Raw genomic sequence first — 71895 nt, 5'->3', positions numbered from 1 at the left:
ATACCATAAAATGTTACTTTATACTTAGTGGAAGTATAACATTAACTCTTAAGTGTTTATTTAATCTACCATTTTGATGTGATACACATTGTACGAAACTTTTTTCAATGATCTAACCGTCAAACTTATTTGTACACACTCCGAGATTACATACGTAAAAAATCAAAAAAAAAAAACGTTCAGAGATTAGGTAATGGAACAAAAAAATTTTACGGTTATAAATGAAAAATCACAATTTAACGGTTATTTTAGCTCCGATTTTGATGATTTTTTTACAGTTACACTCCTCGACCCTATAAGAATGTATTGAACAAATTTGATCTTCAATTTAAAATATTTACACTAGTGGATAATTTTTTATACTTAATGGAAGTATAACATTAACTCTAAGTGTTTGTTAAATCTATTAATTTGATAGGATATGCATTCTACGAAACTAGTTTCAACGATCCAACCGTCAAATATGTTTGTATATACTCCGATATCGCATACCTAAAAAATCCCAAAAAACAAACATTCAGATATTAGGTAACAGAACAAAAGTTTTCGACGGTTATAAACGAAAAATCATAATTTAACGATTATTTTTGCTCCAATTTTGATGATTTTTTACAGCTACACTCCTCGACCCTATAAGAATGCATTGAACAAATTCGATCTTCAATTTAAAATATTGACACTAGTACTTAATGGAAGTATACCATTAACTCTTAAGTGTTTGTTAAATCTATCAATTTGATAGGATATGCATTCTACGAAACTAGTTTCAACGATCCAACCGTCAAATATGTTTGTATATACTCCGAGATCGCATACCTAAAAATCACAAAAAAACAAACATTCAGCGATTAGGTAACAGAACAAAAGTTTTCGACAATTTTAAACAAAAAGTCATAATTTAACGGTTATTTTAGCTCCGATTTTGATTATTTTTTACAGCTACACTCCTCGACCCTATAAGAATGCATTGAAAAAATTCGATCTTCAATTTAAATAATTTACAGTATAACATTAACTCTTAGTGTTTGCTAAATCTATCAATTTGATAGGATATGCATTCTACGAAACTAGTTTCAACGATCCAACCGTCAAATATGTTTGTATATACTCCAAGATCACATACCTAAAAAATCACAAAAAACAAACATTCAGAGATTAGGTAACAGAACAAAAGTTTTCGACGATTATAAACGAAAAGTCATAATTTAACGGTTATTTTAGTTCCGATTTTGATTATTTTTTACAGCTACACTTCTTGACCGTATAAGAATGCATTGAAAAAATTCGATCTTCAATTTAAAATATTTACAGTATAACATTAACTCTTAGTGTTTGTTAAATCTATCAATTTGATATGCATTCTACGAAACTAGTTTCAACGATCCAACCGTCAAATATGTTTGTATATACTCCGAGATCTCATACCTAAAAAATCACAAAAAACAAACATTTAGTGATTAGGTAACAGAACAAAAGTTTTCGACGATTATAAACGAAAAATCATAATTTAACGGTTATTTTTGCTCCAATTTTGATGATTTTTTACAGCTACACTCCTCGACCCTATAAGAATGCATTGAACAAATTCGATCTTCAATTTAAAATATTTACACTATTTATACTTAATGGAAGTATAACATTAACTCTTAAGTGTTTGTTAAATCTATCAATTTGATAGGATATACATTCTACGAAACTAGTTTCAACGATCCAACCGTCAAATATGTTTGTATATACTCCAAGATCGTATACCTAAAAAATCACAAAAAATAAACATTCAGAGATTAGGTAACAAAACAAAAGTTTTCAACGGTTATAAACGAAAAATCACAATTTAATGATTATTTTAGCTCCGATTTTGATAATTTTTTATAGGTACACTCCTCGACCCTATAAGAATGCATTGAACAAATTCGATCTTCAATTTAAAATATTTACACTATTTATACTTAATGGAAGTATAACATTAACTCTTAAGTGTTTGTTAAATCTATCAATTTGATAGGATATGCATTCTACGAAACTAGTTTCAACTATCCAACCGTCAAATATGTTTGTATATACTCCAAGATCGCATACCTAAAAAATCACAAAAAACAAACCTTCAGAGATTAGGTAACAAAACAAAAGTTTTCAACGGTTATAACGAAAAATCACAATTTAATGATTATTTTAGCTTCGATTTTGATGATTTTTTATAGGTACACTCCTCGACCCTATAAGAATGCATTGAACAAATTCGATCTTCAATTTAAAATATTTACACTAATGGATAATTTTTTATACATAATGGAAGTATAACATTAACTCTTAAGTGTTTGTTAAATCTATCAATTTGATAGGATATGCATTTTACGAAACTAGTTTCAACGATCCAACCGTCCAATATGTTTGTATATACTCCAAGATAGCATGTGTAAAAAGTCGTAAAAAGTCACAAATTCTATCGGTTATAACCGCCACCATTAACTTAAAAACCGCCAGAATATGTTAAAAATATTAAAAAAGAAAAGAATTCAAAAATATTGAGGGTTATAATAATTTTATGGTGGTTAAATCCGCCAGGAAAAATCCGCCAGGAATTTATGTCAGATATATCCGACAGAAAGTAACTTTAATTCGACAGTAAATAAATTATGTGTCGGATATCTTTTATCTGTCTGAATGGCTTATTAACCACCAGGATCGTCTGACACCTAAAGCTAATATTGTAGTAGTGGAAAAGGCCTTGTTGTTGTTTTATCTATAAGTTAGAAAAGGATGCCTAGTGCCCATTGACTAAATTTTAGAGACAATGTTTGAGAAATGTAACACCTAGATCAGTAAAGAAAATATTTTTAGAGTTCAAAAATGTCACATGCAGACCCAATCATATCTCGAGGTCCAATTATCATAAAAGTTCCCAGCCAAACTTAAACACGTGCAAATGTGCAAGATCGAGAAAGGAAAATATACACAATCATACCATGCTATTAAAGTAATGATAATTCATGGATCGGATGTTAGTATAAATCATGCCATACCCATGCAAATCCATGCATATTCACTACGCCAAGCTTTATAATGCTGACTACTATTCGCGCTAAAATGAGAACAAGCCACGTGTCAGGGCTTGCCAAGTCAACCATGGTGTGGATGGTTACAGAAGTTTATCAAGCCTACATGGAGTCAAGATTATGAAGGACTTTGGGCTACTTGGGATCCCAAAGATACAAGCTCACAATCTTTGAATTTTGCATAGGTAAGGCTGATAGCAGCATATTTATGCGACTTAATTGGCTTGTTCTCGTGCATTTACGTTGTGTTTCTTTAGTTATTTTAGTGTTTAAAGTCACTTTTGTGTGTTTTCAGATTCTAAGGGCAAAGGATGCAATTTGGTGCCTTTTGGAGAAAATTGGGCTTGGAATGATTATTACAAGCTTGGAGCAAAAGGAATGGACGTAATTGAAGATTTGAAGAAGTTTGGATTCCTAATCAATGAAGGATTCCTAATTGAAGATGGATTCCTACTCACATGAGGATTCCTAGAAGAACAAGGATTCCTACTCCAACAAGGATTCCTACTTGAAGTAGGAAAGTTAAGCCAAGGTTTCCTATTTTGGTTTGACCTTTCCTAATTCTAAAAGTCCTTATGTTCCAGCCACTTTGAAGACTTCATATGCATTCTAGGACACAAAACAAAGGCCCTAGAATCCTTATGGACCTTTGCCGCACCTCCCTTGACCTTTCCTCTTCCTTGCCGTGCAAGGGAGAGGGTTATTTCCTATTTCCTTGCATTAAAACACATTCCTTTTGTGTTTTATGCCCTTGCCACACCTTTTAGTCAATCTCCTTTAAGTTTCTGATTTGATTTCCTATTTCTAGAAGCTTATAACTTAAATTCTGTTTACCTAAATAACCTAGGGTTTTAATTCCTGAAATCCTTTAAATAAACCTCCTTTTTGCAGCCACAAAGAATCCATTCACTCCCATTCACGCCAGAAACCATTCAACCTTCCTTGCCGTGCCCATCCTTCACCAATCTCCATAGTTTCTGACCTAAAACACTTCTTGCCACACCATACATCCATCCTAAACACAATTCTATACTTCTACACCATCCATAACTCCCAAAACTCACCACCAACCCTTGTGCCGCAGCAAAGAGGAAGGAGGAGAGCCCTTGGACGTGCTTGCCATTCGATTTAGGATTGCTGGAACGTTTTAGGTGTAATCTTTCCTTTGCTTTCAATGTTTCAATTCACTAATCTTTGTTTTGTGAGTATGAGGAACTAAACCCCTCTTAGTTAGGGGGGGATTCAAAACCATGTACATACTTGCAATATGAATTGATTACCTTCAGTTGTGATTTCATAAGTTGTGGATTCAATTTGTTTAACTGCTCGATTGATAACTTATTTGTGTATGTTTATTAAGAGTGCACGCTTAGTTTTCATGCATGAATATGATGCTAGAGTATAAGGGAGTTTCACCTAATAGTTACAAACTTATATTCACAAGTAGTGGAGGTCGCTTATAAACGATCGCGTTAAATGAATTCTTGGCACTAGTTTCATGCTCATCATAGTAATGAATGCCTCGTCAATACTTATAGTTTTCATGATGCTTAATGATCTTTGATTGTATCTTTATTGTGCTTTTCACATAGAGAACTTTTGAAGAATGCTTTGAATTGTTGTATGCGTTTTCCCATCCAATTCAATAACTTAAGGAGAACTTGAAGGTTAATTTAAGCTGACCTAATTAACCTGGGGTGTTGAGTTTCATGATTTATCGAAAGAACAACTGAAAATTGGTTTATGTGCAAGTGTGTCGTGTGTGGAGAAGAACCCTCTAGCTAGCCTTCCATCCATAGTTTCATCCAAATTCGTTTTAAAAATCTGTTTTAGTTACAATCTGTTTTCCTTGTTTTCAAATTCGTCAAAACCAAATCCCCCATTATTTTAAAGTGTTAGATTAGTTAGAAATCAATTTAGTTTGTCTTTTTAAGTGTTTTGATTCAAGTTATAACCCAAATTCGTCCAAGTTTGTGTTAGAGTTCAAAACTGCCCAGAAAGTGTTTTTAAGGCAGTTTTGAGTGTTTTTGTGCTGTTTTGAGTCTTTTGGTTTGTTTTAGTGTTTTAGAGTTTAGTTTTGCATTCTTTGAGTCTAGTTTAGTGTTTTAAACTTTGTTTTACGTATTTGAGTCAGTTTAGAGTGTTTAGCAATCCCTCCTAATCCCCGGTTTAAGAACGATCCCTACTTATCCATACTACAATTGTCAACAAGAGGGTTTAATTTGTGTGTTTAGTTATTTTACGCATCAAAGGCTGAGAGAGAACAAACTCAAACCTTTTTTTCCTTTTTCCCTAGCAAGCCAACCAATCCAGTTAAAACTAGACTTAAAAGCCTTAAGTTCACGCGAAGGCCAACGTAGAGCCCACATTTAATGAGGAGAAAGGTGGACTTTCTCTTCCTAGCTCACGTAGGAGAATGATGGACGAAAGCAAGGAAACACATTACCAGAATTAACACGTATGGAAGTTGACTTAGGGAAGCAACGCTTTGGAAACAACGCATGCCATTGTCTTCACGGGAGTAGCGATGCTCATCTTTTTACACCAAAAAGGAAGGTCGCAGTTGCGCTAGGAAAAAGAGGAATGAAGACTTACCTATAATGGGAGAAGACAGAGAAGCCTATAAATTCTCTAAGGAAGCATGTAAAGATGACTATGGACCTACAAAAGGGGATGTTCAACTCAATGCAGGGGGGACAGAATGTTAGAGAGAGGGAGAGAAGGGAATTCAAGGTTGTATTGCACCAAGCAAGGGAAATCACTCTCTAAGTGCAAGCAGACTTGAATCCTAGAGATAGCCATTTTCTTACAATCTTAAGGTTCCTCCTAGCTTCCTTTGATCTTCCTCAGTCAATAGAAGTTCCCTTAGAACCTTAGGAAGTCCAGATTACCTATCCCTGAACATCACATAACCATGCAAAGTTCTCTCTTACACTAAACTGTTAAACTTCTAGTTTCCACACCACGTCTCACTTAAGCAAGCCATTATTTGCTTAATCATGTTGTCTTTGAGCCATTAATTCAACCGAAATACTTCCTAAGACACACTAATTATTTCAAGATATCTCAAGACTTGGTATTCAAACAAACCAAGAGAACGAAGGATACCGGTCAAAGCCCAAATCCAGCTCAGCCTAAAAATTCCCCAACAAATATATATATATATATATATATTATCTGATTAGGAGGCATTCATCCCCAACAAATATATATATATATATTGAGTTACATATAAAAAAATTGTACGTACGTCTTGACATAGATATATATATATATATATATATATATTATGCTCCTTATGTAATATTTTTCAATCCAATTACCATAATAGGCGGTATTGGAGGAAACCCTAAGAACTATAATAAGGATGTCCCTGCTCTCCCTAGACCATGTTCCATTACCCGAGCAATCCCTATTACTTGCTGGAACTCTTCTGCTTGAAGAGAGGAGAAGACACCTTGCAATTCACTGAATTAAATGGCTCCCATCAGTGCAGGTTTGTTCACTTTCATTCTCCATGCATTACTGCGTGTGCATGTATATTTACGTGTTCTTCTTGTGATGCTAGTAACATGTTGCAACTGATACATCTTACAACCCCAACGTTTTTCATATATATGGGTCAGGATTGGGTGACACCTATTTTGGCTCATATTATAGAACATTTTCTAGTGTGGTTCTCATTTCGTAACTATTTTCAAGAATCCAAACTATCTATACTTAAGTTCATCAATCATAGACCATCTTTGGAAAAAAATAGATAATTTCAAAACCATTAAAACATTGATTAGTTGTGAAGAAAATGGACGATACAGTTACAAAGAAACACTTAAAATGACTAGCATTGAACCTAATGGTCATACAATTTAGAATTTTGGAATTTTTGGTAGAGATGATCATTGAGGGAATACCTAAAACATAGACAATTGGATTGTTGAAATACATTATGGAGTTGGCTCAACAAAAATATACCAAAATATGTGTCAAAAAAGTGTATGTCCTCCGATCCTAAAAACCCGTTATTCAAGAACGTATGAAGGCTTTCAAAAGTCTAGATAGAACACATTAATTTAAAAAAAAATAAAAAAATAAAAAATAAAAAAACCACAATAGTACATAAATTAAACTTGGATGCCTTGCTCCGCATCAGAATTCTCATGCATGCATGCTCAATTATCAGATCGTCTCATCCTTGATTCCATATATAATGACGTATAATGGGCTGCTGAGTATGGATTGTTGACAGTGCTGATAGTGAAAGTGAACTTAAAAGGAATAATATATATTGTAGGAAGAAGACCATCGCCCGCCCATTAATATGCATGATGGATTAGCTAGGGTCGTAGCTTTCCTCAAGAGATGAGTAATATATACTATGATCCTGAGTAGGGTGTAGTACTCTATAATTTTCCATCGCTTTCGCATTCTTTTAAGTTTTTCCTTCATGGATTAGACTGCTAATTAGTAATTAATTAACCAAAGAGATGATAACATGTCTAGTCGAGCTCTCTGGTAAAGGACATCATGTTTCAACATATTAATTTGAGGCAAAAGTAAAATTTCATGTTAGTATATACTAGATAGTGCATTGCAGTCACCAAGCATTATATAACTTATTGCTATTTCGGAAGAAAAACGATAAACATTAACTTTTTTTTTTTTGCAGGCAGGTGTGTGTGTGTGTGTATGTATGTATGTATGTATGTATGTATGTATGTATGTATGTATGTATGTATGTATGTATGTATACCTTTGAGATACTTGTCATTTGGCACCCTTAAAGGACATCATGTTTCAACATATTAATTTGCGGCAAAAGTAACATTTCATGTCACAAAATGTCAGTTAGTATATACTAGATAGTGCATTGCAGTCACCAAGCATTATATAACTTATTGCTATATTTTGGAAGAAAAACGATAAACATTAACTTTTTTTTTTTTTTTTGCAGGCAGGTGTGTGTGTGTGTGTGTGTGTGTATGTATGTGTGTGTGTATATATATATATATGTATGTGTGTGTATATATATATATGCATGTATATATATATATGTATGTATGATATATATGTATATATGTATATATATATATATATGTATGTATATATATATGTATGTATATATATGTATGTATGTATGTATGTATATGTATGTATGTATGTATGTATATGTATGTATGTATGTATGTATATGTATGTATGTATGTATGTATGTATGTATACCTTTGAGATACTTGTCATTTGGCACCCTTAAGGACTTGAAGGTCCAAATTTCTCTATGAAACGTAAGTAAGGAACCAGGAATTTTTCGACCGTACGTGGACTACCATTTTTATTCATACAAAGATTTAAATGAAAATTCATTGGACTACCATTTTTATTCATGCAAAGATTTAAATGAAAATTCATTCATTCTTTTATTCAGAAAAACAAAAAAAAAAACAAAAAACAAAACAAAACAAAGTTTGAAGTATTCATTCTCAAAAGCTTCGATCCTTGAAAAAACGTTGGAGTTCAAATTTAATCCGCTAGCATAGTCATCCAACAAACATTAGCAACTATCCCAAAAGCACAAACATGAACCTCAAGTTTGAGTTTTAACAATTTATTGGGTGCATGCATTGGGGATAGTTGAAATAAAAAACGCAAATGTTATTTTGTGGGGGTTTCTCTTTTGGACTCGTACATTATGAGTTTTAACTTTTGGGTGCATTAGAAAAAATAAAAAATAAATATCGAGGGTGATCTATTAGTAAAAGGCTACCTATGGAGTGAGATGTAAAGGGATTTTAACCAACGTTGTTAATAGTGTTCATTGTTGTACTAATTAATGTTTCAAGTCGATTCATTTCTCCTCCAATATCGTTTATTTAAAAAAATAAAAAATAAAAAAACAAGGAGCGATGATAACTTTCTTAAGTTCAATTAGTTTATGGTAGAGTAATGTGAGCAACTAAATAATTCGAGCTGGTTAGTTACTTCATTATCAAGTCAAATGATGAAAGCCATTAATTCAAGCAGCTGGTTACGCATGCCTAATTTAAATAATTTGTTGTATTTGTGTGGATAAACTTGTGGCCCAAATTAAACAAGTTGAAGAACTTTTTGAATTTGTCTTAAGAAAAATGTTAAGGAGATTCTCTGAAAAGTAGAATATTCATAGACTATTTACCACTTTATATTTTTAGCACAATTTCTATGTTAATACTATAAAATATTGTGTCAAAATCTTGAAGTGACGAAGAATGTTTGGAGAGTCTCACTTTGAGAGTCTCTCGACATTTCTCTTTGTCCAATGTGTCCATGCATATGTACAGCGCAATAATCGAGTTCATAAAATCCCAGCAGAAGAAGCAAAAAATTTAAGTGTATGTCCAATTTGTGTTTGATAAAAGGCTAAAATTTCTGGCAAAGCTACACCAGGAGAAGAAGAGGGCAATGCAAGTGCAAGAGAAATAAATATTAAACTGATAATTAATTGGGGGAGGCAGATTGTCTGCCCTCCTGTTTGGATGCCCTTCTTATCCCTTCCTATTTTATGCGATCACGGTTAAATCACGTCAACATTTTATATTAATTTTTTATAGAAATAATAAGACAAAAAGCAATAAGAATATGTTGACGTGACTTAACTGTAACCGCACAAATAAAAGGGATAAGAATAACACCTAAACAGGAGTGCAGACAATCTGCCTCCTTAATTGGGTGGATAAATTGATAATCATAATATATTTGCGGGGGCAAAGGGGACAAAGCGTGGGGTTGACTTGTCATATCACCTCAAATTATTATTACTGGGCTGCCCCTTCTTCCTCTCTCGATGCATCTAAGAAGAATAAATGGGTTAGCCTTGCAATAACAAAAATGCTATTCTTACTATTTATAAAGAGCTACATACGTTGATAGGTCATATTTTCATTAGAAATATGATACAAGTGATGATATAATTAGATAATAAATGTAGCATTACTCTTACAATAATTAAGGAAAGTTGAGAGTTTTAAACTCGAAACGCAACGTATAGTTACAAGAAACTCAGCCCCCATTCACCCGGATATGGTACCATATGCAAATGACCTCTTTTTGAAATTACTAGCAAATTGGGATGTAACTACATTGACGGAGCGAATGTGCTTTCTTTAGGCTCTGAATTTATATCTCTTGTTTCCTAATTTAGGTTAGGGTGAACTAAAACTTCGTAATGAAAAAAAACAAATACAAGATAGAAGCATAAATTACAAAAACTAAGAACTAGATAGTTTTCTTTCTTAATTTTAAGAAAGGGAAGGCAAAAGCTAAAATACTGCATGTTGTAGGTGTGATTTGTTTTGGGGGTAATAGAACGGGAGTACTAAACAGCCCCACTGAAAAGACTAGATACAATCTAATTTGGGAGAGATTCTTGGGTAGGGGAATCGAAGTGGGGTGAGTGAGAAAGATAGTGAGACCAGAGTAGGGTATGTGTGGGCCTCAAAATCAAGAGAAGTGCGGTTTGTGGTGTTTAATGTGTCTTGGGCCAGAGGAATTACATGGTCCGGGTTTTGGACCATAGAATTTCTCCTAATTTAGAGAGGCTCTATATTGTTTTGCATAAGTGTCTTATGACCACTGTTAAGTAACTTTTTTTAGTACAAACGATATTCTATGTGAATACAATAATTTGAACCGGAGAGTTGTGGTTATCTTCAGTACTTGACTAGTTGATTTAGTCACAATCCAGTCCAGCCCACCCTCAATCCAGTCCACACAAAGCACACTTAAAACTTTATTTTTTGAGTATCAACACCACGTTCTAACTTCCAACCACAAGTACTGTCTCAACTCTCTAAATTCCGCCCACCAAGCAACCCGAAAACGAAATCAAACTCGAAAAAAAGTGTAATTTGTGGTGTAATGGAGCCCTAAGTCCAAGTTAAGTAAGAACCGCAACCAATTACCAGGAAAATGACAACTACAACCAAAACCACACTGCCAAAGGAACATGAATCATCCAACCCACTTAACCACAAAGAAGCAGTTGTGCATCACATAAGTTGATTTTCAATGCTACACTGAGACACAGTTAACAGTAGACTGAAACTTTTGCCGACTGATAGGATAGTCTACACTAGATTCATTTAAGCTACAAAGAGGAGGGAGAGTTTGAACCCAGGATGCATCAGGTTGAAGAGGAAGACCCAATCCACCAAGAGGATCCACCAGTTGCAACAGTAAACTAAAACTTAATTGAGCAGAAAAATTACAGATCAAATTAAGATATATGAAAATCTAATCATATTTCATCGGGATATTAGTTACCTGTAATCAGAGTTTATGCAACACATGCATCTCACATTTTAGCATCTGAGCTGATTAACTCCTCAACAGCTACAAACAAGGCTATGGTTGATAATTAATCAGTCTCGGAACTTTACAAAAACGGAATATGTAGTTGCACTTGTCTCTAGCAACCGCATTCAATTTCATTTCCATCAACAACATGGCTGTTCTTACTACTGCTCCCTGCACTCCCATCCGCAGCTCTTTTAACCATAACAATAGCCAAGTGCAGCCGAGGGAGGGTTCCTGAATAACCCACACTAAGTGTCAATAAGTATCGTGGTATCATGGTACAGGCAATCTACATGGTCAGAATAAAACTTGTATTGGCAAAGTTCTGTTGGTGCGTTTCAGACGATTGCCCAAAACTTCTTCCTACAAATTAACACAGTTTCAGGTTTCTTCTCTATGTTTTCCAGCGTATGCGATTCAACCTCCCATAGAAATTTTGGAGCAAGATCCTGGATCCTTGCTGTAATGGTTTCCGCATCCCTAATTATAATGAATCCCTGCACAATAACTCAGTATAAGTCTGAATCATAAGAAACTTCGAACATAAAGGAGTGGCAAGAAATCTCTTCGTGGCTTGATAGAGAAAAGGAGTTCTACTTAACAACATGAAAATGATCTAAAATGTTGTATACCATGACAAAAGCTAAAGTAAATATTTCATGTATAGAAATAATGAACTCCCGATATAGGTAGGATAATGGCACTAGGCCCTTATCTATTTAAAGTGGTGCAGGAAGAAATAACTAAAGATATATAAGCGGACATCACATGAAGTTTGTTGTTTGCTGATGACAAAGTTTATTGGACACATCTGATAAAGCACTTGTCACAAAACGGAAAACATGAAGTAATGCATTAGGATGAAGGGGCATAAGTTTTAGGAGAACAAATAATATGGGGAGTGCAAATTTAACAATGATACCAAACATGATAAACAAGGGCAGGTGAGAATTTTTGTCCGACTCCATATGCATGTAACAAGGGAAGGAAGAAGATGACAATGATGATGACAAAAGTTGGAATTGAAACCTAGTATGTGAAAGCCATGACTATAGAAAATTTTGTTTTCCTTTCTTCTTCTCTTTCTTGATATTCTTTAACTTTATGTTTCTTAAACTCCACACAAAGAAAAATAAGAGATAACATTAAATCGGAATTATTACCTGAGGTCTTATCATCCTGTCCATCTCTAGAAGGATATCCGCCATTACGCAACCTTGTCGTCCCCGGTTCTTATAATGAGAGAAGAGGTGGTTGGCATGTAACAGATCATAGGTACGTGGATAAGTGGAAAATGGTTCGCACCTACATTAACATGGATTAGATGGCCAATACTAATTCTTGTTTTGCGCCCGCGGGGGGGGGGGGGGGGGGGGGGATTCTTTTAGTAGGACAAAATTTGAGCAGAATATTCCGCATTTAGCTACACTTTGTGCACAACATTTGGAATCTAGCTGCAAAAGGTAATAGAAAAAGAACTTACCAATCATGGAAAGCACCAATCAGACCACGATTGTAAATGGCAGACAACGTATTGCTCATGCTTGCAGGAACTATATTCATCACCCATGTAGGCGAATCATTTAAAGCCACAGCAAATCCACCACAAAATCGTATTTCTGTCTTATTGACATTCAGCAACCTCCAGTAATGCTGAACTTGATCTTGCCAAAAGGCAGTGTCTAAAGAAAATACCTCTTGAGTAACACCTGTTATAAACATATGACATATTGATGGAATCAGACTGGATAACTTTGTTTTCTAAACATTAAAAAAAAAAATAATAATAATAATAAACCAAAAGTGGTACGCTAGCAATCCCTCTCATGTAACTAACTAAATAGATAAAGGTCATTGAAGTAGTTTAATGTTAATAGGCATCAAATTCAGCCTCACATATAACTAGAATGGTACCAAAAAACACCTTTACAACAACAAGGGTTTAGGGAAAAAAAAATGAAAGAGAAACACAGAGGCTTGTCAAATAAATAAAGAAAAGGGACAAACCTTTTCCGCTAAGACTCTCTGAGTATACTGAAAGGCGCTCAGGTCTAGAAGGAAGTTTTGGAGAATCTGATTGTGCACCCCTGACTTGTATACAATTCCTCAGCTGTGTATTCCATGATGACTTGGAATCATCCCCAGCATCACATAAATCTACAAGCTTCTGTTCAGAATTGTGCTGGAGGCATGACAGATCATCTTGTTTAATCCAGATCGCAGTCTGAACTTTTCGAGCAATGAGTTTCCAGCACATTGCTGAAGTCAGATTCATTAACTTCTCCCAAATTATAGGATAATCTTTATCCTTCCTATAAGCAGGTGGAGCTGAATAGACAAAGTACCCATTAGAGCGCAAAAGGCGATTCACTTCTTTTAGCAAAATGCCATCTGCACAAAACAAATTACAACAAACACACACAATAAGAAAACTCCATGAAGATACAAAATAAAAATAAAAATATACTAATAGGATTAACATTGTAAGCTTATAAACCCATTAATGGTCAAATTGGCCTCACCAAATCTAGCATATTGCTTCGTTATACCTTTCATCCCATCTAAAAAAACATTATCTAGTTCAGCGTTTAAACCAATGAATATCCATTTACTGAAGCCACCTCATATTGATAAGGAGTGGAGACTGAGATGTCAATGGTTTTTGGTGTCCGTGTGAACTCTTGCAAATTTTTTTTATCAGTTTTTGGGTGGTTATAGTTCCTTGTTAATTCAAGATTTTTTTATAAGACCTCGATGATTCGAGATCAAATCAGCAGGCTCCAAAACTCAAAAGAACAGATTCTGTAGAAGAGATCTAGCAATATAACCTATGGACAACAACTAAAACACCAATATAAACAAAGTTTAGGATAGAAAAATACCATTTTCATGCCAATCAACTCGACACCTAGAACAATGAACCATCTCAAAAGAGCTAGAGGGATATGGCATTTGTTTTGTTGCTATAGCAGAAATCATTGCACCAATGCCTCTCTCTAAAGCAAATTGAATTTGATTCTCATGACCATCCTTTGGAGCAAAGGACATTGTTTGTATATCCAAGGCAAGAAGAAAAGCAGAAAAGCTGGCAACCCCACAACCGACATCCAAGACTTGACTAACTCCTGCAGAACGTAGATCACCGGTTCCATTTGTTATCATATCTCCCAATCTGCACAATCCGGTAAAGTTAATTAAGAGATAATCATATGCCTGATTGTCATAAATACTAATTCTAGTGTCCAGGAAATGAAAGACATCAAAAGCAAAAGAAGGTAAATATAATGATTACAGATACCTTTGAATGTACTCGGGTGCACCATGCTTAAAATGAGTACCACCACCAGGGAACCACCAGAATTGATCCTTTGGATGCACCCAATTTTGTCCTCCTTTGACTTCAGCAAGATGTGTATGATTCACATTGCTTCGCCACACATAATCCCTGCTGGTTGGCCATCTTATTGGTTTCTTATAATCTTTTGGTGGTGGAACCAAGCAAAACAAGCGCTTTTCAATGGGAGGGCAGTGCCTCTCTAGTTCTTCTCTTCTATTGGTGTCCAAGCTTGGAAGCAAAGTCTTTACATAAGCAACATCATGGCAGGGAATGTACTCATTTAAATTCAATGGGCATACATTGATACCCGTCTCTGGGATCAACGGTGGTGTTTTTCTGTAAGTCAGAGCAATTTTATTTGTAAATGTTGAAGTACCTGCAACACCATTTATCACAAGTAGATTAAATTCGAAAAACCAATAGCATACAGAGACAAATATTTTTAGTTTACAACTAGAAGCTATCTTTGAAATTACATTGCAAACAATATTTGAGCTTTCTAGAAATTAAAAGCGATGCCTAGATTCCCTTTCTCTGTTTCTCAGGTATTCCCGATCTACTTTTAAAGATTAAAAAAAATGGCAGTACCACTGAGCGTCCCAATCAAATATTTTCACAATAAATTTGGGAAATTGGCTATAAAATGATCCGAAACCAAACCCCAATTGTTGAACTGAACAAATTTAAACATCGACGACACAGCAAAACTTGACATGCTGTAACGTTTTGTTCACTTCCCATCTAGATCATTAACTTTGAAATCCAAATTAAACATGCTGTAACATTGTGTACATCAATTTGCAGAAAACATAAATAGAAAACAAAAAATGAACAGTCTATAAATAGATGGTTAAAAAAAATGACACATTTACTAAGAATCGCCACAAGTATTTGATTCAAGCTAACCTTTTTATCCCCCAAACAAAAATTTCAAATACAATGCATTCTTAAATCTGACTTGGTCTGCAAAACAAGCTCATATGTGTGTGTGTGTACAGAGAGAGAGAGAGAGAGAGAGAGAGAGAGAACAAACCAGGGGATGGAGGAGAACTGGAGGAGCTTAGCTGAGATGCATAAATGGTAGCATTGTTGGCATAGAGAGTTCCAGCATAGAAGCAACCAACCATCAGCAGCATACCCACCATTATCATCTGCCCCAATTTCCATTCAAACTCCTGCCCACCTCCCATTTCCTCAATTCCCCAACTGGGTCACTCCCAATTTCCCACCAACCAAACAGATCCACTGAGAATTTCAGGATGTGAAAGAAAGAGGAGAGAGAAAGAGAGGATGAAGGTGGAGAGATTTGCTTCTTGTATATTGTAGAAGTCCAAACAGATAAGACCCAGAAAAAAAACAAATGTCCAAACGGATTGACCTCACGTGGTAAGTCTTCACGACGCACGTGACCGTGGTTAAGAATTAAATGGAGAAATTCCTAAATTGATTTGATTTTTGTATTTTTAACGATGAATTAGGGATACTTTTATACTTTTACAAATCCAGATGGTTGAGAGTTATAACTAATAACTCTCACTTAACCAATTGGCAACAAGATTAAATTTTTTTTTCTTAATTAATCTACAACTGAAAATCTCTTAACAAATATTTGAACTTGGTAACTACCTTCATTATAATTAGTAACTTTTTACTTAAACACATTAACAAATCTTTCAACTATCAAACTAGTATAGTTACCCTACCGAAAAATCGCACTTTGCTAACTTTTTTGTCTCACTTTCATGCATAAATTTTGATTTTTATGTCACTTTCATACATTCATTAGCACGTCTGTTAAGTCGTACGTTAATTGATAACGTGGCATATCTTTGAACCATCAAACTTGCATGTGAAGTAAAATTGTAAACACGAAATTTTCCTGAAACGAAAGAGACAAGAACAACGTGCACAAAATAATGTTTGTATTTGATGATTTTGGGTTACAATCTCTCTCTATTTTGATCCTCTGATTCGATCTCCGTAAGGTGTTGATTTATGGATGTTTCGTTGATCCAAGGGCCGTCGAGGCTTGATCTTGGATGAATAGTTGGAAGTTTCTTCAAGGGTCGTGGGCTTGATCTTTGAAGGTGGATTTGAGCGAATCTTCAAGGAGCCGTTGAGGCTTGATCTTGAATAACGGTGATGAGCTAATCTTCAAGGGCTTTTGGGCTTGATCTTGAAGAACAGTGATGAACGGATCTTCAAGAGCTTTTGGGCTTGATCTTGAAGAACGGTGGCTTGTTGATCCAAGGGCCGTCGAGGCTTGATCTTGAATTGGTGGATGATTGTTGGTGTAAAGGGCCGTTGGGGTTTGATCTTGGAAGAACGATGAACAAAGAACGAAGAACACTTTCTTCGAGGACCGTCGGGGCTTGATCTTGAATTGGTGGATGATTGTTGGTGTAAAGGGCCGTTGGGGCTTGATCTTGGAAGAACGATGAACGAAGAACGAAGAACACTTTCTTCGAGGGCCGTCGGGGCTTGATCTTGAATTGGTGGATGATTGTTGATCTAAAGGGCCATTGGGGCTTGATCTTGGAAGAACGATGAACGAAGAACGAAGAACGAAGAGAGCTTTCTTGATTCTTCGGGAACCTGGATGCTTGAGAGCTTCGGAGTTTCAGAGCTTCAGAACTTCAAGAATTTTGCCTAATGATTTTGGTTCCTTTAAATGAATGAATTAGCCTTCTATTTATAGAAATTTTCAAGGCCTAATTTTGAATATAATATTCCAGATGAAATAAGTCGTTTCTGCCAGGTGTTGATGCATGTCCTGTTTGATGACTTTTCCAACTTATTTTGATTTTTTGTGTAGACACACGCTACGTGTAAAATTTATGTAATACATGAGCGTTGAAACTTTGATTTATCGGTCAACATTTATTTACCGAAATTTCGATGTCTACAAATGCCCCCACTTCAAGACGCATTGTATACATGTGCTTGTCGCGTGTAGGAGATGCGTTTTAAAGTCCCTTAATGTAGATGTCGATCCAAGGGCCATCGAGGCTTGATCTTGAATTAGGCTGGAGATTTCTTCAAGGGCCGTCAAGGCTTGATCTTGAATTTGTTTAGAATTTCTTCAAGGGTCGTCAAGGCTTGATCTTGAAGGTCGTCAAGGCTTGATCTTGAAGGTTGAAATTGGACCACAAGGAGCTTCATGTGGTAGATGATCTTTGGCTTGGGTAGTGAATGAATCGGCACGTATTTGTTTTTTTTGTGCTTTGTTGACTTTCCACAGCTTTGATCTTGAACTGGGTTGGAGGATTTTCTGGATTCCTCAAATTGTTGATTTTCCACAGCTTATTCTTGAACTAGGTTTTGATTCAAGAGTGGTAGACACTTGATCTTGAATCGGACTTGTGATTTCTTCAAGGGCCGTCCAGGCTTGATCTTGAATTTGGCCGGAAACTTCTTCAATGGCCGTTGAGGCTTGATTCTTGAAGGTTGACTTGAACACATGGCAAGCAGGCACGAGGTGAAGGTGACGACTTGTTGCTTTGTTCAATCTTTCTAATTCACACCTGAGCAGTTTGGTCAACGGTATGATCTTCAAGATTGATGGGCTCTTCTTCCAGTTGGTGACTTGATCTTTAAGGTTTTGATTCAAGGGTGGTGAAACGGCACATGCAGCCTACAACGCCTAGCAAGTCGACCCAAGAATTTGAGGGTCAAAACGAGTCTTCCACCCAGAGTGATTGCAAACCTGATGATATGAGATACTTTTGATTTTGAAGAAGTAGCGGATGAATCGGCACGTGCTTTGTTGTGCTTGTTTCCACATGCTTCAATGTATCATTTTCCCTTGTCTTATCTATTCTTCTGGCAGAATGTAGCATCTTCTCGAGTTCTTCAGCTCAGACTCCTTCTGCTGAGCTGACTGTGCAGGCTACATTATTCTCTGCTTGTTTCTTTGGGCAGATGTGGCAGCTTCTTGAGTTCCTCAACTCGGACTCCTTCTGCTGAGCTGACTGTGAAGACTGCATTCTTCTCTGCTTGTTTCTTCTGCACGTTGTCTCCACATGCTGCAAGGTATCATTTTCACTTGCCTTATCTGTTCTCCAGGCAAATGTGGCATCCGAGTTTGAGTGGAGGTTCCGGCATATTGTTTTCTTTATCCTTGTCTTTGTAGGTAAGAACAAGAACAAAGGAAAGGACAGGGAGAACGCATGATATGAGATACTCTTGCTTTCTACCCTGGTGATATGAGATACTTTTGCTTTGGTGTCATTTGTTTGCAGAGGTACCCCAAGGAATAAGAAACACTGAGTGACTCGAGAGGCTTCGTTGGGAAGGCATTCTCGGAGATGAAGAAAGGTTCTCAGAGATGAAGAAAGGTTATGTATGTCTGCCTTGCTATGGAGGGTGAAGGTGGACAGTTATAGGAAATTCTTTAGTACCTGTAGAGGTACTATTCTTTTACTCGTGTCGGCAACCAATGCGTGATTGATCAGTATGGCTTCACGTGCTTTCTTCTTTATCAGAAATCTTCAACAAATTGTCCGTAATTTTCGTCAAGCTGAGTGTGCATGTGACAGGTGTTGACGAGGCTGAAAAAGACTGGCGCCTCTTCGATATCTGGGATCGGCGCTTCGACAAATTGCCCGTGATTTCCGCAAAGCTGAGTTTACGCGTGCCGGGTGCTGACGAGGCTGAAAAAGACTGGCGCCTCTTCGATATCTGGGATTGGCGCTTTAACAAATTGCCCGTGATTTCCGCAAAGCTGAGTTTGCGCGTGACAGGTGCTAACGCGTCTGGAAAAGCAAGATGCTTCTCCGATTTCTGAGCTTGCTTCCTCGATTTTTTGAATTGGCCTTTTCGAATTCTGAGCTCGCTTCTTCAATCTCTGAAATCCCGTCGAGTGTTGATTTTTATATAGGCACGCAGTTCGTTTCAAAGCACACTTGAATTTTTTTTTTTTGCTTATAGAAAACTCCCTTCGTGCACTTCTAAGATCTTGATTTTGTCCGACTTCTTATTTCTTCAACACCTTTGAAAATGTCTGGACCCTCCGACCGTCGTTTTGATTTGAACATTGGTAAAGAGGCAGCCCCGTCTTCTCCAGATAACATATGGCGCCCATCCTTCATATCCCCTATTGGTCCTCTTACCGTTGGGGATTCAATGATAAAGAATGATATGACCGCTGCGGTGGTGGCTCGGAACCTTGTCACTCCCAAAGATAACAGACTACTTTCCAAGCGGTTTGATGAGTTGGCTGTTAAGGATTCTCTGGCTCTCAGTGTGCAGTGTGCAGGTTTTGTGTCTAATATGGCCCAACGCCTATTTGCTCGAACCCGTCAAGTTGAATCATTGGCGGCTGAGGTGATGAGTCTCAAACAGGAGATTAGAGGGCTTAAGCATGAGAATAAACAGTTGCACAAGCTCGCACATAACTATGCTACAACCATGAAGAGGAAGATTAGCCAGATGCAGGAATCTGACAGTCAGATTTTACTTGATCATCAGAGGTTTGTGGGTTTGTTCCAACAGCATTTGCCTTCGTCTTCTGGGGCTGTACCGCGTAATAAAGCTCCAAATGATCAACCTTCGGTGCCTTCTCCTTCTGGGGTTCCGCCAAGTGATGATGCTCTGAATAATCACCCTCTGGTGCCTCTCCGATCTGGGGCTCCGCCGAGTACTGAGGCACCACCTGATCAATGAAGGCTTTTGTTTGTTTGCACTTTTTTTTTTGGTATGTAAATGTTCCGTCTGTAATTTTTCCAGAGAAATCAATGAAATGGACTTTATTTCTCTCAATGCATTTGTTTTTTTTTTCTTCATGTGGTGCAATCCGCAACATCTTTTTTTTTTTTTTTAAATTTATTTATATATTTATTTTTATTTTTATTTATTATTTTTATTTTTATTTTTTCTTTTCAGATGGTGCAATCTGCACCATCCCCCCCTTTTTTTTATATTATTATTTTTTTTTCTTTTCAGATGGTGCAATCCGCACCATCCCCCCCTTTTTTTTATATTATTTTTTTATTATTATTTTTTTCTTTTCAATGGTGCAATCCGCACCATCCCCTTTTTATTTATTTATTATTTTTATTATTTTATTTTATTTTATATATATAAATTTTATATTATTTTATTATATTTTTTTTTTCTTTTCAAATGGTGCAATTCGCAGCATCCCCCTTTTTTTTTAAAATATTTTTTTCTTTTGAGATGGTGCAATCCGCACCATCCCCCCTTTTTTTTAATTTATTTATTTTTTATTTTTTATTTTTTTAATTTATTTATATTATTTTTTATATTTTTATATTTTTTCCTTTTTAGATGGTGCAATCCGCACCATCTTCTTTTTTTTTTTTTTTTTTTTTTTTTTTTTAAATCATCACCCTCTCTTCTTTTTTTCCTATAAATACCCCCATAGGTTGCTTGGCAATGGGCAGAAGATTGAGCAGAGGGAGGATGCAAACGACTGATATCGTGGTGCAGTAACAGCAAGCTTTTAGGTATGTTTTAGGCTTTTTTTTTTTTTTTTTTTTTTTTTGGACCTCATATATATATAATCTGTTTATGATGCTAGAATATATATATATATATATATTCCTTCAATCGTCCCATCACCATCATTGTGTACACATTATATATATTTGTATATGGAACTTGGTTGCCGTGTCTTATATATATATATATATATATATATGTGTGTGCACACACACCCATATACGCACACACATATAATATCATATAATGTGTCTATTTTTATACACAGTGTGTTTGTGCCCTCACTGATGGATTTCTTTGCTACTGTAACATGTTTTGAAGGACCATCTTGTAGCTGCCCACTTTTGTCGTGCCTATTCAAGCTTTGTGGCTGACTTTTCCGTTGCAGTCATGGTGTTTCTTAAGTGCTTTAAAAACAACACCATCACCATTCTTGCGAAGGAAGGCGATCCACAAGATAGTGGAACGACATTGAAGCTTTATGTGCCACTGACTGGCCCTAAGGCACTTGTTCTTCCCATAAAAGACAACTCCATGCATATTAAGTCGTGGTCTTCTGAGGTATCTTGGGAGCTGGTAGACTCCGTTCGACCAACTACAAAGAGGAAGGTGTGCATATCGAGGATTCTTATCTTGAACTCTTCGCACCATGATCGTGCCAACCCTTTGGTTAAGTCTAAGCTTCTTGGTGATCGTATCTGTAGCGGAGCTATAGCTTGGAATAGCACCCTGTCGACTACTGGAGGAGCCGCCTTCGTTGAGTTTTATTGGGAATGGCTTGAAGATGTCTTGAGCCGCTCCAAAGATGTACTTACCAACACAGGCCTTTATCATGCTGTATACGCATCTTTGTTTAGTTATGATCGTCATCCTTCCGTCATTCGTGCATTCTTTGAGCATTGGTGTTCAGCGACCAACACGCTTCACACGGCTCGAGGGGAGATGTCGATTTCACTTAGGGATCTCCACAAGCTAGGGGGTCTGCCCATCCAAGGAAAATTTTATGACGAGGTTGTTCCTAGTGTGGAGGAGTTTTCTTGTCGCAACAGTCGAGGATTGCCTGCGAGCTGCCGCTATTTGTTCTGGGCGTACCATAAGCTTTTCCAAGAGGCCCCCGATAAGTCAGGCATGAAGATTTCTTCGTGGATCCGGTTTTGGTATTGGGATGCCGTGAAGTACAAGAGGCCTTCGAAAAAAAATGGTCGTAACAAAACAACCAGGCCTAAGAGAGATTCTGATCCGTCAGGCGTCATTGGTCTAGCTGGGCGCCGTACCCCTGACGAGTTAAGGACATTTGAGGATCTCGGCGTGGCGTTAGAGCACTTGGAAGAATCTTACTTAACTGCATTCTTAGCTTGTTGGCTTTGTAAGTTTGTCTTCCCTAAAGACGATGTCAACTTGATTCATCCTGAAGTCTTCAAAGTTGCTAGCAAGATGGCTGCATGCGAATCTTTTAGCCTTGCTATACCGATCTTAGCCAATATTTACGACGGCTTAAGAGTTGTTTCGGACTTGGCAAGCACTGAAGATCGTGATGCGGTACTTCCTTACCATTATGTGTACGGTTGGTTGGGTGAGTACTTTGGTACTCATTTTTCTTCGTCAACTTTAGACAAGTCTGGGCCTTCCGTAGTCAAGCTAGGACCTTTGATGACGAAGTATTCTGGCGTGTTTTCTGCGAAGAGTCTCGACGATCAGCAGGCGCAAGCATTATTTAGAAGTTGTGAAGGATTGAAGATGGATCGTCTGGCGAGGTTTGGCACGGTGCGGCGAGACATCATAGATGATTCATATATCCACTTTTCAGACTTGTCTTACCTTATAAGTCTCCGCTCAGGGTATGTTTCTTTGTGGCAAGAAGACCGATGTATTATTCAGCCGTACAGTCCAGATCGCTTTAGTAGGCAATTTGGTTTTGTCCAAAATGTGCCAGGCACGTTGAGGGAGAAAGCTCGATCAGAATCCTTGCAAGCCGTGTATATGCATTGGGAGTCGTGTACCCGTGCATGTACAAATGCTTCTATCACCCTGCCGACCAAGGACGAGTTCAAGAGTAATTCAGTAACCCGTGTTTACGTACGTTGGTGGTCAAAGGTATATTATGAGAATTTAGGGACGGCAAGTGGTACCAATTCTTCCCATTCACATCATGATGCGTTAAAAGAGGGTTGTTCTGTGGTTCCTACACAGTTGGTACCTTTTGATTGTGCGAGTGTCACTCCTTTGCGAGATAGACCTGTAGCTTTAGCTCCTCAACGCCCATGCTTGTCTCCTCGACATTCGGATGCTTCTGAAGAGGCAGGAGATGAAGGTGACTCGCACGAAGATGGATTTATTTTGCAGCAGCGTTAACAAGTTTCAAACAAGCGACCACTTGAGGATGCTCAGGCTGACAGTGATGTCAATTTTCGTCATAAGAAGAAAGAAGTGTTTAGACCTCCTCAATTCGATGACCATGCGCAATTTGAGAGAGATGTATGTACTTTATTTTCTCTCATGATTTCTTCTGCTTTTATGATTTTGGCTTTTGTTTCTAACATCTTTCTTTGTTGTCTTTAGGTTGGGCCTTCCCGTCATTTTGAATTGGCAACTGCAAATGTTTATTCCTATACGGAGATGCTATTTATAGACGGCCTACCTACAGACAAAGAGATCGGGGATCCGCCTGGTGTAGAGCTTGTTCCAAATCCGCCGAACTTCCCGAGTTTGCCATGTGTAGGTGGAGATATGCAAGAACCTGTCATGCGTCCAACACTTTTGCCAGCTAGCTCTGAGATCTCTTTGAGAGGGCCGAACCTTAGCGGTACTGAGCGACTCATCCATCGCATCAGTCTTGGTGTGGCAATGGAGATCAAGGGCCATATTGAAGTGAGGATTTATAAGTGTCCACTGGAAGACCTTACGTTGCTCAATGAGGACTTGTTGAAGTTTGTTTCTGTGATTGACAACCTTAACGTTGATTCCTCATCCTTGAAGATCAAGATTGCCGAACTTATGGCTGCCTCGACTGAGTATTCTTCCTTGCGTGCTATTTCTTTGGAGAAGTTGAGTCCAGATGTTAGAGCTCATCAGCTAGCAACGATAAACTCGTCATTGGCTCAAGTCCGGTCTTTTCAGCAAGCTATTTCAGGAAATTATCAAGTCACGGAGACTTCTTTAACTTCTGTCCAGGGGCGTCTAGATGCATTGGTGCGAGAGCGGGAGCAGTTGGTAATCGAAGCATCGCAACTTGAAAGTGTTCTTGCGGAGCAGGGAACTGCACTTTCTCAATACCAAGAGGAGATTTCGCGCCTAGAACGAGAGAAAGGCATGGCTATGGAGTTGCCCATCTTGTCTCCCATCGAGGTAGAGACTTTGAAGACTTTGGAAGGCTCGCTTGAAGAGCGCCTTCGTAGTTTTAAGGACATAGTTTTCAAGTAGTACCTTATGTTTTGTTTTTTTTTAATAATAAGGCTTTGGAGCCGACTCCTTCTTCTAGAGAAATAAAGCACTTATGTTCTTGAATTTGCTCTTCAATCTTCAAAGTGTTATATATATATATATATATATTTATTTTTTTTAGATGGTGTGACTGTACTTGAAGTTTTGATGCTTCAAGTTGCCTACATACCCTTTGTTGAGGAGGGATCAAGTCATAACGTAGTTCAAATGAGTGATGAATTTAACAGTGATTTTGATGATGATTTTACCGTACACAGTTTATGCTCTTGCGGGCCAGGAGCTTTGGTTCATGCAGTTTAGGCTTGTGCGAAGAAAGAGCATAAGTTTTCGCCTTTCAGGGGTAGTAGCGCTTCAAGAATCTGCCATTGATAGGGCCGATCTTCAAGCCGTCTTCCGCCATGATTAAGTAGGCGCCATTAGTGTAGACTTCTTGTATTACGTATGGTCCATCCCATTTTGACGTGAACTTGCTCTTTGTCTTGTGAGTTGTGATGATAGGCCTACGCAATGAAAGGACGAGATCTCCCATTTGAAAAGAACGAGGGAAAACTTTCTTGTTGAATGCCTTGGAGAGTCGTGCTTGATAACACTCCAAATGTTGCTGGGCTTCGAGTCTTTTCTCATCCAGGGCTTCCAGCTCTTGAAGGCGTAACTTTGCATTCTCTTCGTCAGTCAAGCCTTCTTGTAGAGCCATCCTTAGCGAGAGGATTTGACTTTCGAGCGGTAGAACAGCTTCCACGCCATATACGAGAGAATAAGGTGTAGCTTGGGTAGGCGTTCTATATGTCGTCCTGTATGCCCAAAGTGTTTCGCCTATTCTTTCATGCCAGTCTTTCTTTGTTCTGCCGATTACCTTCTTCAGGAAGTTGCACAATGTCTTGTTAAATGTTTCTGCAAGACCGTTGGCCGGAGCATGATACATGGAGGATTTGTGCTGCTTGAACTTGTATTTCTCCCAGAGCTCGTCCACGAGTCGGTTGGAGAACTGTTTTCCGTTATCAGTGACAATGTAGCGAGGCACGCCATATCGGTGGATGATATGTTCCTTGATGAAACGGACGACAGTTTCCTTCTTGACTTCCTTCAGGGGTATGGCTTCAGTCCACTTGGAGAAGTAATCTGTTGCAGCCAGAATGTAAGCTTCTCCTGCAGATGACTTTGGCGCAATTGGTCCTACTACATCTAATCCCCATGCATCGAATGGCCATGAAGTAGCTGTAGGGTGTAATGGTTCAGGCGGTTGATGTATGAAGTTGGCGTGAAATTGGCAGGCTTGGCACTTTTTGGCGTGTTCTAGGCAGTCCTTTACCATGCTTGGCCAGTAGTAACCCATTCTTTTGAGCTGGAAATGAAGCTTCGGTCCGGACTGATGCGCTCCACATATTTTTTAGTGTGCTTCTTCCATGGCTTGATTGGCTTCTTCCTCGCCTAAGCATCTCAGAAGTACTCCTTCAAAAGATCGCCGGTAGAGTGTCCCTTTGTAATAGAGGAAGCGATGCGCTCGTCAACGTCCTTCAGAACGGTGTTTTGGATCATCTGGGAGTATTCCATGCTCCAAGTAGTTGATCAGCGGCTGTCTCCATTCTTCAACGCTGACCGGAAGTATGGAAATAACATTTGTATCACTTAGTACCATTTCAGTGACAGGCGGGATTACCCATCTTTGGCAGACTGGCACGTTTGTGGCTTCGTCTTCTCCTAACGTTATGCTCGAGGCTAGGTTGGCGAGAGCGTCTGCCATTTGATTCTCTTTTCTTGGCACGTGTTCTAGTGTTACGACCTCAAATCTTTATAGCAATTGCGTTGCCAGCCGGAAGTATGGGACGAGATCATCTTTCCTAACCTCATATTCAGTCAAGAGTTGATTGATTATGAGCTTGGAGTCGCCATATATCTCAAGGGCTATGATTTCCATGTTGATTGCCATTTGGAGCCCGATGATCAGTGATTGGTACTCAGCGACGTTGTTGAAGCATAATTCGCTTAGTTGGAATGAATAAGGTAGTATTTGCCTTTATGGCGACATGAATACTACTCATGCCCCCGCTTCGTCTGCTCGTGCAGATTCATCGAAGAACATCGTCCATGTCGGAAATATGTCGATGTAGAACACCTCTTCATCAGGCAAGTCGTCTGAGATTTTCCAATCGGCTGGGATTTGATGGTCGGCAAGGAAGTCTGCTAGCGCTTGTCCCTTGATGGCTTTAGCTGGGACGTAGATGATCTCGTATTGATTGAGAAGCAATGCCCATTTAGCTAGTCGTCCTGTCAAAACTGGCTTGGACATGACATATTTGACTGGGTCAGCTTTAGCAACCAAGTGGATGGTGTAAGCATGCATGTAATGTCTGAGCTTTTGGATGGCAAACATCAAGGTAAGGCACATTTTTTCTTTTGGGGAGTAGTTCAACTCAGCGTCGGTGAGCGTTCGACTGAGGTAGTAGAGCGCTTATTCTTTCTGGGATTCGTTTTCCTATGCCAAGAGTGCTCAAACTGAACTTTCCTGAGCAGCAATGTACAATATGAGCGGTTTCCCTGGTACAGGTGCCCCCAGGACAGGTGGACTTGATAAATACTTCTTTATGCTTTCAAAAGCATTGTTGCATGCTTTGTCCCATACGAATGGAACATCTTTCTTCATGAGTCGACTGAACGGTTGACAACGCCCTGCAAGGTTGGAGATGAAGCGTCTGATGAAGGCTAGCCGTCCTTGTAGACTTTTCAACTCGTGCAGGTTTCTTGGCTCGGGCTTGCTTTGAATGGCCTTGATCTTTGATTGGTCCACTTCAATGCCACGATGCTTGACAATGAAGCCGAGGAACTTTCCAGATGTGACACCAAATGCACATTTTAACGGGTTCATCTTGAGGTTGTATTTTCGCAACCTTTCGAACACTACTCGCAAATCCTTCAAGTGATTTGGTCTTTTCTTTGTCTTGACCACCACATCGTCTACATAGCATTCTACATTCTTGTGTAGCATGTCATTGAAGATCTTCTGCATTGCGCGTTGATATGTAGCTCCAGCATTCTTCAGGCCAAAGGGCATCACCTTGTAGCAGTAGATACCTTTTGGAGTGCGGAAGGCTGTTAGTTCCTCATCTTCAAGAGCCATACGAATTTGATTGTATCCAGAAGAGTCGTCCATGAATGATAGTGCCTCATGGCCAGTGGTCGCGTCCACCATGATTTCAATGATTGGCAATAGAAAGTCATCCTTTGGGCAAGCATCATTGAGGTCTCGGAAGTCTACGCAAACACGTATTTGTCCAGATTTCTTAAGAACTATGACGATGTTAGAGATCCACTTAGGGTATTGCACCTCTCGAATGAAGCCTGCTTCGATCAACTTGTTAATCTCAGCCTCGATTTGTGGGATGAGCTCGGATCGATAGCGTCTTTGAGTTTGCTTTATTGGTCGCGTTCCAGGCTTGACTGCAAGATGATGCACAGCAATGATAGGGTCGAGGCCGGGCATTTCCTTGTAGGTCCAAGCAAAGACGTCCTTGTACTCTAATAGCAGCTGGTAATACTTCTCTATCTCGTCTGCACTTAGTAATGCACTTACGAAGATAGGCTTTGGTTCCTCACTTGTGCCTAAGTTGAGTTCTTTGAGATCGTCAACTGTGGCTTGCCCTCCATCTTCGAGTTGTGACGGTGCTGCAATGACATCTTCCTCGAGGATTTCATCTTCTTCACCTTCTTGGATTGTGATGTGGAAGACGTCTTGGGCCTCTTCTTCGGTGTTGACCTCTCGAGCTTGTTGGCATGAAGATTGTCCAGTGTGGATGATGGTGCGCCTTTTCACTTTCAGTGATCCAACTGTGTTAACCTCTAAAATTGCTTGGCGCTTCATTCTTGAAGGAATGGAACTTCGAACGTCATCCTTTTCTGCCAGACGATCGATCTTTTCTACTTCTGGTGTTGTCTTTCTCCTTTTGGAATGCTCTTTAGCTTCTCCAAGTCTTTCCATAACTAACTGTCGTGGAGGAAAGCTAGTCGTATCGCTTTGCTTCTTAGGTTTCGATAACCTTTTGAAAACAGAGCTTCGAGATACTGACGTGTTAAGCCTTTTGAAGACGAAAGTTCTGTTTTGACCGCCAATGAGTTTAGGTGCCGAAACTCTGGTCCTTGAACGATTCATTCTATTGAATACTGACGTCTGATGGGCAGTTCGAGGCTCCTCTTTATCTTGTATAATGCTCACGTTGATGTGTTGAGCGCTAGCATTTTTTGCCTTGCTGGAGATCTTCACCGGTGCATTTGGTGTGAAGCCAAGTCCAGCTTTGTTGTTGTTGACCCCGTAACCATGCTCCTCCAACTTCTTCTGAGTTTTAGTAAGATCACGTTCCTTGTCTTTGATGGTGTTCAAATCCTTCTTTCCCAAATTTGCAGAGGAGGTGAAGTTGTACCCAGCTTTCAACATGAGTTTGTAGGCGTTTGGATCAAAACCTTCTTCGGTCCTCTTGGTTGGGAGAAAGCTTGGTTCTACCCCCTTTGGCAGGCCTTTTATGAAGCCTTGTGATGGCCTTGCAACCTTAATGTCGCTTAGCTGTGTCAGAGGCAAAACTGCATTTGTTTTGAGCAACTTTACATTATCCATGTGCCGCTGTGTATCGGCTCTGCTTGCTGCAGTTTCAAACGGGAATTGACCATTCTTTCTTCTCGACGTTGGGATGTATCGGAAAACGGGTATGTTTGGTCCATTTGAAGGCGTCCTATTCCCTCTGGTTGTTGCAGGTTTAGCAAGCTCATCGTCGTTTTTGCTTGAAGATGGCATAGCTTCTTCTTCTTGCTTCTTGGGCACGGCTTGCCACTCCTGTTTTTTAGGTGTTGCTTTGCCCATGGATTTAATCTCTTTTGGAAGAGTTTCGGGCACCATGTCTTCATCCATGTAGAACTTGGCGTCTGCGAAATGTGATTCGGCTTCGGTGAATGGCTTGGTGTCGCCATAGATCACCTTTACTCATTCTCGGTAAAATTTTAAGCATTGGTGAAGGGTGGACGGTACTACTCCATTCGCATGGATCTAAGGCCTTCCTAAGAGCAAACTGTAGGAAGTTCTTGCATCAATCACGTGGAATATTGTGCTTGACTTGAGTTCACCAATGGTCATCTCTACTCGGATCATGCCCATCGCTCTTTGTCCTCCTTGGTTAAAACCTTGGATTAGTAGACGGTTTAGGGATAGTTCATCCACCTTGATGCCAATTGTGGTCATTGTTGACTTTGGCATGATATTTATGGCTGATCCGCCATCCACAAGCATGCGACTGACTTTGTGCTCCCTTACGTAACCAGAGATGAAGAGAGGTCGGTTGTGAGGCTTGGATCCTAGCAGCAAGTCTTCGTCGGTGAAGTGGATTGCGTCCTCGGTGGCACAGCATGTGGCACATTCATGTGGTTGAAGCTTCAAGTTTTCGTTCTTGCTTTCTTGCACTTCATGGTCGTCGGAACTTGCCAAGACCGCTGCCAGTGCTTTTCGCATCTTTTTTGGCAACCGGAGCGCTCCCTCGATGCTAAAGTGTGTTGGCAGACCTTCTTCAGTTGTAGGAGTCTTTTCCCCCTCAGTGGTGACAGCTTTGCCTTTTAAGGGTTCTTCCATTTCTACTTCGACCATGTGACATGCAGTGATAGTGCACTGTTGGAAGAAGTCCTCCGGGAAGTATTCGTGCAAGGAGACAGGAATACGTGGCTCTTGCTCCATAGGTTCCCCAGCATATGTTGACTTAGCAGCTCTTATACTTCTTTTAGGCTTCCTATTGTTGCGGCGACGATGCTTTCTCGCTTGCTCCCCCTTTGGCTTTATAGCTTGTGGTCTTGGCTTCCTCGTCTTCTTATAGGTCACCAATGTCCACCCTTCTTCATCATCGATAGGTGCATCCTGGTCGTTTGCCCCCAATGATGGTTGTGCAGAAGGTGCCGTGTAGCTTGTGCATTGATAGGAATGGTCGGGTATTTCTTGAAGAAGCACGGGATCAAAGGACCCGAACACAATCGTAGTGGTATGCGTTGCGGCTGTGTCTTCTAGGTCGAGCTTAATCCGCCCTTACTGTGCCAACTTCATGATGAGTTCTTTTAGGATGAAACATTTGCCCACATGATGACCCACGATACGATGGTACTTGCAGTACTTGGGATCGTTGGTACGATTTATCTCTTCAGGGCGTTTGCATTCAGGCAACTCAATCACCTTCTTCTCCAGCAAGTCGTCCAGCATTGCATCCATGTCGGAGTCCGGAAAAGGGTATACCTTCTGCTCCAGTTCCCTCAAAGTGTTTTTGTACCTATCTTGGGTGTGGGAAGGCTCACTTCTTTTTATCTCCTTTGCTTTGTTATTGAATGAGATTTTGACGGGTGCGGACAAGGTCTTGATAGGGATGGTTTTGGTGGTAAAAGCTTCATTGGCGGGCTTTTTCCCATGATTGTCTGCTCTTGAAGTAAACACCTTATCCCTTTTGAAATCGGTGATTGGCTCCTTCTTTCCATGGTGGGCGATGCTCAGTTCCATGTCGTGGGCACGGGTGGCTAATTCTTCAAAAGTCCGTGGCTTGATACCTTGAAGGATGTATTGTAAACCCCATTGCATGCCCTGGATGCACATCTCGATTGAAGAAATCTCGGAGAGCCTGTCCTTACAGTCGAGGCTTAGATTACGCCATCGGTTGATGTAGTCCATGACTGGTTCTTCCCTCCATTGTTTCGTGCTCGTCAGCTCCAACATGCTCATAGTGCGGCGGGTACTGTAGAAGCAGTTGAGGAATTCCCTTTCCAATTGTTCCCAGCTGTTGATGGACTCGGGCTCCAGGTCTGTGTACCACTTAAAGGCGTTTCCTTTTAACGAGCGCACAAACTGCTTGGCGAGGTAATCTCCCTCCGTCCCTGCATTGTTGCAGGTTTCGACGAAATGTGCGACATGTTGCTTTGGGTTTCCCTTTCCGTCAAATTGCATAAACTTCGGCGGTTGATAGCCCTTCGGCATCCTTAAGGCGTCAATCTTCCTAGAGTAAGGCTTCGAGTACAACGTGGAGGCATGAGAGCTTCCTTCATATTGTGCCTTGATGGTGTTGGTGATCATCTCTTGCAACTGCTGGATAGAAAGAGATCCCATGAGTGCCGCTGCTTGGTCTGGCTCCGGCTTCACATCGATTTTCTTCACCGGGGGCTCGTCTTCTTCGTCGTCTTCCTTCTTCAGATGATCAATCTTCGGGTTGGGTTTCTCGCCATCATGTGCCTCTAGTCGGTTGACGAGTGCTGCAATTTGTAAGTCTTTTTCTTCCACAGTTCGGGTTAACCTTGCAATTGCTTCATTCATCTGAGCCAGCTGCTCTTCGATTGAAGTTGCTCCGGTAGCCATAACTTGCATGGATGTGCTGTCGCTTGAGTCAGCATCGGAAAACAAAGACTCGGAGTACTTCTACGGGCTTTCCTCCCTTGGTGCCCTTAGCGAGGCCAGGGTGATCACAGGTTCGTACCTCGGGTACTCTTGTTCCTTTGGCAGGGTTGATGTAGGGGTGGAAGAGGAGGCAACAAGAGCTCTTGCCTTGCTTCGAGTTATGATGCCTGAAATGGCGCCGCCTGCGGCAAGGATGCTCTTGTTCTTCGTGTTGGTTGTGGGAACAGCTTGAGCCTTCCTTGATGCCATTGATTTTGGAAGTGTGCTCGAATTTCTTGAACGGAGAAAGAGATGAGAGGTAGAGATGATCCCACCGGGCGTGCCAAATTTGTAAACACGAAATTTTCCTGAAACGAAGAGACAAGAACAACGTGCATAAAATAATATTTGTATTTTACAATCTCTCTCTATTTTGATCCTCTGATTCGATCTCCATAAGGTGTTGATTTATGGATGTTTCGTTGATCCAAGGGCCGTCGAGGCTTGATCTTGGATGAATAGTTGGAAGTTTCTTCAAGGGCCATAGGCTTGATCTTTGAAGGTGGATTTGAGCGAATCTTCAAGGAGCCGTTGAGGCTTGATCTTGAATAACGGTGATGAGCGGATCTTCAAGGGCTTTTGGGCTTGATCTTGAAGAACAGTGATGAACGGATCTTCAAGGGCTTTTGGGCTTGATCTTGAAGAATGGTGGCTTGTTGATCCAAAGGCCGTCGGGGCTTGATCTTGAATTGGTGGATGATTGTTGGTGTAAAGGGCCGTTGGGGTTTAATCTTGGAAGAACGATGAACGAAGAACGAAGAACACTTTCTTCGAGGGCCGTCGGGGCTTGATCTTGAATTGGTGGATGATTGTTGGTGTAAAGGGCTGTTGGGGCTTGATCTTGGAATAACGATGAACGAAGAACGAAGAACACTTTCTTCGAGGACCGTCGGGCTTGATCTTGAATTGGTGGATGATTGTTGTCCAAAGGGCCGTTGGGGCTTGATCTTGGAAGAACGATGAATGAAGAACGAAGAACGAAGAGAGCTTTCTTGATTCTTCGGGAACCTGGATGCTTGAGAGCTTCGGAGTTTCAGAGCTTCAGAACTTCAAGAATTTTGCCTAATGATTTTGGTTCCTTTAAATGAATGAATTAGCCTTCTATTTATAGAAATTTCCAAGGCCTTTTGAATATAATATTCCAGATGAAATAAGTCGTTTCTGCCAGGTGTTGACACGTGTCCTGTTTGATGACTTTTCCAACTTATTTTGATTTTTTGTTTAGACACACGCTACGTGTAAAATTTATGTAATACATGAGCGTTGAAACTTTGATTTATCGGTCAACATTTATTTACCGAAATTTCGATGTCTACAAAAATATTAAATAATAATTAACTAATGAAATTTAAAAAAAAAAAAATCCACCTTTTCCTCTCATCTTCCCCCAACCCTAATTCCTTCTTGAGAAATTAGCTAAAGGACTTCAAACTTTAGTTGCTGAAATGGAAAGAAAGACGCTCTATCTGGATATTCCTTAATGTCTCGGCTACTCATGGAATGTGAGAATCAAATGAATAAGCATTTGCCTCTCTATTTTTTATTGACAAAAATAGATTCATCATTTCATTCCAATTGATTCAAGTACTGGAGAAGAGAACTAATGTCCTGTCCTGATATTTAGATTGAAATACCATAAATGATATTTTTCGTAGAAATAGGAATACACAAGTGACTTGGGTGAAAGGATGGAAATGTTTAAAGTACCTTGTGTAAATATAGTAGGGTGAATTACCAATTTAATCCTTGAATTATTACTTGAGTGAAAGTTAGGTCTCTAAACTATTTTTTCATAAAATCAGCCATTGAATTTTAAAAATCTGCCACTGACATCCCTAATATTAGATTCAAAACTAGTATATTCAATTTTCCTTCAATTTAAGTCACGTTACTTGCATGTGATACACATTGGAGGGTAGATTGGTAATTTTTCATAAAGAAATAGCGTATGGAGTTAACTTTAGAGGGTAAATTAGATGTTAGATTCATAACATGTATGAATTGTTAAGGGTTTAGAGGCGAGAAAATGACAGTATTACACTCTAAAGTGTGTCAAGTGCCTTAAGTTGACAAAAAAAATTGGAAAAATTAGTTGTGAATATAATAGTAGAGATGAAATTAGCAATTATAATTGAATTTAAGGACTTTTTTTTAATTCAGGGACCTAATTTTCACTGAGGTGATAATTCAAGGATTAAATTGACACTTCAACCAATATAGTATAGAGAAGTGTAGATATTGTTGATACGATGTCTATAGTATCAAGATAGTGAAGATATTGTTGATATGATGTCCATATTGACAGTCATTTATAGATATAATATCGTAGATATTTTGAGTATATCGTCTATATGTTTAATATAACATTGCGGGCATAATATATATATATATATATATATATATATATATATATATATATATATATTAGTATAAATCTAATTTGGTATCGAATTCACCATCTATGAGTTCAATTAGATATTTTTATCGGTACATCCGATCAACAAAAAAAAGGTAGGAAATTGAAACAAAAGAACACGCTTGCTCACTCATAAATTAAAGATTTTTTTATGCTTTCACTGACTAATACTAACAGGATAATAGAGATTTTCGATAGAAAGACAATTAGCAAGAAGGTATCATTGATGCACCTTTAGTTTAGCAGACACTTTAGTGCTCTAGCGGCTTAGCACGAAGGTGCTTAGGAGACGCTACAGGGTCTTTCAATGCATTCTCGTCAAAGAGCCTTGCTTCCCATAAAGTAGTTCTTTACTTACCGTTCATGTGCCACAATTGTACCCCATTTACTCAATGCAAACGCGGAAAAGGTATTTTACTTGCTCTTATGCAGCTAAGCAAGAAAGTCAATGAAACTAAAACAAAGCATAGAGTACAAAGATGTATGTACATTAAGGGGAGGGCATATATATTTCTTAAACTATCTACATAAACCATATTTTGTACACCACATCAGTCACCACAAAAAATATTCCCTTAAAAATATTAGCCTTTAAAAATAGGAAAAATTGTCCAAATTAACAAAAGGAGAAATTAGGCTCCCATTCCTTTTTTTTTCAACTTCCTTGATTGAAACCTTATTCCTTTTCAATTTTTCATAAAGGTCCCTCGGTTTTAGTAAACGTCATTAATTATTTCAATAATAAAATATTTTACATGTCAAGATAATTAAATTTTATTTCCAAATATATTCATTTAGTGTTAGAAACATTACATTTAATATATATATATATGGCTTAATTTTGTATCATATATTTTTATTTTTACTTTGTACCCATTTTAATTTGCAACCTTTTTTTTTAATTGTACCAATTTTCTTTTCAATTTTAGTTTGTATACATATATTAATTTCTTTTTGTGTACATATTTTTCAAACTTTTATTTGTACTCATTTTTTTAACCTTTTATTTGCACAAATAATTTACTAATTATGTACCCATTTGTCTTTAAAAATGTATCACTTTGTTATATATAAAATGTACCATTTTTTTTTGTAAGTACCCTATTTTATGTAAAATGTATCCGTTTTCTAATTTAAGACCTATTTATTTTTTTTAATCTAAAATGTACCAATTGTTCTTGTGACAACCCGTCCCAAATTTTATTATTTTATAAATTTTAAAATGTGGATTTACGAGAATACCCTAGTGGCAAGGGTATTGATTTTCGTTGACCGCTAATTCATGATCCGTATGAACTATTACCTTACTGTATTCCAAATGTATGTTGGTAAGGATTGTTATTTATTATTTCTTTCATTTCATATTAGTATTATTAGTATTATTATTATAAAGCTGATTGTTAGAAAAATAGGAGGAGGGAAAAAGAAATAAGGGAAGAAAATGAAGGGGGAGGCTGCCTGATGGCAGCAGATAAAAGGGAGAGAAAGAAGATGGGCACTGCCCAATCGGAAAGGAGAGAGGGAGGTGAGGAAATCAATCAGGAAATCAATGAGTTATTAATCGCATGATTATTTGATATTATTGATGAAATGCTGTGTTGTGGTATATTATGAATTTTCTGGTAACTATACAGGTGTTATAGTGAGGGGTTGTAATGTTTTGCATGGTTTCTATTAAAATTATACTTACAGGGCCACTCACCCTTGTATTGTCTTCACCTTCCAGGTTTTATTAGCTGAGCTTTCTTATCATCGAAGATTCGTGGCGATTCTTAGTATTGGAGATTATTTCGAGAGTACGATTCTTAATTCACTATTCTGTACTTGCTTATGCTCTAACGCCACGTGTGAAGAGAGTTCATTCCGGCTCACCGGTGCACTTTGGTATTTAGGCACTCTTATGTTTAAATTTATTCACATTTTCTTTCACATCAGCACACTTTATGGCTTCGTCACCTTCCAGGTGTCGGCCAACATAGCTCGATTCAGAGTCCTAGTGGACATTCTGGGTCGGGGTGTGTCAGTTCTTTTATATAAAATGTATCCAATTTTTTTTAAACAAAATGTACCCATTTTAGTGGACATTCTGGGTCGGGGTGTGTCAGTTCTTTTATATAAAATGTGACAGCCCATCCTTGATTTTAAGAGTTTTAAAGTTTTAATAAAGGATTTTACAAAAATGCCCTTTGAGGTACGCGCATTATTCGAGGTTAATCGTTGTGTCGTGCCATCTAAGATTTATTTTCTTGACATATCCTCGTAGTACTCGTCGCTACGGACGTGTGGGCGCTGACGGTTCGTTATTTGGAGTTATAACGAAAAAGATTTTAAAGTTTGAAGTTTGGGCATTTTATAAATTTTATTATTAAAATTTGGATGGCCCAGATTTAATGAAGAATTAAATGGATGGCTTGGATGTAAGGAAAACAAAAATAAATAAATATAAGTGAAAGAAGGTTTTTGTGTGTGTGTGTGCGCGTGAGAGGAAGAACCAGAGGAAGGAGATTGGGCAGAAATGCCCAATCGGGACAAGAGAGAAGAAGGCATCAAGAGGGATTGAGAGAGGGAGAAGCCGACCAATCGGAACAGAGGAAAGGAGGAAAGGAGAGAGGGCGAGAAGCGGAGGAGAGAAGATCAGAAAACAGGTTTTCCCCCAACCCGTTTACCCGCGACACCCACACCCAAATTCCGGCGATTTTCACCGGATTTCTCACCAATTGGATCAAGGTACCACTTCCAATCAACACCTAGGCCTTCCCTCTTCATGTTTCACCCCAAAAATCATGAAATTTCGTGGTGATTTCGCGAAGAACACCCACACGGGTGCCGCGACCTTCTTGTCCAAATTCTTCAAATCTTGAAATGTTTTCTTTCAATTACTAACACCATTAGTATTCCCTTAGGACCTGGAACAAAGCCCAAGCTTTGATTTGGACGGTGGAGTTGATTTGAAGGTCGAATTGGAACTCACCCAATTCTAGGGTCCGCACGGAATTTGATGAATTTGAAGTGTTTCCAGGCCAAATTGGCCTTGGCCACAGGTATGAAAGTTGCTCTACTCATGGAGATCTTCAATTCTATATTTTTGAGAATTTTTGGAAATAGTTGGATTTTCCGGCGAGCCGGGGCTGCCGACCGCCACCCGCGGCGGCCCGTGCGGCGGCGCGTGGCTAATGGGCCGCCAATGTCATTCTTAGCATGTGTTTAAGGTTCTAGGTTCAGTTTTGATAATTGATGGACGTAAATTGAGTAATTGAACCTAAGTTCGTTTCGATTCGTGGTTAGGTGAAAATGTGAATTTACGATCCAACCGTCGGATCGTCACCCAACTTTGATACGTTGTAATACGTAATATTTGAGGATTATAGGAACTTACGGATTGGGAATCCGATTTACGGATCTTTCGGAATTGGAGTTGTAAGTTCATAAAATAGAATGTTAACCGTCACTTGGTTTTCGAAATTGACGGAGATCCGATCGTTGGATGGTAATGAAATTTTAGGATGATGTCCTAGAGGTATATTGTGGACCTTTGGAAGTTATGGATTTGAAATCTGAGTTGCAGATCTTCCGGATCGAACTACGTAGTGACGTGTTTTATATAAATTATATTCTATCGATATGATTTCTGAGGTTGGATTTGATTTTTATTCTAGGCGCCGATCGTCATGACGCCTTGATGTGTGGTGCTGGGGAGTTGTTGGGCGAACTCCAGGTGAGTGGGCAGTATTTTCTGTATTTACCTATATACTATTGATTTTTCCCAGAAATTGAAAATAAATGAAAGTATGTTTTAAAATGCCATGCATGCATATTATATGAAATATATGAATTAGTATTTGATGTATATATGTGAATTGGTGTTGTGGACGTACATGTGAGTATCAGGTGAGGTTTATGTTGTTCATGTGTGTTGATGCACAAAATCAGCGAAGACTTTGGTACAACAGAAAGTGTCAGGTTTTGTGACCTTCGCTTGGTTGCTTGGTTGCTTCAGTCACTAGTGAGGATAAGTACGTAAATGAATAGAGACAGAGAAGCAAACACAGGATGTACGTGGTTCACCCAGATTGGCTACGTCCACGGAGTAGAGGAGTTCTTATTAGTAGTGAAGGGCTTACACAAGTACAAAGGATCAAGCTCTCAATTTAGTGAGTTCTTGTGAATGATTTAACACAAAATGGCATTAGGCAATATTGTGGGGGGATGACCCCTATTTATAGAAAAACTTGTAGCTTTGTCACATTGACATGTGTCATGTTATGATTGGTTCTTGATGTTGACACGTGCTGCGCTCTGATTGGCTTCTAATCTTGACACGTGTCGAGTAGTGATTGGCCTCCTGGTCGGAGGGGAACTCTTCTGGGTCCTTGACAGTATAGCGTTGGCCGGTGCTCGGTAGTTTCGGGATTGGTCAAGTATGGTACAAACAGTGCTCCCCTAAGTTCCCGAGTGAGGGAAACTCCTCGGTTGGGGACTTGCAAGATCCAATCCCTTGAGTAATCACGAAACTTCTAAGTACCGAAGTGTGGTCTGATCTTCATCTGCCCTTCTCTGGAAGTACCTTTCCTCCATCCGGGAATGGTGTATTTAGCTGATGTTGACGCACAAGGTAATGTATCAATTTCACTTGAAGCTTAGTTGTAGTTTCGGGCTTAGTCAAGTGTGATACAAACCCTATAGTAGGAGTCCCCCAAGTCGCCGAGCTAGGAGATCTGCCGAAAGAGGTGACAGATAAGGTAAGCAGTCAAACTTCCAAGTAAGCAACCCAGGATCAGAGGTTTGACTTCGGCTTCCGGTTGATTGTTCTTCTTCTCCTTGTCTCTCATTCAACTGTCAGGATAAGGAGAAGCAAATGGATAAGAGATGATATGAGATACTTTTGCTTTGGAAGAAGTAACTTTCCACAGGCTTATTCTTGAACTGTGCTGGAGGGTTTTCTGGTGCCCTTCAGAGTATAAGGCCGACTCAAAAATTTGAGGGTCAAAACAAGTCCATCAAATCTAGAGCATGTTCGACCTTGATGATATGGGATACTTTTGCTGTTGACGGAATAATGAATGTGGTATGGAAAGGTGTCGTGCTGTAGTGATCTGTTTCAGCTCACCGTTGAACCTTCTGCTTCAATCTTTTGCATGGCAGAAGTGGTGTGCAACCTTTGCATTTAAATGGTCCTTCAGAACATTCCTTCATAGTGACTCATCCACGCTTGGCAGCTTCAGTGTAAAGAGCCAATATCTGATCAACTGTCATGAGGTATTTGCCGGTGGAATTCGTGACCTTGACAGCAGTTGAGGATGAGTACTCGAGAGCAATGCTAAGTAAGCAACCAGGCAAAGGCTCCAGGCAGTCAGTTCCAAATTGGAGGTTTGATTTCAGGTTCCGACTGACTGCTCTCTTTCTCCTTGTCCTGCAGGTGTGGACAAGGACAAAGACAAAGACAGGGAGAAAGCATGATATGGGATACTCTTGCTTTCGACCCTGATGATATGAGATACTCTTGTTCTTGGTGTGGCTTATTTGCTGAGGCATTATCGGGGGGAAATAAAGCTGAGTATTTCGAGAGGTTATGTTGAGGGTGCCTTTTCGAATGCGAGAAAGGGTTGAGCATTTTTGCAGGTTTGCCTGTCCGTTGAGGAGGGAGGTCAATGTATATAGGGATTTCCCAATAACAAGTAGTAATGCTATTCCTTTACCCTTCTTGGTCACAGCAATGTAGTGGGAGCTGCCAGCTTCACGTGTTTTAATTTTGTCAGAGCACTTTGAAAAAGTGGTATGTGGTATCTGGAAAGCTGATATTACGTGTGGAGATTACAGACAAGCTTTATCTAAGGAAATCTGGCTCTCGAAGTTCTGAGAGTTGTGCCTCTTCGGTTTTCGAACAAGCAATCCCGTCGAGGATCTGACTCTCGAGATTCGGAAAGCGGTGCTACTCCGGTTTTTTAGAAAGTAATTATGTTGGGAGTCTTTTCTCGAATGTGAGTAAAGGTTGGACGTTCTTGCCAACCTGTCTTGCCGCAAAACACGGAGGTCGACACACATAGGGACTTTCCAGTTGTCAAGCAGTGGTGCTGTTCCTTTACCCTTATGGGTAATAGTAGGGTAGCTGGAACTTCGAAATTCTCGTGCCTAAACTTTGTCAGAGATCTTTGACAAAGTTATATGTGGTACCCGAGGAGTTGATGGTGCATATGGAGAGCGGTGATTGAACAGTAAGATTCACGTGCTTTCTACTTCACCAGAAATCTTCGACAGAGTGCCCGTAATTTCCGCAAAGCTGATTGTGCATGTGACAGGTGCTGACGAGGCTGAAAAAGCAGGTGCTTCTTCGATTTCTGAGATCGGCCCTCGTGGTCTCTGAGCAGCCCAGCTTTTGAGAAAGCAAACGCCTCTTCGATTTCTGAGATCGGCCCTCGTGGTCTCTGAGCAGCCCAGCTTTTGAGAAAGCAAATGCCTCTTCGATTTCTGAAGCTCCGTCGAGTGCAGATTTTTATAGAGGCTGACATTAAGTTCCACAGCACACTTGAATCTCTACCAGTAGAAGCTCATTTCTTGCACTTCTAAGATCTTGATTTGTCTGACCTCTTCCCTCTTCAACACATTTGAAAATGTCTGGACCCTCCGACTGTCGTTTTGACTTGAACCTTGGAGAAGAGACAGCCACGCCTTCTCCAGACAACATATGGCGCCCATCCTTCATATCCCCTACCGGTCCTCTTACCGTTGGGGATTCTGTGATGAAGAATGATATGACCGCTGCAGTGGTGGCCAGGAACCTTCTCACTCCCAAAGATAACAGACTACTTTCCAAACGGTCTGATGAGTTGGCTGTTAAGGACTCTTTGGCTCTTAGTGTTCAGTGTGCAGGTTCTGTGTCTAATATGGCCCAACGCCTATTTGCTAGAACCCGCCAAGTTGAATCATTGGCTGCTGAAGTGATGAGTCTCAAACAGGAGATTAGAGGGCTCAAGCATGAGAATAAGCAGTTGCACCGGCTCGCCCATGACTATGCTACAAACATGAAGATGAAGCTTGACCAGATGAAGGAATCTGATGGTAAGGTTTTACTTGATCATCAGCGGTTTGTGGGTTTGTTCCAAAGGCATTTATTGCCTTCGTCCTCTGGGGCTGTACCTGGTAATGAAGCTTCAAATGATGAACCTCCAATGCCTCCTCCTTCTGGGGTTTTGTCAAGTACTAAGGCTCCGGATAACCACCCTCCGGTGCTTTCTCTTTCTGGGGCTCTACCGACTGCTGAGACTTCCCCTAAGCAACCTTTGTGAAGGCTCCCTTTTGTTTGTTTATTTTGACTCATGTATATGTACATATTTGTGGCTTATCGAAAATATTAATAAATAAGCTTTGCTTCATTTCAACATATTGTGTTAAATACACCAAAGCCTTCTTCATAAAGTTCTTTGAATTTTTGCTTTTGTTGAAACCTGTATTGTTGAAGCTTTGTGAGTGAAGCATGTAGTTTGAGGTAGTGTTCCCTTAATTTCCCGAGTGAGGAAAACTTCTCGGTTGGAGACTTGAAAAATCCAAGTCACTGAGTAGTCACGAACTTTTGAGTACCAAGGCGTAGTAGCATATGGTGGGAGTCCCCCAAGTCTCTAGTCGAGGGAGTTGACGAATGAGGTGTCTTGCTAATAGTCCATGTCGTAAGTACCAAAACTTCATTCTTTTGTTTTCTAAGTGGTAGCCCCGGACTTTTTCTTCATAGATTTTGTTGATGAAGGTTGCTAGGCCCGAATAAGTGGAATTGCAGAAGGTGTAACCGTTGGTGCATTAACATCATAATGGAAGCATCACAATGATGGAAGCATCACAATGATGAAAGCATCATAATGATGAAAACACCATAATGATGAAACATCATAATGATGTTTCTTTGGTGGAATTGTTTTTCATTTCCCCTAACAACCGGAATTGTTTTTCAACATAACACCATCATCTGTAGGTCGAATCACAAAGTTGTCTTCATGAAAGTTGTTCGTTAATTCCTTAACTACAACATATCCAAATTGGAGAGCCATCGGAGCAGTACAACTCCAGAAATCCAGGTATGATGAGTGACTGTTTATCATTTGTCTGTCAACCCGTCAGATTTGTTGTGAGCTTTGAAACTCTATTTTCTCTTGCTCAGATCAGCATGCTTTCTTCATTGAAGTTGTTCCTCAGCTTGTGAACTACAACATATCCAAATTTGAGATCCCTCGGAGCTGTATAACTCAAGAAACTCAGGTATGATGAATGACTGGTTATTATTTTTCTGTCAACCCGTCAGATTTGTTGTGAGCTTCGAAACTCCATTTTCTCTTGTTCAGATCGGTATGCTTTCTTCATTGAAGTTGTTCCTCAGCTTGTGAACTACAACATATCCAAATTTGAGATCCCTCGGAGCTGTATAACTCAAGAAATTCAGGTATGATGAATGACTGGTTATTATTTGTCTGTCAACCCGTCAGATTTGTTGTGAGCTTCGAAACTCCATTTTCTCTTGTTCAGATCGGTATGCTTTCTTCATTGAAGTTGTTCCTCATCGACTCTTTCATAACATATCAAAAATTCAGGATGAACTAACGGTTAAATATTTCCAGATCTTCGAAACATCACAACAGCTTCGAAATCTGCAAGAAGCCGACTATCATGTTTGGAGCTTCAACACTTTAATTTCCGTCGCTCAAACAGAAATGGTTCCTTCTTGAAAGTTGTTCATATGCTCAAGAACTATAGGGTGTCCAAAATTCAGCTCCATTGGAGAAGATCAGAGGTTGCAGAAATTTGATAGATGAAAGGAGGCGGAAGAGGGAGAGAGAGAAAAAGTCTCTTGGGTTGGATTTCTATTTTGGGGCAGATTCCAATTTTTGTAGCACCTTCATTATTGATGAATTGCTTGTACTTTTGTCCATTATGAAATTTGGGACTTTGGCTTGTTGTTGGATCTATTATAATATGTTTGGGAACATATATAAGTGAATAAATAAGAAGGAAAATTTTGGGCCCTTGTGGGTGTAAAACAAAAAATGTTTATGTTTACCCAAGTGTTTTTGTACAAGTTCAAGGGCATCTTGGGTTTTGTGAACAAAATTTGTTTATTTGGAGCAAGGTTTTGTGTTGAAGCTTTGTAGGTGAAGCTTTGGTGTTGAAGCTTTGTGGGTGAAGCTTTGGAGGTGAAGCTTTTCGGGTGAAGCTTGTTGGGTGAAGCTTTTTAGGTGAAGCTTTGTGGGTGAAGCTTTTTAGGTGAAGCTTTTCGGGTGAAGCTTTTTGGGTGAAGCTTTTTAGGTGAAGCTTTTCGGGTGAAGCTTTTTGGGTGAAGCTTTTTTAGGTGAAGCTTTGATGGTGAAGCTTTTTGGGTGAAGCTTTTTAGGTGAAGCTTTTTGGGTGAAGCTTTTTAGGTGAAGCTTTGATGGTGAAGCTTTTTGGGTGAAGCTTTTTAGGTGAAGCTTTGTGGGTGAAGCTTTGGAGGTGAAGCTTTTCGGGTGAAGCTTTTTGGATGAAGTTGTTTTTTTTTTTTTTTTTTTTTTTTTTTTTTTTTTTTGGGCGCTTGACACGGTCTTCATTTGCTTGTTTTGTAGTGACTGTGGAAGACAGATTGCTTTCTGATTGAGAAGGGTTCCGGCATCGCTTGCTATGAATGTAAAAGAGTGAGGGCTGAGTTGGCTAAATTACCTCTTTATTGAATTCATTGCCAAATGGCCTTCATTACATAGGATGCCGAACGGCTATAGCTCAACACTTGTACATCGTGAGTCTATTTGTAGTAGTACTTCAAGTGATCAGCGTTCCATGGATGGCCAAGGGTCTTGCCATCGGAGCTTCTAAGTGTGTAAGAGCCAGGGCGACTGATGCCAATGACTTCATACGGTCCATCCCAGTTTGGACTAAGTGTGCCTTCACTCGGGACTCTGTCGCAGAGTAATCTTTTCTTTAAGACCCAGTCTCCTATTTTGAAAGAACGAGGCTTGACCCTAGAGTCATAATAGTTGGAGATGCGCTGCTTGTAGGCGACATTCCTCAAGTGAGCTTGGTTTCTGTGTTCCTCGACTAAATCCAAGTTGAGGGTGAGTTGTTTGTCATTTTCACTTTGAATGTAGTTCTGGACTCGAAATGTTGCTTGCTCGAGCTCAACAGGGACAACCGCCTCTGTGCCAAAGGCAAGTGAGAATGGAGTTTCTCCTGTTGAAGTCCGATATGAAGTGCGATATGACCAAAGAACTTGGGGTACAAATTCTGGCCAACAGCCTTTAGCTTTGTCCAAGCTGGTTTTCAAAGTGCGCTTGATTATTTTGTTGATGGCCTCAACTTGTCCATTAGACTGGGGATGAGCTGGAGAGGCAAAGCATAAGTTGATGTTGAACTTAGAGCAGAACAACCTGAACTTCTTGTTGTCAAACTGTCGCCCATTGTCAGTGACTATCGCATTGGGAATGCCGAATCTACAAAGGATGTTCTTCCACACGAAGTCTTCTATCTTTGCCTCAGTAATGGTTGCCAAGGGTTCTACTTCGGCCCACTTTGTGAAGTAGTCCACTGCAACGACTGCGTAACAGACTTTGCCCTTCCCTGCCGGCATTGGGCCGATCAAATCAAGTCCCCACTGGGCGAAGGGCCAAGGGCTGATCATAGGAGTAAGAGGCTCTGGAGGGGAATGAGGAATAGCCGCATATCGTTGACATTTGTCACATGAGCGGGATACTTTGATGGCATCCTGGTGGAGTGTTGGCCAGTAATATCCTTGGCGAAAAGTCTTGTGTGCTAGGGACCGAGATCCAGCATGATCTCCACAGACTCCCTCATGTATTTCCCGAAGGACGATTTCGCCTCGGCAGGCGTAAGACACCTTAAGTATGGCAGGCTAAAACCTCGCTTATAGAGTTGATCATTGATGATCAGGTAGCGGGTAGACTTGTATCGAATTTGCTTAGCCTGGACTTTATCATTTGGGAGGGTGCCATGAGCAAGGAAATTATAGATCGGGGTGATCCAACTATCCCCCCGTTGTAAGTTGCATACTTCTGCGGCCATGGTGCTTGGTGTTGCCAACAGTTCGACATGAATTTTTCTTCCAATCTTGTCTTCCACAGCTGAGGCGAGGCGAGCCAGGGCGTCTGCATGACTGTTTGCCGCTCGAGGAACTTGGGTGATCTGGTAGTGGAAGTGCTTGAGCAAAAGTTGTGTTTGCGCAAGATATGCTGCCATGGAGCTGTCCTTAGCATCAAAGTTGTTGGTAACCTGGTTGACCACTAATTGGGAGTCACTGAAAATATCAATTTGTTTAACCCCGAGATGTTTGGCCAAACGTAATCCTGCTAGAAGGGCTTCATACTCGGCCTCATTGTTTGATGCCTTGAATTTGAAACGAAGAGCATACTCCATTGCTACTTTGTCGGGCGTAGTCAAGACTAGTCCCGCTCCACAGCCCTGTTGGTTGGATGAGCCATCAACATACAGACTCCATGCTGAGGTCGTTGATTCTACTTTCTGAGCTTCCGATGGTAATGAAGCTACTGCTTCAGGTGTAGAAGCAATGTCAACAGGATATGTGAAGTCGGCGATGAAATCTGCTACTGCTTGGCCCTTCTCAGCTGGCTTTGGTTGGTAGGAGATGTCAAACTCACCCAACGCTATTGCCCATTTGATCATTCGCCCTGAAGTGTCAGGACTTTGGAGTATCTGTCGAAGAGGATAATTGGTAAGCACGATGATGGAGTGCGCTTGGAAGTAAGGGCGGAGTTTTCGAGCAGACATGACCAATGCCAGAGCCAATTTCTCAATGTTAGAGTACCGTGTCTCCGCATCTTGTAAGGCTTTGCTAGCGTAGTAGACAGGTCGCTCAATATTCCCATCCTTTCGAATGAGAACGGAACTTACGGCTGAAGCTGATACCGATAGGTAGATAATGAGAATGTCTCCTACCTCGGGCTTGGAGAGTAGAGGGGCTTTACTCATGTACTCCTTGAGGTTTTTGAATGCCTCGGCACATTCATCAGTCCATGTAATGTACTTCCTACTTCCCTTAAGTGCTTTAAAAAAGGGAGCACATTTGTCTGTGGCCTTAGAAATGAACCTGGTTAAGGCTGCCACCTTGCCAGTAAGGCTCTGGATGTCCTTTGAAGTTACCGGTTCCTTCATGTCGAGGATTGCTTTGATCTTCTCGGGATTAGCTTCAATGCCTCGTTGGCTAATCATGAAACCTAAGAATTTGCCAGAGCCTACGCCGAAGGCACATTTGTTGGGGTTTAACCTCATTCGATACCTCTTCAAAATAGTGAAAGTTTCATATAGGTTGGTGATGTGTTGGTCAGCATGTTTGCTCTTGACTAACATATCATCAACGTAAACTTCCATGCTCTTCCCAATCTGCTCGGCGAACATTGAGTTGACTAGTCTCTGATAAGTCGCTCCTGCATTCTTTAGGCCGAAAGGCATGACTTTGTAGCAGTATAGTCCTCTGTCGGTAGTGAAGGCTGTGTGTTCTTGATCCGAAGGGTTCATGAGGATTTGGTTGTATCCTGAGTAAGCATCCATGAAGCTCAGGAGTTCACACCCGGCCGTAGAGTCTATAAGTCTGTCAATAAGAGGAAGAGGGAAGCTATCTTTCGGACACCCTTTGTTTAGGTCGGTGTAGTCAACACACATTATCCACAAGACCTTTTGAAGCAAAAGACTTTCTTTGGTCGGATTTTTCTTAACAAGGACCACATTTGCTACCCATGTCGGGTAATTGACTTCGCGGACAAAGCCTATGCCTTTGAGTTTTTCAACTTCTGCTTTCATTGCCTCGTATCGTTCAGCGTCATAAGATCTTCGCTTCTGTCTCACCGGCTTGATCTTGGGGTCAATACTCAAACGATGACAGATGACATCGGGAGAGATGCCTGGCATGTCCTCGTATGACCAGGCGAAGACTTCAGTGTTCTCTTTCAAAAAAGATATCAATGCTAACCGAAGGGGTGGTGACAATGTGGTGCCAATCTTCACCATGCGATCTGGATAATCTCTTGAGATAGGTACCTTCTCCAACTCTTCAGCAGGTTGGGCTTGCTGGGTGAAAGAGTCATCTCGATGATCATCGGGTTGATTGTTGCTATCAGGAAGATCCAAGTTCGCTTCATCTAGGCTGGTCTTTGTGACTTGGTCATGTACAGACAGGGTTTCCTTGGGTCCGGGCAAGTGTTGTTGCTTAACTGAAGTGTTGTAACATGATCGTGCACTAAGCTGATCTCCTCTGATGTAGCCGTTGCCATGGGGGGTTGGAAATTTCATCAACAGCATATGCGTGGATACCATAGCCTTGAGATCATTGATGCCTGTGCGCCCAAAGATGACATTGTATGCCGTTGGGCAGTCAACCACTAGGAAGTTAGTGGTAATGGTAGCCGTGTAAGGGCCTGTACCAATAGTAAAGGGTAAATGTATGCTCCCTAAGGGTTGCACGATATCACCGGAGAAGCTTATCAGAGGAGAAATCGAGCGATCGAGCAAGTGTTCAGCTACACTGAGTGCCCTGAAAGCTTCGGCAAACATGATATTGACCGAAGCCCCTGTGTCTACGAGGATTCGTCGAACATCAAAGTTGGCTATGTGAGCCTCCACGATCAATGGGTCGTTATGAGGGTAGATGATGCCTCTTTCTTCCTCAGGGTAGAAACATATCGGATCCCAGTTAGGCTTTTGATACTTCCCTCCCCTAATGTCTTCCACGTGAAACACTTGGTGACCAGGCCTCAGAATTCGTTCACTGTTTTTCATGGCCCTATTGGAAGATTCAGATATGGGTGTGCCGCCGCTTATGGAATATATGACATTCACCTGGCGTTGGTTACGGTTATCCCTTTGAGGGTGAAGGAGGAATTGATCAATTTTTCCTTCTCGTGCCAAAGCTTCAATACGATCACGGAGGATGATACATTTCTCGCTATCATGGCCGTTATGCTCATGGTAGCAACAAAACATGCCCGCGCTATTCGGGGGCGTGTAATCTGGGTGCCTCGGCTTTGGCTTTGGTATCAGGTGAGCTATGCTGGGGTAAATGGCCGCGCATGTGGTATTCAAGGGCGTGTATGTCTCATACCTTGGGGTAGGGGGTATCTTGACGCGGGTTTGACCCACTGCATTGACTGCCTGGGGGCGAGCGTTATTGTGGCGATACCCTTGGTTATCGGGATAGTGTCCCTTACTCTTTTTACTGAAAGGAGAGTGGTGAGGATGGAAATCCTTCCTCTTGCCTTGAAATTGATATGTCTGTTGATTCGGTGAAGCATTATGCAAGGCATGGGGAGGTGCCACTGCTGTTTGGAAAGTCGAGGTCTTCTCATTTAGGTGAGTCTGGCTTCCACCTCCCACTTGTTGATAAAGGATGGTTGTAGGGGGTTTCTCCTGATATGTCTTTGCCTCGGCGGAGGCATGGTTATAAGCCTGCGCCATCACCTCAGAGTAAGTCTTCCAAGTATTGGCATTGATCATGTATTTAAAGAAACAATCACGTAGGCCTGCTGTGAAGGCTTTGAGGGCAGTCTTGTCGTCTGCCTCGGCACACCGGGAGTATTCATGGCTGAAGCGACCAGCATACATACGTAATGACTCGTCTGGCTTCTGGCGGATAGTGTACAGGTCATCTGCAGAGTGCAAGCGATCGGTTTGGAAAATGTGTTGGGAAACAAATAGTTTCCTCAATTCCTCAAATGAGTCTACCGTCTCAGGTGTAAGACGACAATACCAATTTAGAGCTCCGCCAGAGAGGGTGGAGGGGAAGAGAAGACATCGCTCTTCGTCGGTGTGCATCCGGTATGCCATGGTGGACTCAAAGAGGTTAAGGTGCTCAATCGGGTCCTCTTTTCCAGTATAAAGTTGCAAGCCAAGCTTTTGCTTTGTCTTTGCTTGAAGGGGGTGTTGAGGATCCTCCTTGTAAGAGGGCCAGGCCTGGGTTGGTTCCAGTCAGGTATTTCAGCCTGACGTTCAGCCTTCAACTTGTTTACTTCCTCAATAAGTTGTAGGACAAGGGGGTCTTGAGCGGAGTTATGTGCCACTGGAGCTTTCTTTCGTAAATCTCCATCTCCTCTTGGAATTAGGAAGGTTTGATCAAGGGCATGTGATTTTTCCCTGGATTCGCTGTACTGGCTTCCAGGGTATGTCTGTCGGAACACCTCTGAGTCCCCTGTACCTTCATGTCTCTCTAGGACTTGTTGCCCCTTCCCCAAATTGGTGGCCGGCTTGGGCCGTGGCAGGGGACCGAGTCTCTCAGAAATCCTTGGGTCATTAATCTTTGAGCTTATATGGATGGAATTCTCTCGACGTTGCTTCAGGAAATCCCGACAATCGCGAAAGACGGCTTTCGATCCTTCTGCCCCTTCAGCAAAGAGGTGTCTCCCTCCACTTCTCATGGTTCGGGTCGAAGCAACTGGGTTAAGAGAAGCCTCATGTTGATTATCAAGTCGAGGGGTAATCTGTTCCCTATCAGGGATATCTATGTCGAATGCATGTGACCCTCCATGTTGGAGGGCACCCAGTTGATGGTTGACTTCCACGGGGGCAACAAGCTCGCGTGTCTGAGCTTGCCTAGCTTCGTGGAGTGTCTCGAAGAGCTTCTCATATTGCTCCTGGAGGACCTCATTCCTCATTGCTATCTTGTTGTTCTGAGCTTCCAACTCATCGACTTTAGCTTGAAGAAGAACTCGTTTTCCTTCCTTCTTTCGTTGTTTCGCACTATGTGCAAGGGGGGTGTCATTCTGTGTGCTGTGGCTTCCTTCGCTTCCCATGTTGGAGAGGGATGCCTGATCAAAAGAAAGTGTACGAATGATAGAAACCAGCTTGACACAGCTGAAGAGAGTAGGAATAAGTGTCGCTTCCCACAGACGGCGCCAAATGTTGATGCACAAAATCAGCGAAGACTTTGGTACAACAGAAAGTGTCAGGTTTTGTGACCTTCGCTTGGTTGCTTGGTTGCTTCAGTCACTAGTGAGGATAAGTACGTAAATGAATAGAGACAGAGAAGCAAACACAGGATGTACGTGGTTCACCCAGATTGGCTACGTCCACGGAGTAGAGGAGTTCTTATTAGTAGTGAAGGGCTTACACAAGTACAAAGGATCAAGCTCTCAATTTAGTGAGTTCTTGTGAATGATTTAACACAAAATGGCATTAGGCAATATTGTGGGGGGATGACCCCTATTTATAGAAAAACTTGTAGCTTTGTCACATTGACATGTGTCATGTTATGATTGGTTCTTGATGTTGACACGTGCTGCGCTCTGATTGGCTTCTAATCTTGACACGTGTCGAGTAGTGATTGGCCTCCTGGTCGGAGGGGAACTCTTCTGGGTCCTTGACAGTATAGCGTTGGCCGGTGCTCGGTAGTTTCGGGATTGGTCAAGTATGGTACAAACAATGTGAATCATTGATGATGTGAATTGTGTTGAGAGCTCATAACCTGCACCCCCGGTGTTAGTGCTTATGTTATTCACCTTGCATCACACGCTCACCTTTGATTCAAGTAGATGCTAGTCGTACAGACCACTAAAGATGGTTCCGACATGCCAGTCGTACAGACCATTAGAGGGGTTCCGACTGGTAGGTGACCTTAGATTATGTGCACAGATGATTGATGAGAGAAGCACTAGAGCGTATTATTTCACCATCTTAGTCGTACAGACTACTATAAGTAGTTCCGACTTATGTGCAGTGTAGTGCTGTACAGGTCAAAGTTGGTGACTCCGGCAGGGCCGTACAGGTCACAGTTGGTGACTCCGGCTGGATGGGATATTGAGCTATAGAATCAGCCGTACAGGACCACTGTAGGGTCTCCGGTTGATTTATTATTTCACCTGATTTATATTGATGCATTCATATTATATTTTGGCATATGGCATGGCATGGCATAGTCTTTCTGAAAAGCGTTGAATGATTGTGATTTGAGCTTTTGATGATATATATATGTTTATATACTTTTTTTCTGGGAAAGTATACAGGTTTTACGGTGAGTGGTTAGAAATATTTTAAATGAAATGTTTTCGAAAAACTTTGTTTTACTGACCCACTCAATTTTGTTTTGCGCCCCTCCAGGTTCTAGATAGCAGAGCTTTGGTGGCCACGAGGAATCCAATGGTGTTCTGACAGAATTCACAAAAGTAGGACTCACCCTCGGGTGTTTCATCTTAATAATTGTATTTTTAAAGCTTCCGAATTGTGTAAATGGTTACGTCACTCTCACGTGACGGCCAATATGCCCTCCTTCGGGACGGGGTGTGTCATAAAATGTATCCATTTTTTTTCTAAACAAAATGTACCCATTTTTTTATATAAAACGTACCACCTTTTTTGTATAAAAGGTACCAACTTTTTGTATGTAAAATGTACGGTATAAAAATTACCAATTTCTTGTATGTAAAATGTCAATAATATAAGTAATGACAAATCATGAGTTTTATTTAAATATAATTTATCTTAATGACAAATCATGTCATTAGAATAAACTATACTTTTTTATATAAGTATAATTTATTTTTTAATATTTTTAATCCCACAAATCTTGATTTTTATTTAAAATCTTATTAATATAAGTAACTACAAGTATCAAATTAAAATTATAATAACTTACATACAAATGGATTATTGCATTAATTTTAGAAACTTCAATAAAAAATTAAAAACTAACAAGTTTTCAATTAAAGATAATTAATAAATAAGGATCGTATCCAAAGTTACCAAATTCCTAATTTTAAAAGTTAAAAAAATTAAAAAATAAAACCCAGCGTTGCAGACAAAACCCCCAGCTTAAACCCTAACACTTGCCCATCCGGACGCAGTTAACAAATTCCAAAATCTCTTCGGCCTCAACCGTCTAATGCTGCCACAGGATCTTCTTCAACCTCTCACCAATGTCCTTCCCCTTCCCCTTCCCCTCTTGGTACGTCTCTGAATCTCTCTCCCCGTTTCTTCTGCAACTGGTGGCTCCACTTTCTGTTTTTTGGCATGCTCAGTGATTGATTTTGATTACTTTTAATTCTATGGTGTTAGTTTTCTGGGTCACTGAAATATTAGGGTTTGAATTTGGAAGAATTAGATTACGAATCGCCAGTTAGGGCTAAACTTCAGGATTCTGGGGGCTGTTCTTGTGGATATTTCCTGCCGAAATTCTAGTTTCTCTGAAATTCACAGCCACTGTCGCCGTTATAAGGAAGATACCCGCTTCAACCGCGCACCCCCTTTTATCTATATTGAGAATATATCAGCGATTTTGTGGATATTCGTGTTCGTGTGTGTATGCATAAGTTTACGTTTCTTATACTTACACACTGGTTCGTTGTGTAGCGATTGGTATGTCTTAGGTCTTACTTGCATTTTTTTTCCATGAGCTGTGATATTTGCTTCTTGTTTTCCCTTTTTGTTCACCTGTCAATACACAAGAATTGCAAGTATGAAGTATCACATTCGTAGGTTTTATTGGGATTGCCAGAAAATAAAAATGTTTTCTTGTTACAGATTCTACTAGTCGGAGAAGCTACAGCAACTAGTTCTTTTCCGTTCTGGCTCCTATTATGCTTGCCAACTGCAGACAAGTTTTCAACCCTTCTCGTTGCTCTATGAGATTTGCTTCTTCTGAAGGTTATTCTGTTCTTAATTCAAGTGGTCTTCAACACTGGTTCAAAAATTGGCAAGGACTCAGAAAAAATAAACTGACAGCAAGCACTTTTGCTGCGGCGGTTGGTTTTTTTCATCGCAGAAGACTCCAGCTTTGGCTAGAGAAGATTGGAGCCCTTGAACCATTTTTGGGTAATTTGGCTACCTGTTGGAGCAATATCAAAGAAGAGGAAGCACTTGAAAGATACAAGCTGATAACAGGAAATTCCGTTTTGTTTCCTGAATTTCAAGTTTATGGTAATAGGAATGTTGGAGAGGATTGGCTGGGAGCTTCACCAGATGGGGTGATTGATAGGCTGGTATACGGATTGCCTTCACGAGGAGTACTGGAGATTAAGTGTCCATTTTTTGATGGAAATATGAAGAAGGCTACCCCTTGGTCACGAATTCCTCTGTATTGTGTTCCACAGGCTCAGGGTTTAATGGAAATACTTGACAGGGATTGGATGGATTTCTATGTTTGGACTCCTAAAGGGAGCAGCCTATTCAGGGTATATCGGGATGCAGAATACTGGGATGTTCTGAAAATAGTTCTCTTGGATTTTTGGTGGAATCATGTCCAGCCAGCGAGGGAGATCTTGAGCAAGTCTCAGATTAGAGATCCCCTCGTTGAATTAAAATCGCTCAAGCCAACACCCAGGCATGAACTGTGTAGTTATATAGTTTATGAAAGCAAATGCGTTGTTGATAACTCCAAGTTATTGATGCGTGAAATCAATGGCAAACTGGTAAACTGATTCATCTCTAACCACAGTATAGGCACTTCAGCTTATTGATTCGTGAAATCAATGGCATGTCAAGTAGCTGGATGTGACTTTGATGAGTTGAGTAATTGATTTTATGTCCGTTGTTTTCTTTTGTATTAATTGCATTCAAATTTCTTCTTCATCATATTTGTCCTTCCCAAGACTGTATTTACTTTGTAATTACATTGCTGTAGAGTATTGTTGTTGATGGGGTTTGCTCAAATCATATCGGTTTCGTAGTTTTACTTGTAGGAAAATTTAATTAGATGGATCTAAATAGCACATAAGTCTCAGTCGGGGATTGGTCGAACAATGCATTTTTCTATTAAAGTTTAAGTCTTCATGAAAGTCTCGTTTAAATTTAGCATGTGATCCTGAACTAGATCTCTTGGTATTTTTTATTTGTTCTTGCAGAAGATTTTACTGGAGTTGGATTGTACATTATCTCAAAGGCAAGTAAAAGGCTGTAAAGACGGTCTCAATTATTTCAGGTACAATTTCTTTATTTTACTAATTTAAAGAAATGAATGATGCTATTGATCGACTCAGAAATACATAAAGCCTTACATAATATTTCTCATCTGTTCTTTTGGATCGAAAGCAGTGGTTGGGAGTGCTCTCTACTTTAATTTAGTATCCAAGGATCTTTTGTGTATGAACGGATTGCAGAAATATGACAGATAGCTAGCTAGTAGGTTATGCAGAGGTATTTGCTAGAAATCTCTTATCGAATTTGAAGGGGTTGAAATGTGTACTAAAAGTCCGCAAGTAATGTACGAATGAATAAGGTCATTTGTAAAACAATCTGTGATTTGTTTAAGCTAGTCAATCTGTGATTTGTCGCTTCCTTGGCTGATCAGATTCGAGAAACTTAAATTTATAGTTACTCGTTTTTGAGAGGTGAATCTATAAATTATCGTTAGTTTTTTCATCACATTCGAGCTCTCGTTTTCCCTCACTATGTTCGAATGGCATTGTGCGGGCTGGGCATCTTCTGCTTCGGGTCTTTTGAGTTGGTGATTGTTATCAAATTGTTATTTGAATTAAATTCTGTTGGAATTATATGTTGATACTTCTTTCAGTCTTGGTTGTCCTGATATCTGAATGCAACAATTAAATTGTTTTGCAGATACTACCAGGTCTAGGTGTTTGAACAACGAAGCGGAGAACGTTCATATAGATGACTTGCTTAGATGAAAGGGAAGTGTTATAGGCACTTCAAAAATCTCATTCTACACTCCTCGCAAGTGTATTTTGCTTTCCAAATATATAAAGTTTGGAGTGTAGAATGAGATTTTTGGAGTGCCAATAACAATTCCCAAACAAAATTATTGAACCATTTGTAGGTACAGATTTCCGTGGCAAGCTTAGCGTTTGATTGCTAATTTCTTGTTTCCCGTATTTCGTCTATACGACTGGTATCAGGCTATGCCAAGTACAAGAGACGCATGTATATGTTTTTGGTTTACATGAGTTTGTGACACACATGATGATTACCATCTCTTCAATACACTTGATCTATTTTATAGGCTTAATTTCTACGGAGACGGTATTCAAATGAGTAATGATTTCCGCACTCCTTTTCCTCTGCTCCTTTGATTGGCATAACCCAACGCCAACGGAGATAACAAAAAGAGCGAGTACGGAAATCACTCCCCCATTCAAGTTTCTACTAAGCGTTTTATTTGGGGAACGTAAATGAGACCGCATGGAAGGAAATGTATGTGCCAAGGGATACCTGCATCTTCATTCCTACCACCCTATTTCGATAAGTCGTCCATGCCACCACATCACCACCTCCGTCACCACCATCGTCCCCACTTCCCTATGTTTACTAAACTTCCACCACCACCATCATCTCGTGTTTCCGAGACATGAACATGTCGGTTTACCAGCCGGAGATCAGAGTTATTCAGATTTATGACATTGGCTTAAATTTGTACGTGACATTTTTTATGTTCTCGGAGGAATGCTATTTCGATATGTCGACCTGTATTAGGTGTTTAGTTCAAGCACCTTGCTCTAACTCTGAGATGGTTTTGAGTTGGGCATGAAAGGAGACGAGTTTGCCTGAGAGATCGAGGACGATGGCTGTGATCCATCTCTTGCAGTTTCAGATGCTCAACTTGAGCATGACTTCCGAGCGATTTCATATTTCTGTCTCAACGACGACGCTCATCATGCCAGCAGCCTCCAGTAATGGTGAACTTGATCTGCCAACGGACAGCCTCCGAAGCAAACTGCTCTTGAGCATCACCTGCTACTAACGTGCTTATGACGGGCAGAAAGGAATACTTCATGAATCACGGCTTATTACAAATCCCTGTTTCACATCAGATGGAATTCGCCGTTCTTTACCAACTAAAATAGAAAAGGCTGTATCACATCAAGAATCTGTAGCCGCTTGTTTTCCTACTTAAGCATCCAAACTTAATGAATCGCATCCCACTTCATGGCGTGAGATCGATCTCCAAAAGCCAGAAACAAACCCAAAAGGCCTTCCCTTTCTTGTGCCTCACCATCTTAAAACTAACTTGGCACTTATCTTCTCAACTTCTGACTAACCACTTGGATTTTGCTACCGTGCTGCTATCGCTGCGAAGCAAAGTCCTGATAGTATCACAAACCATTGTCCCTTTGAGTAGGCAGCTATATCCGTCAATTAACATGTCAAGTTAGCTGATCAGCAACTTCAAATCAATCCCTATTGCATCCTGCTTAAACATTCCAATATTTCATAAATTTCCTCCACTTGATGGTGCGATCTATCTCCTGAAACAAACCCATAAATTCTTCCTTCAGCCTCAATCCAGCTCCACCCTGGCATCTTCTTTAGATCCATCTCGCTCATAACTCTCCTTGTCTCTTCTACTCCATCCCACTGTCCCACACTAGCTTGTGTGTTACTCAACAGAGTATAGTACCCAGCGTTATCAGGTTCTAGTTCCAAGAGCCTCTGAGCAGCATACTCCCCAACATCTCTGAGACTGTAAATTCTACATCCTGAAAGAAGAGCACCCCAAATCCTACTATCCGGAAAAGTCATCATTTTCATAATGACAGCTAAGGCCTCTTTAAGCTTCCCAGATCGACCCAAGAGATCGACAATGCTAGTGTAATGGTCTAAATCAGGTTCAATACCAAACTTCCATTTCATGGAACAAAAAGCATCACAACCTTCAGTAACAAGACCAGAATGGCTACAAGCAGATAACAAGCTTATGAAGGTGACACTATTTGGTCTTACTCCTTCTCTAATCATCAGGTCAAATAGTTTCAAGGCTTCAAAACCAAGTCCGTGGCTTCCACAGCCCTCAATCATTGATGTCCAAGTCACTATATCTTTGACCAACATTCTATCAAAACACACTCTAGCTGCAGATAGACTACCACATCTTATGTACATGTTTATTATGGAGGTTTCGAGATGAGTATAGCTTTCCTCGTCTTCATACAATGATTTCCTTATGATGTAGCCATGAATTTGTTTTCCCAACTTCAAAGCACCTAGGTTTGCAAATGCATCAACGAGGCTTCTTAGTATCTCAGCCCATGGTTCCGGACCCAAAGCTTGCATTTCGCGAAAGAGTCCAACAGCTTCACTAAACCAACCATTTTGAATGAAGCCAAACATCATTGCACCCCAAGTAATGCTGTTCCTGTGAGGGATTTCTCTGAACAGCCTATCTGAGATTCCTAATTCTCCACACTTGGCATAGAGGTCTAACAAAGATGTCTGCAAAACATGATCACAAAGCCCACGTTTTATCGCCAAACAATGCAAGCTTTCACCTTGGGAAAGAATCCCATGTTTGGTCAATGCTGATATAACCAAAGTTAATGTCTCAACGCCCGGCGCCACTTTGCCCTGCATATCATTGAACAACTCTCTTACTTTCGCAACATCCCCTCTGGAAGAAAAAATGGAAATGCAGATATTCCAGGAGACGACATCCCTTCTATCAAGCTCGCTGAAAAAGCCTTCAACTTCGTTGATTGTACCTAATTTAGCATACATTCTCAAGATTGAGTTCTGCACAGATGCATCATACAGCAAACCATTCTTAATCACATAACCATGAAATTGACTTCCACATATTGCACTTTCAGTGCCACAACATCCTTGCAACATGATCAACATAGTAACGGAATTCGGTTCCAACTCCAACCTCATTTCATTGAACAAGCTCAACCCACTGGGAACATTCCCCTCCGAAACATACCCGGAAATCATCGATGTCCATGAAACCAAATCTCTTTGACACATTTCATCAAACAACTTACGAGCATGATCAATTGCTCCGCATTTCACATACAAATCAATCATTGTATTACCAAAATACATATCCATTCCAAAACCCATTTGAATTGCCACACAGTGAACCATTCCTGCATACCCAACTTCACCCCCAAGCAACACAACCACCCTGTTTACAATCGGGAACGTAAAGCAATCATGCGAAACACCCAACTCACGCATCTTCTTGTACAGCAACAGAGCCGAATCAACAAGACCACATTCAACATGGGACTTCATCATTAAATTCCACAACATGGTATTTGGTTCTCTAATCGAACCGAAAACCGAAACGGCGCTGTCGAGGTCATCGAAACGAGCGTACAGAGTGAATAACTTTGAAAAATGGGAAGAGGGCTGGATCCCAGTTGAGACCAGGATACGAGCGTGGACCTGTTTCAGGGTCTGGAGGTTCGGACATGAATGCAGCAGCACCGAGCTTGACGAAGAAGAAGAAGAAGAAGAAAGAGAGGGGGCGGTGTGGTGGTAGTGGGATTTCAAGTGATGGGTTCGAAGTAGCAGAGCAAGCTTGGAGTGGAGAGACGAGAACTCGAAACGTTGGAAAACATGGAAACGGGAAGAAATCTTGAAAGATTAAGACGAGGACTTGAAATCTGGAAAAGCTAGAGAGACAGTATTCTCAGTTTTGTGCACAAAGGAGGTTCAAATCAGTGAGCGAATGAATAAAACCTAGTGCCAAAGAGTCCCACATCGACCAGTCGCAAGGAAAGGATTGAACAGAATCTGTTCTATAGGATCGTGTTTAGCATCCTTCACCTCTAAGGAAACGGGAACCCTAACCTGGTGGATGAATCATGACCGTGTGATCAGAGCGTGATTAACAGCCTCTTAGTCAGTTTCAGTGGCTGGTGGTTGGGACAAGGATTGTCTGCTTTCCCACTTTTGGTGCTCTTCTCGTGCTTTATTGTTTTGTGCGGTCACGGTTAATTTACATCAACATTTTATATTTTTTTATAAAGATAATAAGATAAAAATGAATAGTAATTAACAGCTGATGGTTCCTTTTTTGATAATATTGTTATGCAACGACATTGAAAAAGTATAACAACATTATAACAACATTGAAAGAGTATAGGGAGTTGGCAAATTAAATTAAGAAAAGAGATTTGAAGCTATTTTTTTCATTTTCTTTGTAAATGGTTTAAAACCGAACTGAACTGAACCAAATTATTTGGTTTCATTTCGGTTTTAGCCTCAAAACCGCACCAACCAAACCATGATGACCCCTAATTGTATGATTCCTTGGTTCCATCAAGCGGTTGAGGATCGTTCTCAGCCAGTTTCACTGGCTGGGGTGGTCGCACGGTAGTCTGATAGGTTTCCTTTTTTTTTTTTTTTTTTTAAATTTAATTTCTTTTTAGCTGGATTGAAAATTGTATGACTAATTATATAGCTACTTATATGGCACATGTGTAAGAACTAAGAAATTATATAAATACTATTTGAGGTGTTTGTATATGAACTCTTCAATCCTCGTGATAAAAGTGGTGTACGCTCGTTATTCACAAAGCATTTATGCGTAGCTTATCCAAGAAGTGGATGATTGACCAAATCAAGCCATTTATGAATAATAGTATATCACTGATAGACTTAGAGCCATAAAGAAGTTCTTGACGTTCATAAAATATCATTTTGATTATTATATCGCCAAAGGATTGACATAAGATCATTCGTGGAAAAATGTTTGTTCAAGGCACTACTACGAAACTATTTATTAGTGTCGCTATGATAATTGATAAGAAACGTATATTACTGTCGGATATTAAACAAAATCCGACAGAAAATGGATATAGTGGCAAATAAGCAACAGAATTGCCAGCGTCATGAAATGATTTTTCTATTGGTTAAGGCGCTATAACCGACAGAGTATTAATAATGAATAAATAAGAGCATTCTCTGTCAGATAAAACCAAGGTATTAAATATCGGTAATATCGGTAGTCCGAAAACACGGAAATATCGATGGAAATATCGGGATAATATCGATATCGATAAAAATTACATGGAAACCACGAAAATTGTAAGAAAAACTTGGAAATTTTTATTGAAACTTTGCAGGATGTTTATTTAGTCAATTATCTATTAGTTTATCACAAAAAATTGGAAGGCATTGCATGATGGATTTAACATAATCAAGTTGATTATATAGCGAGCTGACAAACATTGTGAGTGTAGAAAATATGTAGTAATTAATGAAAGAAGTCTAAACACACCATAATCATTTATATATAATGAATTAGTACAATATTTTACACTTTAGTACCACATAGAGTTCCTATGAGGTTCAAATTTTTCACTATCTTCATCATCTCTATGTGTAGAGTGAGTGTATTGTGAAGAGTAGTTATCAAATGAAAAATCCCCAAAATAGTTTTGCATGTAATTGTTAACATGCCACCCATATGGATCCGAGATTGGTTGAGGTTGTCCATAAGCAAAATCATTTGAAGATTGAGTCTGGGATTGTTTCCATGAGTCGCTTGATTCCATCCCAACAAGAATGGGATATGAAGGGTAGGGAAATGGTTGGTTATGAGTATAACCATAGTTACTGCTTCCCACTCAAACAGAGTCTGAAGTTCTAGATAACGAGTCATCTTCTTGACTTGACAAAATCCCATTGCCTCTTTCTCTACTAGTATAATCCTTCCCTATGGCACCAATTCCTGGTCCTGCCCGCCTACTGCCATGGTCATCATCCTGTGTTGCATGCGTGAAGTTTGCCTTACCAGTGAAGGGGGTCATAAATCCGGGAAGTGGTCTATAATAGTTTCCATATCCACCACCACTACCTCCAGCTCCACTGTATCCTTCATCATTCCCACCTCCGGTGGTAGGTGAGTCTCCTGATCTTGTACTAGAGCTATCATTAGTATCAGCACGATGTTGTGGTTGTGTAGGATTAGAAGAAGGTGGAATTCCAGTGTTTCTTGGTCTTGGGCGCAAAAGTTCTTCCAAAGAGTCAGCACTGCTAGATCCCACCTCCTCATCTAATACTCTTTCTACATTTATCCCTTCATTACGTGCTTCTTCAGCAACTCTGGGAGCTGGGTTGCCTTCATCATCATCTAAATGAAGAGGTCTAATCCATTGATAAAGTTGGTTACCCTCTGTATCATCATCTTCACCAACAATATCAAACACACTAGTGGGTCACCACGGTCGACATGATCTATTTCTGCTTCCTTATCTCGAATTTGAAGCTTCATGTTGTAGTAGCAATAAACTAATTTTTCCAACCTACTACGAGCCAACCTATTTCTTTGCTTTGTGTGTTTGAGTGCAAATGTGCTCCAATTTCTTTCACAAGCAGATGAGGAAGCTGTTTGTGATAATACTTTGATTGCTAACTTTCTCACAGTTGGTGCATCGGTCCCATACATGATCCACCATTCAGCTACAATGAAAAACAATGTTGATAAGCCTAATAACTCGAACAAATTCTATTATAAACTTATAGTGAAATATGTTTACACTCACTAGGAGACATTGTTGTTCGAGCAGCAATTGATGTTGGTTCTCCAAAAGTTCTTCTTGCATCTTTAAACCATGTTAGCTGAATTCAATAAATCGTGTTAGTTTAATCCAACAAAGTAATTATTATAATTTAAGTAATTGTGTACCTCATTTCCAAATTGGCCAACTTCTGGTGATGCAGGGTCCAATTTAGAGTATACATTATGTACAGCACGTATAAGGGCACCATCATCTCCAACACCGGGTCTGTATTGGTATCGAGGATTCAAATAATATGCTGTTCAAAGAAACACATACGCTAATAAGAGAAAAAATACTTATGCAACTAAAGAAATGAATTGCAAATTATGACATAATTTATACCTGCTGCATGCAAATCGTGGTATAATGTTTTATACCATCGGTCATCAATTATCTTTATGACCCACCTTGCACCAGGTTTTCTTTCCAATTCCTCCTTCACTACACGCATCAACTCATATATTGCCCTCATAGTAGGATACACTTCTATGTCAACAATCCGTAAAACTTTGTAAAGAGGTTCAAACACTTGGCACACATATTCTGATTGAGTCCAAAAAGCATGATCAAACACTATACTTTCCACCATACGACCTGCATTTGAGCGACTCAAATTGTGGTTGGCCCAATCTTCACTAGTGAATAATTGCTTCAACCCTGCTTTCTTCTTAAGTAGGCTGTCTAATGCAATTTAGTTGGTGGCGAATCGAGTGGTAGCTGGACGAATAATTTCTCCTTTGCAAAATTCACACATCTTTGCCAACAACCAACCGTGGTTGTAAATATAATTTGTGATCGTTCTAGCTCTTTTTACAACATTAGCAATATTCTCTCTCTTCCCCATTGCCTCAAACATGAGATCAATACAATGTGCTGCACATGATGTCCAAAACACATTATGATGCTTCATTAACTTTTTTCCAGCTTTGACAAATGCATAACCGTTGTCGGTCACGACTTGGACAACATTATGCTCTCCCACCTCCATGATTACATCCCTCAATAACTTGTAAATATACTTGTAGTTCTTTATATGGTCTGAAGCATCAACAGACTTTAAAAAAATTGTCTTTCCCTTGGAGTATACCATGAAGTTTATGATAGACAATCTGGTTGGGCCAGTCCATCCGTCACACATGATTGTGCAATCATTAGTTTCCCACTTTGACCTCAACTTGTTAACATACTCACCAATGTCTTTATGCTCCATTTCCAAATATTTGTTTCTTACCTCATAGGGAGTGGGAGGCTGTACTCCAACACCGGCCTGTTGACATCCCAACACCATATTTTTGAAATTATGTGATGATGCCTTCTCAGCAGGGACATTTTCATAGATAAAGAACTTGCTAATTAGACGCCCCATTCCCCCCTTCACATTACCTCCCTTGAAATAACTCCAAACACTCTTTTGACGTGCTTTGGATGAGTTATATAAACTTGGGGCTATTGGTGGTGTTGGTTGTGATTCTCTAAGACTGCCTCCCCGTCTCATTTGTGCACCACCACTTGTCCCGGAACCTTGTCCTCTATTAGGAATTTTATGAAGGTGTTCTCTTTCCCATGCTGACTGTTTGGAGGCATGTAATGCTTGTTTGAAACTGCGCCGTTCTTCAGGTCCCATTTCATCATCACATTCGTCCTCATCGTCATCATCATCACTGTTAACCGCTTGGCCAATGCCTTCTCCTCGTAGCCCAGCTCGAATATTTTCCATTCCATATGTTTTCTTTTCCTTCTGATGTTTTTTATTTTTTAATAATGTGGTGATGAATGCCTTCACTTCTGGGGGGACACTATCGCATCGTTGGACATTATATCCTAGATCTAATCCACTAAGATGGTGCTTAAGTCGTGTCACTCCGCCACTCTTCATTACATGACCACAATATTTGCAAATTGTGCCATGTTTGTTTCCGTCTATTGGGTCTCCATGTTCCCAAGCTGGATCACGTTTAGACATCTTAAACGTACCTGTATTTATTTTGCATGGAAATTAGGCAATTATTTTTTGGCCAAAAAATATAGTAGTGACGGTTATATAAGAGAACCTAAATAATAAAGTTATTCTACAAAAGAATTAAATAGGAAGTAAACAAAATGATTGTAAGGTGTAGAAATTATAAAAATAATATGGAATAATAAAACCTAATATTAATGAATAATAACCAGTTTGATAATAAAATAATAAATAACATTAAACATTAAAATTATCCTAGGGAATAATTATACAACATTACTTAATTACTTCAAAAAATTAACATATTATTTGGTTCTTAGATCACATGCACGGGTCCACACAAATTATTTTGTATAATTAACCTCCTTATATATGTACATTATCTATATATCCAATTTAACTAGTGTTTGTATTATATATTATTACAAATTGTTAAGAATTAATAAAGTGTTCTAGACAAACTTCTTTCTTTTTTAGTGTTTTAAAACCTTTTTTTTGTTTTTGTTTTTTGTTTTTTGAGAAAAGTGTTTTAAAACTTTTTAAAATTGTTTATTCTTTCCTTTTCTTTTCCTTGCCGTTTCTTTTATATTCTTTGAAAATGGAGACTAAAAGGATTGATTATGGACCCTTTTCGTGGGAGGTATGTAGAAATTGTTTAATCAAAATGGATAATCAAGAGCAAACGAGCTCGAACAAAGCCATAAAGCAAAGTTAGTAAATGTTTTGCCCCTCTTTTGGTGTTGGAAAGTTCATTTACGATAGTGTGAGGATGTGAAAATTAAAGAATCTCATGCATGGGTCCACACAAATTTTTTTGTTGTTGTATAAATTACAATAATATAAATGTAAGTTTGTAAACTTACCTTAAATGTAACAAATCTGGAACTTTCGATGTCGTACGTAGCAGCATCAAAACCTCGACGATCCTCTGCAGCTTGACGTCTGTGAATAAATGAGAGAGAAAAGGTTTTGGAAAGGATCTGAAAGGGCTAAGGGAAGAAGAAGAAACGAAAATGTGTAATAGAGGTTTTTCAATTTTCGAAGGGTAAAAAAATGTGTGATGATCTGATACTCCACCTCTGGGACGCACACGGTTTTGAACTTTTGACAGTGTTTTTTTTACACACACACATGGGTTTGACAGTGAGAAACCACTCCACTATACATTTTTGTCTTGTCACTGTTTTTTTCACACACAGATATATCTTTTTGTCTTGTCAAGATTTTTTTCACGGAAAATGATTCTCATGTGATTTGAAGGTGTAAGGCTACATGCCTATATGGTAGTATGGGCATATGACAATTTGGTTCAGTTTCAGTGGGTTTTCTTTGGATTTATTTGCAAAATTATTGGCACACACACACTCACACTAACCTAACATCTCACAGTCACAGGCACATTATTTTCACATCTTTTCACCTCTGGGTGCAAAATTATTTTCACCTATTTTCACCTCTGCAACACTCTGCAACACACACACACACGATGCAACACGCACACACGCACACGCAACACGCAACACGCACACACGCACACGCAACACGCACACACGCACACGCACACGCAACAAGCACACACGCACACGAACACACGCATACCTTTCTGGATCCTTCTCTCTCTCCCTCGGTCTCTCCGTCTCCTTCTCTCCCTCGGTCCGGTCTCTCTGTAGTCCGTCCAATATGCTGGGTCACCTCATCACCTTAGACTCTCTCGAATCTCGATCTCGATCTGGATCCTTCCCTCAGTCTCTCCATCCTTCTTCTTCTCCCTCAGTCTCTCAAACTCGATCCTTCTCCGGTTCTCCCCCCAATCTATTCTCTGTAACTCCGCCAAGCACCATCACCACCTCCCCCCCATCTCTTCTCTGCAACTCCGACGAGTTGCTTGGGGCCTTTTTACGGTCTCTCTACACCATGGGGGACGTGATTTTGCTGTTGTTCAGCTCGTACCCACCACCTGTGGTTTCCTCCTCCCTTTCTCACCTCCCGGTAGCGGCGACGGCGACGAATATCGCGATATTTACTCAAAAAAATATCGGCCAGTAAAAAAAACGATATTATCGGCGAAATATCGCCGATAATATCGATTTTTAAGACATTGGATAAAACCGACAAGGCACAATTTTGAAATCTGCTCAATGCTAGTGCTTTTAAAAAAAATTGAGAAAAATATGCACATGAATTACGAAACAGAAACCATTCTAACCATGAAACAAACTTAAATTTAAATTGACAAATCCATTCTTTATCCATTAATTTTTTTTTTAAATTTACTTGAATACGTTGAATTTAATTGAATGTTTACACTAGGCCAAACAAAATCTGAAAAATAAAGTAAAAGAAACAACAAACATTTGTTGACAACTTCATCTTCCTCAAAAGACTTGCACCTCATCCCAGACTTGCTGCTCACAAACAACTTCATCTTCCTCAAAAGACTTGCATCTCACAAACAACGTCATCTTTCTCAACTTCATCACAATTATTTAGGGCAGCATACATACAAAAAAAATATACATGAGTATAATGGAGACAATCAGATATATGGATGCAGAGACCATGCTCAATCTGGGTTGAGCATTTATACCTGTATTTCTGAGATCTGTGGACATCGTGGTTGCCGCTGCTCATTTTTCTTGTGAATCTAAAGTCTGATGTTGCTACCATTCCTTGTGTTCGCCATCATCTCTGATCGTCATCTACAACACAATCTCACGAACTAGGCTCGGATTTCACTATTGCATTTGTGCAAATTAATGAGGAAACAAGATCGATGCATTTTACCTTTGTACGTCAGCAAGCCGAGACGGCTAAAATAGGTGAGTTAGACTCTGTCTGCGAAAAAATGAAGGCAAATCTGTGTTCAGATTTGCAAGTTTCAGAATATGGAGCTGCAATACAAAACCAGAGAGAACTGATGGATGCTTTCAGCTTGGACGAATCGGTTTGACAGAAAAGAGGGAAGCTTTGGTTTTGATTGTAGGCGGGTAAGGTTTTTCCGAAAGCAAGAGGAATGTAAGAAATTGCAGGAGAAAGTAGAGAGAGATGGGGTAAACGGCACATGAGGAATGGCAACAATGAGAAAAGGGAAGCTGATAACTCAACTTATATACTAACTTGCTAGGGTTTCTCTCACACGGGAATCTGAATGAACAACAAATTGAAAAAGTTTTGGCGTAAAAATAATAAAATAGTCAATTTTTATCTGTTATAACCGTCACCATTAACTTAAAAACCGCCAGAATCTGTTAAAAATATTTTTTAAAAAATAATTAAAAAATACTAGCGGTTATAATAATTTTATGGCGATTGCATCCGACATTAAATATCTGTCAGGAATTTATGTCGAATATAACCGACATGATTTCATTGTTATCTGACACTAACTGAATGATGTGTCATATCTTTTATCCAACATAATGGCTTATTAAACCGTCACCATCATCCAACACCTAAAGCTAATATTGTAGTAATGAAGGTGCAAGAAATTCCATGGCTACTCATGGTTGAAATATGTTCTCAATAGAGTGATGAAAATGTACTTGCATTTACTTTATATAAAATCGAAAGAAGCCACCTACTTGTGAAAACATAGGTGCTCCTTAAGAAAAAAAAACTATTTTGGAGGTGTTTTACATTAACTAGAGAGATTTTATGTGAGTCTACCAATCTATGCAAAAGAAGTCCCTAAATAGGGGGGACCCAAATTTGTTCATGATTACTTGCAATTGTGCAAAATGATGAGTCTTAAGATGTAGCCCTAGAGGTAGTTGTGATATATGTCATACTTTTAGACATAAGAGCTACAAAAGACACATTATATTAACGTTTTTATAGAACGTTATGATGCACATTTATACAAGTATCACCAAGATACGATATGATTCGCCTTGGCACTGAAGTAGCGAGTGGGATGAGAAATATGTGTTTGAGATGCATTGGAGTGTGAGACCAGACACGTGTATGATCTCACATACAAAATGTACACTAGATATGTAACGCCTCGACCCAAAAAATTTATTTCGGAAACTAATTTCGGTGATGGGTCCAAATTAAACTTTTGTTGACTTTCTACCATTTATCACAATTCTTTTATTTAATTCTTAGTTACTCACAAAATCTATAACCTAAATTGATTTCCAAAAACATAAGGTAAATTTTTAAATTTATCACCCAATTCCTTTTCTTAGACAGATTTTCAACAAAAGATTAATCTTGGTTATTTTTAAGGCTGCATCTAACTCCTGTTAGATTGTCTACGTACCCTTGAACGAGATCAAGCCTTTTGTAGTTCACATTCATTCTTTTTTTCCATTTCCGAAATATTCTAGTAACATAAATTTCTAACATTAGTGTTAATAATCAAAACATGCCAAATAGATATCAAATATGTACTTAAAATATTGAAATTCACATAAAAAGACAGCGTTGGCTCATTGGCCACGCGCCACCGTGGGTGGTGGTCGGCCGTCCCGACTCGCTGGAAAATTCAACTATATAAAAAAATTACCAAATTTTGTAGGAATGTACAACTCAAGGGGAGGAACATTTTTCATACCTTGGCCGAACCCTAGTTCAGTCGAGAAGTGGCCGGAAAAGGCCTCGAAACGTCGACCTCGATCTGTTAATTCTGGTGATCCGCCGCCCCTATAGTTGTTTGGGCTTTGTTCCCTACCTCATGAGGAGTAGTTTAATGGTGGTGGTCGACTGCCAACCATCATTATTATTGGCCATACAATTATAAAGAATTTCGAAGTATAATCATCATTGGCCAAACAAAGATTTTACCACGATTTTCTTTTTATCCCAATCAATGTCTAGTAGATCGGAAAAGATTGTAATATCTGGCCAATACACATCACACATTTTTATCACTTCAATAATTCATTCTCACAACCCACACATGAATCTTTTCTCCTCGAAACATTGGGTCTTTGTGCCCATTCATCTATTTCTTCCCATTTCACATGTCATTTCGCCCAATTCATTGTTCACGGGGCCATTTTGCCCAATCACACTTCTTTGGGCCTTTTTTCCCAAATCAACATCCACGGGCCCTTTTTGCCCAATCACACATCTTCTCATTCCATGGGCCATTATGCCCAAATCGACATCCATGTACCTTTTTCGCCCAATTCAACATCTACGGGCCTTTTCTGCCCTAATTAACATCCATGAGCCATTTTCCGCCCAATTCAATAATTCTCATTTGCACAGGTATAATATGACTTTTCCATCTACTTGTCACAGTTTCACAATCATTGTATCGTTCAAGATTTTCATAACACATATTGACACACCCCGACCTAGATCGAAGCATGCTGGCCGTCACGTGAGGGTGACGTAGCCATATGCACAATGCGGAAGCAATAAAGATATAAGGAAATGCGAATAAATAAAAACCAACTAACTAGATCACTAGATAAGGTAAGGTGCAAGTGCAACGTTAAGTGCGAGTTCACAATTAGAGCATACGTAGCCTAAGTGCAGTCCAGCAGGACGAATACTAATTATACAACAACAAAGATAATCCTACATTGGTAATAATCTGTCAGAGCTACCGGGAATTCCTTGTAAGCCACCGACAAGCACTCTTAACTAGAACCTGGAGAGGGGCAAAACAGAAAGTGTGAGTGAGCAAAAAACAAAGCTTTTCAAAACCATTTCATTTATCAAAAGTTCTAACCCCTCTCCGTAAAACCAGTATAGTTTCCCAGAAAATAGAATGCATATATATATATATATATATATATATATATATATATATATATATATATATATATATATATACATATCTCAATACTATGCTTAGAAAACGATATTCATAAGTATGCCATGCCAAATATCTCAAAATAACAGAATAAGTAACTCAGGTGAAATAACATATCAGCCGGATCCACCTAAAGTGGCCTATACGGCTGAATCTATAGCTCAACAAGTATGCCTGCACACGAGTTGGAACCACCTAAAGTGGTTTGTACAACAAGACTAGGTGTAAATAATAAATACACTCTAGTGCTACGATCACGTGAAGACTGTGCGAATAATTATGGGTCACCTACGAGTCGAAACCACCTGTAGTGGTTTGTAAGACAGGACTGTGCACCTAACTTGGATCCAATGTGAGCGTATGGTGCGGGAGGTGAACATCACGTGAAGCCCTATGCCTAGCCACGGGCAGGAGCACTAACATCGGGGTGTAGGTTTATAAATTCTCAACACATCTCACATCATCATCAAATCACACATAAACAGTCTATAACTTACCTGGTACTTACCTGAGCATCCACAACGTCAAATCATATTTATGCATACTATACTAATTCATATACTAAGTATAAATCAATATGCATGGCATTTCAAAACATAATTTCATTTAAACGCATTTTCTGATAAAAATATCAAGTATATAAGTATATACTGAAAACCAAAAGCCCACTCATTGATATGTGGAAGGCTCGTAACCCCCAAGCCTTGCTTGACTGCGCTCGTCTTCAGGATAGGTATCATCTATATTCGAAACAACTATATAAATGTTATTTAAAGCACATACACAAAACTAGGAAATAACTTCTCATACATGGCTCAAATGGGGTATTTGAATATACCACCATGGCTTACTCAACCTTAGGAACACTCCCATATTTTTAGAAAAATTTTCCGAGCACCCATGCACCCTCACGCGCCTGCCAAGGCACAGCCAGACACGCGGCCCACGTGCAGGCACGTGCCTAGCACACCAAATGGATTCCCTAACGGCGTTAGGGAATATTCCGTTAAAAATCAGCATATACCGTTATAAATACCTGACGACGTTAGAATATTCTGTCAACTTTGACGGAATATTCTCATCCATCTTCCTTAGTTCGTCGGAGTCTAGCGCCGGTGCCGCTGCTATCGCGGGAAACTGGAAAAATCTTTAATCTTCAATATCTTATTCGATTCTCAACCAAAATTCATGAATTATATACCAAAATGAAGCTTGTGATGAGAGGAACAATTCCTTACCACAAGTCTTAAATCCACCGGAAACTCGCCGGAAAACCCACAATAATTCGGCAACCTTTGCAACTCATCAAACTGGTATTTCCCAACGTCCAAAATCCTTCAAAATTCTTCTAAAAGCTTCGTGAAGACTATCTAAGGCTTCCAAGAAGCTTAAAACTTCAAGAAACACTCACGATCACGTCGAGGTCACTACACTTCCTCGAAGCTTCTTGGTTCTTGGGTTTCAAAGGTTTCACGTCCAACCATAACCACTACTCGACTCTTGAGCTTGAAAGGAGCACGAAAACAACTACCAAAACCCCGATCTGCGATTAGAGAGCTAGGTTCGAGGTTGTCCGTACGGTTGTACGGAAATGGAAGAAAATCCGAGAGGGAGGAGAGAGAGAGGGTCAACGAGATTGGTTGGTGTGTATGTGTGTGGTCTAGGTTTGGCCAACCAAACCAAAAACAAATAAAATCTTAAGTTCCAATTGGGTCCAAATCTTTAGGAAAGGAAATAATTGGTCAAAATATTAAGCTTAACACACAACACAACTCAACGTCCAAGGGTAAATTAGTCAATTCACACCATCGATAAATTATATTTCGGGACAGGCTGTCACACATACTATAATATCAATCCAATTCAAGATTAATCTGAACTTTAATCAAACAGTCATATTCAAAGTTATAACATAAATATGATATTTAAAATTTTTATAACCCTATTCAATCCAATTCACTTCATAGTGATTCACAATATAGGCATTTCACATAAATTCATCATTAGTCAAAGAACTTATGAAATAGTACAATATTAATACAATTCACATTCACAACCATCAATAATTTCTCACAAGTAAATAACTTAAAGTAAAATGTTATTAGGGGTATTTTAGGCACCCAAAAGTATAAATTGTGCAAAGTTTAAGGAATTTGCTTAGTTGGATCCTAGTCATTGGATTTCTAGCGTAAAGACAATCAAATTTTAAGAGGTAAAGTGACATTTTCAGTAGTTTCTAATGCTATATAGTAATTAATTGCTAATCATGCAAGTAAGTAACCAGAAAAGAGAGCAACACAATAAGCTTAAGGCTAGTTAGGGTACAATTGTTCGTGTTAAACCATCTGCCATTCAAACATTTGGAAGTTCCAAATATTGTAACTGGTTTATTTTGCCAATGTGTGCCGCTAGAAGTTATGGTATTTTTTTATCAACGAATATGGTTGGAAGTTTGAGTATAGATGATTGCTTCATTAAATTATTTAT

At 39.7% G+C, this 71895-nt stretch overlaps 4 protein-coding genes and 2 long non-coding RNA genes across 14 annotated transcripts; 2 read left to right on the top strand and 4 right to left on the bottom strand.

Moving 5' to 3' along the window:
* Positions 1-11312: 11312 nt before the first annotated feature.
* On the bottom strand, positions 11313-16046 carry LOC126599412 (probable methyltransferase PMT7). Its single transcript, XM_050265788.1, has 7 exons — positions 15755-16046; positions 14683-15097; positions 14267-14556; positions 13392-13775; positions 12868-13093; positions 12548-12689; positions 11313-11881 (listed from the first exon to the last, which is right to left on the bottom strand). Exons 1-7 carry the CDS (start codon positions 15909-15911, stop codon positions 11723-11725), a joined length of 1773 nt encoding a protein of 590 aa, XP_050121745.1. The 5' UTR covers positions 15912-16046; the 3' UTR covers positions 11313-11722.
* Positions 16047-36966: 20920 nt separating this feature from the next.
* LOC126599415 (uncharacterized) lies at positions 36967-38201 on the top strand. The gene is made up of 3 exons (XR_007615115.1): positions 36967-37202; positions 37379-37516; positions 38132-38201. It is a non-coding gene; the product is annotated as an uncharacterized LOC126599415 (long non-coding RNA).
* Positions 38202-52243: 14042 nt separating this feature from the next.
* On the top strand, positions 52244-55398 carry LOC126599414 (uncharacterized). Of its 2 annotated transcripts, none has more exons than XM_050265791.1 (4): positions 52244-52383; positions 52959-53940; positions 54278-54354; positions 54993-55398. In XM_050265791.1, exon 2 carries the CDS (start codon positions 53015-53017, stop codon positions 53852-53854), a length of 840 nt encoding a protein of 279 aa, XP_050121748.1. In that variant the 5' UTR covers positions 52244-52383; positions 52959-53014; the 3' UTR covers positions 53855-53940; positions 54278-54354; positions 54993-55398. The 2 variants fall into 2 exon arrangements, with proteins under 2 accessions (XP_050121748.1, XP_050121749.1); XM_050265792.1 differs by lacking the exon at positions 54993-55398 and adding an exon at positions 54468-54794.
* Positions 55298-58751, bottom strand: LOC126599008 (pentatricopeptide repeat-containing protein DOT4, chloroplastic-like; the record flags this gene model as incomplete). Its single annotated transcript, XM_050265397.1, has 1 exon — positions 55298-58751. A coding segment is annotated over one exon (2184 nt), but the record flags the coding sequence as incomplete, so codon positions are not given.
* A 1633-nt stretch (positions 58752-60384) lies between these two features.
* Positions 60385-64639, bottom strand: LOC126599413 (uncharacterized). Of its 8 annotated transcripts, XM_050265790.1 has the most exons (5): positions 64502-64639; positions 62021-63652; positions 61804-61934; positions 61661-61736; positions 60385-61577 (listed from the first exon to the last, which is right to left on the bottom strand). In XM_050265790.1, the coding sequence occupies exons 2-5, from the start codon at positions 62265-62267 to the stop codon at positions 61249-61251; spliced, it is 783 nt and encodes a 260-aa protein (XP_050121747.1). In that variant the 5' UTR covers positions 62268-63652; positions 64502-64639; the 3' UTR covers positions 60385-61248. The 8 variants fall into 8 exon arrangements, 2 of the variants coding, with proteins under 2 accessions (XP_050121747.1, XP_050121746.1); XR_007615112.1 differs by having other exon boundaries at positions 61470-61577; positions 61804-63652; XR_007615114.1 differs by having other exon boundaries at positions 61470-61736; positions 61804-61903.
* Positions 64640-65935: 1296 nt separating this feature from the next.
* On the bottom strand, positions 65936-66684 carry LOC126599417 (uncharacterized). Its single transcript, XR_007615118.1, has 3 exons — positions 66423-66684; positions 66226-66337; positions 65936-66109 (listed from the first exon to the last, which is right to left on the bottom strand). It is a non-coding gene; the product is annotated as an uncharacterized LOC126599417 (long non-coding RNA).
* Positions 66685-71895: the final 5211 nt, after the last annotated feature.

This window comes from Malus sylvestris, chromosome 14 (genome assembly GCF_916048215.2).
Source record: "Malus sylvestris chromosome 14, drMalSylv7.2, whole genome shotgun sequence".
Taxonomy (NCBI): Eukaryota; Viridiplantae; Streptophyta; class Magnoliopsida; order Rosales; family Rosaceae; genus Malus; species Malus sylvestris.
Note: the sequence above shows the minus strand (reverse complement) of the source record. Positions and strands in the feature narration are given on the sequence as shown.

Coding starts and splice junctions, on each gene's coding strand:
- LOC126599412 (XM_050265788.1), bottom strand. CDS start 15,911: ATGGGAGGTGGGCAGGAGTTTGAATGGAAATTGGGGCAGATGATAATG. Junction 13,776..14,266: donor AGTTGATTGGCATGAAAATG/GTATTTTTCTAT, acceptor TGTTTTGTGCAG/ATGGCATTTTGCTAAAAGAA. Junction 12,690..12,867: donor ATTGGTGCTTTCCATGATTG/GTAAGTTCTTTT, acceptor ATGTTAATGTAG/GTGCGAACCATTTTCCACTT.
- LOC126599414 (XM_050265791.1), top strand. CDS start 53,015: ATGCTTGCCAACTGCAGACAAGTTTTCAACCCTTCTCGTTGCTCTATG.
- LOC126599413 (XM_050265789.1), bottom strand. CDS start 63,641: ATGTCTAAACGTGATCCAGCTTGGGAACATGGAGACCCAATAGACGGA.